This window comes from Triticum aestivum, chromosome 6A, assembly GCF_018294505.1.
Source record: "Triticum aestivum cultivar Chinese Spring chromosome 6A, IWGSC CS RefSeq v2.1, whole genome shotgun sequence".
NCBI classification, from domain to species: Eukaryota; Viridiplantae; Streptophyta; class Magnoliopsida; order Poales; family Poaceae; genus Triticum; species Triticum aestivum.
The window spans coordinates 57,020,034-57,092,122 of NC_057809.1; the positions used below are offsets into that span (position 1 = coordinate 57,020,034).

General features: G+C 47.4%; 1 protein-coding gene across 6 annotated transcripts; it reads left to right on the forward strand.

The window, feature by feature from the left end:
- The first annotated feature begins 37,462 nt into the window (after window positions 1–37,462).
- Window positions 37,463–44,285, forward strand: LOC123131993 (protein LPA3). 6 transcript variants are annotated; one of them, XM_044551736.1, is made up of 9 exons: window positions 39,796–40,209; window positions 40,301–40,477; window positions 41,945–41,992; window positions 42,091–42,130; window positions 42,215–42,315; window positions 42,592–42,784; window positions 42,889–42,987; window positions 43,095–43,212; window positions 43,744–44,285. In XM_044551736.1, exons 1-9 carry the CDS (start codon window positions 40,138–40,140, stop codon window positions 43,862–43,864), a joined length of 969 nt encoding a protein of 322 aa, XP_044407671.1. In that variant the 5' UTR covers window positions 39,796–40,137; the 3' UTR covers window positions 43,865–44,285. The 6 variants fall into 6 exon arrangements, 1 of the variants encoding a protein (XP_044407671.1); XR_006464449.1 differs by lacking the exons at window positions 42,091–42,130; window positions 42,215–42,315; window positions 42,592–42,784; ... (1 more) ...; window positions 43,095–43,212; window positions 43,744–44,285 and adding an exon at window positions 37,463–39,766 and having other exon boundaries at window positions 39,996–40,073; window positions 41,945–41,993; XR_006464446.1 differs by lacking the exons at window positions 42,091–42,130; window positions 42,215–42,315; window positions 42,592–42,784; ... (1 more) ...; window positions 43,095–43,212; window positions 43,744–44,285 and adding an exon at window positions 37,463–39,766 and having other exon boundaries at window positions 39,996–40,073; window positions 41,936–41,992.
- Window positions 44,286–72,089: the final 27,804 nt, after the last annotated feature.

A 72,089-nucleotide genomic window follows, 5' to 3' on the forward strand; every position in this document is an offset into this window, starting at 1 on the left:
TCGAAATGGTCGAGACATAAATATCGATATATTGGACGACTATATTTGGACCAGAAAGGTTCCGGGTGAGATTGGGACAATACCGGATCACCGGGAGGTTATCGCCTTATCGGAAACCCCCGGGAGGTATATGGGCCTTATTGGGCCTTAGTGGAAAGGAGGGGAAAGGAGCAAGGGAGGGGGCGCCCCCCCAAGCCCAATCCGAATTGGGAGGGGGGCCAGCCCCCTTTCCTTCCTTCCTCCTTCCTCTTGCTTCCCTCTCCTACTCCTAATAGGAAAAAGGGGAGTCCTACTCCCTGTAGGAGTTGGACTCCCCCTTAGGGCGCGCCACCCTCCTTGGCCGGCCCCCTCCTCCACTCCTTTATATACGGGGGCAGGGGGCACCCCATAGACACAACAATTGATCATTGATCTCTTAGCCGTGTGCGGTACCCCCCTCCACCATAATCCTCGATAATATTGTAGCGGTGCTTAGGCGAAGCCCTGCGACGGTAGAACATCAAGATCGTCACCACGCCGTCGTGCTGACGGAACACATCCCCGACACTTTGCTGGATCGGAGTCCGGGGATCGTCATCGAGCTGAACGTGTGCTAGAACTCGGAGGTGCCATAGTTTCGGTGCTTGATCGGTCGGGCCGTGAAGACGTACGACTACATCAACCGCGTTATGCTAACGCTTCCGCTTCCGGTCTATGAGGGTATGTAGACAACACTCTTCCCTCTCGTTGCTATGCATCACCATGATCTTGCGTGTGTGTAGGAATTTTTTTGAAATTACTACGTTCCCCAACAGTGGCATCCGAGCCTAGGTTTTATGCGTTGATGTTATGCACGAGTAGAACACAAGTGAGTTGTGGGCGATATAAGTCATACTGCTTACCAGCATGTCATACTTTGGTTCGGTAGTATTGTTGGATGAAGCGGCCCGGATCGACATTACGCGTACGCTTACGCGAGACTGGTTCTACCGACGTGCTTTGCACACAGGGGGCTGGCGGGTGTCAGTTTCTCCAACTTTAGTTGAACCGAGTGTGGCTACGCTCGGTCCTTGCAAAGGTTAAAACAGCACCAACTTGACAAACTATCGTTGTGGTTTTTATGCATAGGTAAGAACGGTTCTTGCTAAGCCCGTAGCAGTAACGTAAAACTTGCAACAACAAAGTAGAGGACGTCTAACTTGTTTTTGCAGGGCATGTTTTCATGTGATATGGTCAAGACATGATGCTAAATTTTTATTGTATGAGATGATCATGTTTTGTAACCGAGTTATCGGCAACTGGTAGGAGCCATATGGTTGTCGCTTTATTGTATGCAATGCAATTGCGCTGTAATGCTTTACTTTATCACTAAGCGGTAGCGATAGTCGTGGAAGCATAAGATTGGCGAGACGACAAACGATGCTACGATGGAGATCAAGGTGTCGTGCCGGTGACGTTGGTGATCATGACGATGCTTCGGAGATGGAGATCACAAGCACAAGATGATGATGGCCATATCATATCACTTATATTGATTGCATGTGATGTTTATCTTTTATGCATCTTATCTTGCTTTGATTGACGGTAGCATTATAAGATGATCTCTCACTAAATTTCAAGATAAAAGTGTTCTCCCTGAGTATGCACCATTGCCAAAGTTCGTCGTGCCCAGACACCACGTGATGATCGGGTGTGATAAGCTCTACGTCCATCTACAATGGGTGCAAGCTAGTTTTTGCACACGCAGAATACTCAGGTTAAACTTGATGAGCCTAGCATATGCAGATATGGCATCGGAACACTGAGACCGAAAGGTCGAGCGTGAATCATATAGTAGATATGATCAACATAGTCATGTTCACCATTGAAAACTACTCCATTTCATGTGATGATCGGTTATGGTTTAGTTGATTTGGATCACGTGATCACTTAGAAGATTAGAGGGATGTCTTTCTAAGTGGGAGTTCTTTAGTAATATGATTAATTGAACTTAAATTTATCATGAACTTAGTACCTGATAGTATCTTGCTTGTTTATGTTTGATTGTAGATAGATGGCCTGTGCTGTTGTTCCGTTGAATTTTAATGCGTTCCTTGAGAAAGCAAAGTTGAAAGATGATGGTAGAAATTATACGGACTGGGTCCGTAACTTGAGAATTATCCTCATTGCTGCACAGAAGAATTACGTCCTGTAAGCACCGCTGGGTGCCAGGCCTGCTGCTGGAACAACACCAGATGTTATGAACGTCTAGCAGAGCAAAGCTGATGACTACTCGATAGTTCAGTGTGCCATGCTTTACGGCTTAGAATCGGGACTTCAACGACGTTTTGAACGCCATGGAGCATATGAGATGTTCCAGGAGTTGAAGTTAATATTTCAAGCAAATGCCCGGATTAAGAGATATGAAGTCTCCAATAAGTTCTATAGCTACAAGATGTAGGAGAACAGTTCTGTCAGTGAGCATATACTCAAAATGTCTGGGTATAATAATCACTTAATTCAACTGGGAAGTAATCTTCCGGATGATTGCGTCATTGACAGAATTCTCCAATCACTTCCACCTAGCTACAAGAGCTTCGTGATGAACTATAATATGCAAGGGATGAATAAGACAATTCCCGAGCTCTTCGCAATGCTAAAAGCTGCGGAGGTAGAAATCAAGAAGGAGCATCAAGTGTTGATGGTCAACAAGACCACTAGTTTCAAGAAAAAGGGCAAGGGGAAGAAGAAGGGAAACTTCAAGAAGAATAGCAAGCAAGTTGCTGCTCAGGAGAAGAAACCCAAGTCTGGACCTAAGCCTGAAACTGAGTGCTTCTACTGCAAGCAGACTGGTCACTGGAAGCGTAACTGCCCCAAGTATTTGGCGGATAAGAAGGATGGCAAGGTGAACAAAGGTATATGTGATATACATGTTATTGATGTGTACCTTACTAGAGCTCGCAGTAGCACCTGGGTATTTGATACTGGTTCTGTTGCTAATATTTGCAACTCGAAACAGGGACTACGGATTAAGTGAACACTGGCGAAGGACGAGGTGACGATGCGTGTGGGAAATGGTTCCAAAGTCGATGTGATCGCGGTTGGCGCGCTACCTCTACATCTACCATCGGGATTAGTATTAGACCTAAATAATTGTTATATGGTGCCAGCGTTGAGCATGAACATTATATCTGGATCTTGTTTGATGCGAGACGGTTATTCATTTAAATCAGAGAATAATGGTTGTTCTATTTATATGAGTAATATCTTTTATGGTCATGCACCCTTGAAGAGTGGTCTATTTTTATCTCGACAGTAGTGATACACATATTCATAATGTTGAAGCCAAAAGATGCAGAGTTGATAATGATAGTGCAATTTATGTGTGGCACTGCCGTTTAGGTCATATCGGTGTAAAGCGCATGAAGAAACTCCATACTGATGGACTTTTGGAACCACTTGATTATGAATCACTTGGTACTTGTGAACCGTGCCTCATGGGCAAGATGACTAAAACGCCGTTCTCCGGTACTATGGAGAGAGCATTAGATTTGTTGGAAATCATACATACAGATGTATGTGGTCCAATGAATGTTGAAGCTCGTGGCGGATATCGTTATTTTCTCACCTTCACAGATGATTTAAGCATATATGGGTATATCTACTTAATGAAACATAAGTCTGAAACATTTGAAAAGTTCAAAGAATTTCAGAGTGAAGTTGAAAATCATCGTAACAAGAAAATAGAGTTTCTACAATCTGATCGTGGAGGAGAATATTTGAGTTACGAGTTTGGTTTACATTTGAAACAATGCGGAATAGTTTCGCAACTCACGCCACCCGGAACACCACAGCGTAATGGTGTGCCCGAACATCGTAATCGTACTTTACTTGATATGGTGCGATCTATGACGTCTCTTATAGATTTACCGCTATCGTTTTGGGGTTATGCTTTAGAGACGGCCGCATTCACGTTAAATAGGGCACCATCAAAATCCGTTAAGACGACACCTTATGAACTATGGTTTGGCAAGAAACCAAAGTTGTCGTTTCTGAAAGTTTGGGGCTGCGATGCTTATGTGAAAAAGCTTCAACCTGATAAGCTCGAACCCAAATTGGAGAAATGTGTCTTCATAGGATACCCAAAGGAGACTGTTGGGTACACCTTCTATCACAGATCCGAAGGCAAGACATTTGTTGCTAAGAATGGATCCTTTCTAGAGAAGGAGTTTCTCTCGAAAGAAGTGAGTGGGAGGAAAGTAGAACTTGATGAGGTAACTGTACCTGCTCCCTTATTGGAAATTAGTACATCACAGAAACCGGTTTCTGTGACACCTACACCAATTATGGAGGAAGCTAATGATGATGATCATGAAACTTCAGAACAAGTTACTACTGAACCACGTAGATCAACTAGAGTAAGATCCGCACCAGAGTGGTACGGTAATCCTATTCTGGAAGTCATGCTACTAGATCATGATGAACCTACGAACTATGAAGAAGCGATGGTGAGCCCAGATTCCGAAAAATGGCTTGAAGCCATGAAATATGAGATGGGATCCATGTATGAGAACAAAGTGTGGACTTTGGTTGACTTTCCCAATGATCGGCAAGCAATTGAGAATAAATGGATCTTCAAGAAGAAGACTGACGCTGACGGTAATGTTACTGTCTACAAAGCTCGACTTGTCGCAAAAGGTTTTCGACAAGTTCAAGGAATTGACTATGATGAGACCTTCTCACCCGTAGCGATGCTTAAGTATGTCCGAATCATGTTAGCAATTGCTGCATTTTATGATTATGAAATTTGGCAGATGGATGTCAAAACTGCATTCCTGAATGGATTTCTGGAAGAAGAGTTGTATATGATGCAGCCAGAAGGTTTTGTCGATCCAAAGGGAGCTAACAAAGTGTGCAAGCTCCAGCGATCCATTTATGGACTGGTGCAAGCATATCGGAGTTGGAATAAATGCTTTGATAGTGTGATCAAAGCATTTGGTTTTATACAGACTTTTGGAGAAGCCTGTATTTACAAGAAAGTGAGTGGGAGCTCTGTAGCATTTCTGATATTATATGTGGATGACATATTACTAATCGGAAATGATATAGAATTTCTGGATAGCATAAAGGGATACTTGAATAAGAGTTTTTCAATGAAAGACCTCGGTGAAGCTGCTTACATATTGGGCATTAAGATCTATAGAGATAGATCAAGACGCTTAATTGGACTTTCACAAAGCACATACCTTGACAAAGTTTTGAAGAAGTTCAAAATGGATCAAGCAAAGAAAGGATTCTTGCATGTGTTACAAGGTGTGAAGTTGAGTAAGACTCAATGCCCGACCACTACAGAAGATAGAGAGAAAATGAAAGATGTTCCCTATGCTTCAGCCATAGGCTCTATCATGTATGCAATGTTGTGTACCAGACCTGATGTGTGCCTTGCTATAAGTCTAGCAGGGAGGTACCAAAGTAATCCAGGAGTGGATCACCGGACAGCGGTCAAGAACATCCTGAAATACCTGAAAAGGACTAAGGATATGTTTCTCGTATATGGAGGTAACAAAGAGCTCATCATAAATGGTTACGTTGATGCAAGCTTTGACACTGATCCGGACGATTCTAAATCGCAAACCGGATACATATTTACATTAAACGGTGGAGCTGTCAGTTGGTGCAGTTCTAAACAAAGCGTCGTGGCGGGATCTACATGTGAAGCGGAGTACATAGCTGCTTCAGAAGCAGCAAACGAAGGAGTTTGGATGAAGGAGTTCATATCCAATATAGGTGTCATACCTAGTGCATCGGGTCCAATGAAAATCTTTTGTGACAATACTGGTGCAATTGCCTTGTGAGGGAGTCCTGGATTAGGGGGTGTCCGGATGGCCGGACTATACCTTCAGCCGGACTCCTGGACTATGAAGATACAAGATTGAAGACTTCGTCCCGTGTCCGGAAGGGACTTTCCTTGGCGTGGAAGGCAAGCTTGGCGATACGGATATGTAGATCTCCTGCCATTGTAACCGACTTTGTGTAACCCTAACCCTCTCCGGTGTCTATATAAACCGGAGGTTTTTAGTCCGTAGGACAACATACAGAACAACAATCATACCATAGGCTAGCTTCTAGGGTTTAGCCTCTCCGATCTCGTGGTAGATCTACTCTTGTACTACCCATATCATCAATATTAATCAAGCAGGACGTAGGGTTTTACCTCCATCAAGAGGGCCCGAACCTGGGTAAAACTTCGTGTCCCTTGCCTCCTGTTACCATCCGGCCTAGACGCACAGTTCGGAACCCCCTACCCGAGATCCGCCGGTTTTGACACCGACATTGGTGCTTTCATTGAGAGTTCCTCTGTGTCGTCGCCGTTAGGCTTGATGGCTCCTACGATCATCAATAGCGATGCAGTCCAGGGTGAGACCTTCCTCCCCAGGCAGATCTTCGTCGTCGGCGGCTTCGCACTGCGGGCCAATTCACTTGGCCATCTGGAGCAGATCGAAAGCTATGCCCCTGGCCGTCAGGTCAGATTTGGAAGTTTAAACTACACGGCTGACATCCGCGGGGACTTGATCTTCGACGGATTCGAGCCACTGTCGAGCGCGCCACACTGTCACGACGAGCATGATCTAGCTCTGCCGCCGAACAGTGCCCTGGAGGCCGCACCCGCATCGGCTTCGACCCTTAATTCGGAGCCAACTGCACCGATCGAGGATGGGTGGTTGGACGCTGCGTTGGGGGTTGTGATCCCAATGACAATCGAGCCGAACACCAGCCCCGCACTCCGCGAGAATCATGACTCCAAGGAGCCGGACTCCTCTCCAGACTCTAAACCCTCCGCGCCCCTGCCGATCGAATCCGATTGGGCGCCGATCATGGAGTTTACTGCCGCGGACATCTTTCAGCACTCGCCTTTCGGCGATATTTTGAAGACACTAAAGTCTCTCTCTTTATCAGGAGAGCCCTGTCCGGACTATGGTTAGCAAGGTTGGGATACGGACGATGAATAAATTCAAAGCCCACCCACCACCCACTTTGTAGCCACTGTCGACGATTTAACCGACATGCTCGACTTCAACTTCGAAGACATCGACGGTATGGACGCCGATGAGGGAGACGATGAAGAACCAGCGCCTATTGGGCCCTGGAAAACCACCTCGTCATATGACGTATACATGGTGGACGCACGAAAAGATGATGAAGAGGAGCAGAAGGACGCACCGAAGGCTTGTTCCCTCGAGAAGCAATCAAAGCGGCGACGCAAGCGCCGCCCCAAATCCCGCCCCGACAGAAATAACGATCACATAGACCCAGCGCTGGAGCAGGGCGAACCGCTGCCGGACAACGGCAATCCGGATAATCAAGCCGAACAAACAAATTCTACCAAGGATAATGGTCCGGACGACATAACGCCGGACAGGCACCCAGAGCAGCAGAATGCCCATAAAAGACTTGTTGCCACCGCGAGGAGTCTTAAAAAGCAGAAGCAAAGGCTCAAGGCTGCGCAAGACACACTCCAAATCAGATGGAGTAAAATACTCAACACAGCAGCGAGGTACGGCGACAATCGCCCCTCCAAGAGCTACCCAAAGCGGAAGCTGCTACCTGAATTCGATGAGGAGGCCTCAGACCCCCCACAACCAAATATCAAAGCAGCCACCTGGCCAGATAGACGACCCCTCTACCAACACAGAGCGGCATACAACGCCACTCACAATACAACACACAACCCATGCGAGGGCTCGCACCCAAAGGACGGCGCAACAAGATCCATCTATGGACCACGCAAGCGCGCGCCATCATACAATGCAACACAACAAGCATCCGAACAACGCGGTACACCCAGCTACAGGGGTGCCGCACACCCCCTATGTTTCACCGATGAGGTGCTGGACCATGAATTTCCAGAGGGATTCAAACCCGTTAACATAGAGGCATACGATGGAACAACAGATTGAGGACTACATCCTTCATATCCATATGGCTCGAGGAGATGATCTCCACGCCATAAGGTACTTACCTCTCAAGCTCAAAAGGCCAGCTCGTCACTGGCTTAAAGGCCTCCCCGAAAGCTTCATTGGAAGTTTGGAAGAGCTCGAAGACGCCTTTCGAGCAAATTTTCAAAGAACTTATGTCCGACCTCCAGATGCGGACAATTTGAGTCATATAACTCAACAGCCCGGAGAGTCAGCCCAAAAGCTTTGGAACAGGTTTCTTACTAAAAAGAACCAGATTGTCGACTGTCCGGACGCCGAAGCCTTGGCAGCTTTTAAGCATAGCGTCCGTGACGAATGGCTCGCCAGACACCTCGGCCAAAATAAGCCAAGAACGATGGCCGCATTAATAAACCTCATGACCCGCTTTTGCATGGGTGAGGACAGCTGGCTAGCCAGATGCAGCACCAGCGACCCTAGTACATCTGAAGTTAGAGATGGAAACGGGAAATCACGGCGCAACAGCAATAACAAACGCCGGAATAAAGAAGACAACACGAAGGGCACGGTAGTAAACGCCGGATTCAAAAGCTCTTGACCAGGTCAAAAGCCACCCTCTAAAGGCACCAGGGATGAACTGTCCAGCCTCAACAAAATTCTGGACCAAGTATGTCAGATCCATAGTACCCCTGGTAAACCTGCTAATCATACCCACAGAGAATGTTGGGTCTTCAAGCAGTCCGGCAAGCTCAACGCCGTACACAAGGGGGGAGGATACACCAAGTGAAGACGAGGACGAGCCTCCCAAGCAAGACACTGGGGAACAAAAGAAATTTCCACCAGAAGTCAAAACAGTAAACGTGTTACACGTGATCAAGGGAAAAAACAATGCGGCACTTCCAGGAAAATATACCCAAGTGCCTGTCACCGCGAAGTCCTGCCACTGGTCGTCTCAACCGATCACTTTCGACCATCGCGATTACTCAGCAAGTATCCGACACGCAGGATGGGCTGCCCTGGTATTAGACCCAGTAATTGGCGGATATCACTTCACATGAGTCTTGATGGACGGTGGCAGCAATCTAAACCTAATATATCAGGATGCAATCCGCGGGATGGGGTTAGAGCCAACAAAAATTCGTCATAGCAATACTACCTTTAAAGGAGTAACGCCAGGCCCAGGGGCTCGTTGTACGGGCTCCCTCCTACTACAAGTTATATTCGGCTCCCCCGATAACTTCCGTCGCGAGCATTTAACCTTCCACATCGCTCCGTTCCAAAGTGGCTATCAAGCACTGCTCGGACGCGAAGCTTTCGCTCGCTTTAATGCAATACCACACTACGCCTCCCTCACACTCAAGATGCCCGGTCCACATGGCATCAATTCAGTGAACGGAAATATCAAGCGATCTCTGCGCGCAGAAGAGAGTGCGGCTGCCTTGGCAGCCGCACACTAAAGGCGCCCGGACCAGTGAAAGCATCCAATAGGTCGTCAAGACCTCAGACACAACTAATCAAGTCTGGCGCCGCTATTTATACCGAATAAATTGTCACACCCCTATTTGTCAATACAAGGGGCTCAACGCACGCAGACAAGTGGCAATTTCTTCTCATCTTGAATTATACATGGTTTCTTTAAAAAACTATCTTTTTGCACGACAACTTTTTCACCTAAATTCCTCTCTTTTATAGACGATCATCGTGCTACACCCGTCCAGGATACGGTACAACGGAGACACAGGCGCAGACGTGCAACAGGGACCCGCTCCAAGGATTCTTTTTAGATTAAGACCCTACGTAAACCTTTTTTACTGTCTCTTGTTGATACATATCCACCGTTGAGAAGGATGCTGACGTCTTGGCATGTGGCCACACCAGAACAATGCACGAACCTGGACACAAGGGGCTTTTTACAAAGGCCATTATTTAGGCCCAGTTTATACCACAAAGACCGAATACCTTAGGGAGTGTTCGGCGTCGCGAGTTTGTCCCTATATGCATCAGCTCCGAATCATTATCTTTGGTCAAATGTTGGGTTTGCCCGGCTCCTGTGTTTTGGTGCCTTACGTTCCGCTTTACCGGCTAAGGTAGCACCAGGAGAACTACTGTGATTGTGCCCTGGTTCATCCGGACGAGCACCTCAGTAGAGAAAGCCGAAAACTGACTGTCATGATATAGCATGAGACTGGTCAACCACTCGATGACCTGTTGGAATGTTAGAATTCCTCCGCCTTAACGAAGGGCCGTTTTCCGGCCAGGCATGTACGCACCCCGGGATCGGGAGAGTGTGGAGCCACCAGGGGCTATCTAGTAGCCCCACTGTCAAACTCCTATGGCTAAGTGAAAGTGCTAAAGCATTATAGTCCGGTTGCCTCGCTCGCTCCGCTATCACCTCCTTAATAGGACCAAGACGTTGGGTTAAGTGTGAACGCGTGTTTTTTGCGAGCACCTCCGCATTATATGCGTGGGGGTTGAAGCCGACGGCTGCAATCTTTCAGGTTATACACATGTATACATAAACGGCCGCCCAGGAGGCATCATATTACTTTCAGGCAAAAGTATAAAAATAGCCTTATAAAAATTTATAAAAGCATTTCGCTTACAATGAGATTACATATCACTCAAACATAATATTTTTTGAGCACTGGGTCTCTATCAAACGAGCACCCTCAAGAACTTCTTCAAAGTAGTGCTCAGCAGCCATTCGACCTATGGCCGAATCCCGTGCTGCAACAGTGGTAGCATCCATCTCCGCCCAGTATGCTTTAACACGGGCAAAGGCCATCCGTGAGCCCTCTATGCACGCCGACCTCTTCATCACATTAATGCGCGGCACCACGTCAAGGAACTGCTGCACCAAGCTGAAATAGCTGTTCGGTTTTGGCCTTTCCGGCCATAGCTGATCCACAACAGACCTCATGGCGAGTCCGGACAACCTATTCAGTTCGGCCCATTCGGCTAATTGGTCAGTCAATGAAAGTGGACGCTCGGGAGAATGGAATTGTGTCCAAAACAGCTGGTCCACTTCACGGTCCGTCTGACCCTGGAAGTACTTGGCCGCATCGGCAGCGCTCGCCGCCAAATCCATATACACATCCTCCGAACTCCATAGCCGATCCAGAGAGGCATACCGTGGATCTCCGAACTTCCTCCACAACATAAAGGATTTCCCAGCTACAATATCCCCGGCTTCCTGCAGCTCCTCCTTCTTTGCCCTCATAGCAGAGCGGATGTCTTTTCTCGTCACAACAACCTTCTCAAGGTCCGATGCCTTCGCTAGGTTTTCCTTTTCAAGAACCCGGCAACGGTCGGCGACGGCTTTTAATTCTATGGCCATCTTGGCCATCTTATCTCGGCTCTCGCCATGCGCGGCCTTCTCGGCTTTCAACTCTTCGACCGCCTTCAAAGCAGCCGCATTATTAAACCTCGCTTGTTCCTTGGCTCGGGCAAGTTCTGCCCGCAAGGCTTCTACAGTGGCAGCTCCATCTGCAGTCACAACATATTAAAGACACTGGCATCATGCTGCTCTTACTATGTGGCGCTTACCAGATAATGACACTTACCCTGTGCCTCGTCAAGCCTTTTGTTAACAAGCTCGATGTCGGCGTCTGCCACATCCAACTGCCGTTTTAAATGGGCAAACTCGCTAGTCCGGCTAGCCACCGGAGCTTCCATCACCTGCACATAGAGGCAGTATGGTTATTACCTAGGAATATGATCCTTTGTTCGTTGTCGTTTCCGACGACAACCAGAGTCTCAGGCGCTACTATCTACACAGGGCACACCTAGCATGTGCAGGACTATCATACATTATTTTACGTACCTCAAAGCCTGTCAGTAGACTCATAAAAGCTTCATGCAATCCGTTTTCGGCGGACGAGATTCTCTCCATCACCGTATTCATCAGCACACAGTGTTCATCTGAGATGGCCGCTCGCCCCACCAACTCCCTCAGAACATCCGATCGCACACCAGACGGTGCCAGACTCTTTTGTCCGCTCTCTTTGGGAGCCGGACACTGGGAGCTTCGAGGGTCAATGGGATTATCTTCTGGCCTCACCAGACTCGGAGAGGCCCTCCGCGACGACACTTCGGGGTCGCCCGCTTCCGGAGCGGAGGAGTCCGGAGGAGGCGTTTCGCTCTCCATCGTCTCTGGAAGAAGATCCCCCGAAGACGAGCTCATTTGAGAGGGGCTAAGGCCCGAATTGCAAAGATATATGCGGTGGTTATTTTCTCAGAAGAAAAAGATGGCATACCTGTACTATTAAAGTATTTCGGGTCACTTACGACTCGCTGGAGAATTGATCCCCCCGCGGACTTTGTGCGACAAAAGCACCCCCCGAGGTAGGACCCTCTGTGGGAGACTTCTTCTCCCGTTTGGAAGCTTCGGCTTCCGAATCCCCGGGCGCAGTCCTTTTCCTCCTCCGGTCGTCTTCCTTCATGGAGACGCTCGCTCCCTTGGTTAGAATGGGCAGCATTGGGGGCCCGCGTCCGCCCGTATTATCCTCTCCAGTATCTTCCTTCAAGGGCTCCGGGCAAGGTGCAACCTGGAGCATCTTTTCCAATACCGGATTGTCCAAACCCTCAGGGAGGGGGGCCGAACACCGAATTAACTTCGCCTTTGTTAGCCAGTCCTGGTCAAAAAGAGAACTCTCAGAAATAACTTCGTAACAAATGAGAGATAGTATGTTCGGCCGGAAGATTCCTTACCTGTTCGGCGACGTGGTTACTGCTCAGGCCCACGTCCTCGGTGATTTCCGGACACTCTACCTGAGGTCCGAAGAATGACTTGTACATCTCCTCGTGCGTTAGGCCGAGGAAATTCTGGATAACACGTGGTCCCTCGGGATTGAACTCCCACAAGCGAAGGGGCCGGCGTTTGCAAGGCTTGACTTGACGAACCAGCATAACTTGTATTACCGCAACCAAATTAAAATCTCCATTGAAGAGATCTTGAATGCGGCTTTGCAGTATAGGCACGTCCTTGGCTGGACCCCAGCTCAGGCCTCTGCTGATCCATGACATCAGTTGTGGTGGAGGGCCCGAGCGGAAAACAGGGGCGGCTGCCCACTTGGCACTTCTAGGAGCCGTGATGTAGAACCACTCCTGTTGCCACAATTCAGACACCTCTAGAATGGAACCTTTGGGCCATGGAGCTCCTGTCATCTTGCATATTGAGGCAACTCCACACGCCGCATGTTGCCCCTCGATCATCTTCGGCTTTACTTCAAAGGTCTTGAGCCACAGGCCAAAGTGAGGGGTAACCCGGAGGAAGGCCTCACACACGACAATAAATGTCGTAATATGAAGAAAGGTTTCCGGAGCTAGATCATGGAAATCTAGCCCGTAATAAAACATCAAACCCCTGACGAAAGGATCCAGAGCAAGGCCCAGACCTCGGAGGAAGTGGGAGACGAACATGTCGTTCTCGTTGGGTTCGGGGGAGGGGACGGCCTGCCCTCGGGCAGGCAGCCGATGCAAAATCTCGGCGGTCAGATATCTGGCCTCCTCAACTTTTTGATGTCTTCTTCCGTGACGGAGGAAGGCACCCATCAGCCTTGAAGGCTAGATCCGGACATGATTGAAGGTTCGGAGCACCTGACCTGAACTTCGGGTGTTTGAGCTTGAGGTGGGGGAAGGATTCGATTGAGCACGGGAGGGAAAAAATAAAAGCCTTGTCCCTTTATAAAGAGGGTGGATATCAAGCGTCCTCTCCGTGGCCGTTTGGACTTGTCTATAGTCTAGGAGTCCTAGAAGCGGTTGGGTTACCCACGCCCGTATTGATGAGAATCCCAGAATAAGGGGACACGATCTCTGCTTTAACAAGGACGTGCCAAGGAAACCGCCTCGCATGACGCGCTGAGGTGGGACAATAAAACGATTCGAATAAAGGCTTGGCCATGGTGCGATGTTACACTACGGAATACGTCAGCAGATTTGATTTGTGTAAATATCATTCTCTCTATGGCAATATGTGGAAACTTATTTTGCAGATCCGGACACTATCTTTGTGTTCAAAATCTTCTATGAAGTACTTGGAGGAGGAACCCGCCTTGCAATGCCGAAGACAATCTGCGCGCCGGACTCGTCGTCATTGAAGCCTGGTTCAGGGGCTAATGAGGGAGTCCTGGATTAGGGGGTGTCCGGATGGCCGGACTATACCTTCAGCCGGACTCCTGGACTATGAAGATACAAGATTGAAGACTTCGTCCCGTGTCCGGAAGGGACTTTCCTTGGCGTGGAAGGCAAGCTTGGCGATACGGATATGTAGATCTCCTACCATTGTAACCGACTTTGTGTAACCCTAACCCTCTCCGGTGTCTATATAAACCGGAGGGTTTTAGTCCATAGGACAACATACAGAACAACAATCATACCATAGGCTAGCTTCTAGGGTTTAGCCTCTCCGATCTCGTGGTAGATCTACTCTTGTACTACCCATATCATCAATATTAATCAAGCAGGATGTAGGGTTTTACCTCCATCAAGAGGGCCCGAACCTGGGTAAAACTTCGTGTCCCTTGCCTCCTGTTACCATCCGGCCTAGACGCACAGTTCGGGACCCCCTACCCGAGATCCGCCGGTTTTGACACCGACACCTTGGCAAAGGAATCCAGATTTCACAAGAGAACCAAGCACATCAAGAGACGCTTCAATTCCATCCGGGATCTAGTCCAGGTGGGAGACATAGAGATTTGCAAGATACATACGGATCTGAGTGTAGCAGACCCATTGACTAAGCCTCTTCCACGAGCAAAACATGATCAGCACCAAGGCTCCATGGGTGTTAGAATCATTACTGTGTAATCTAGATTATTGACTCTAGTGCAAGTGGGAGACTGAAGGAAATATGCCCTAGAGGCAATAATAAAGTTATTATTTATTTCCTTATATCATGATAAATGTTTATTATTCATGCTAGAATTGTATTAACCGGAAACATAATACTTGTGTGAATACATAAACAAACAAACTGTCACTAGTATGCCTCTACTTGACTAGCTCGTTAATCGAAGATGGTTATGTTTCCTAACCATAGACATGAGTTGTCATTTGATTAACAAGATCACATCATTAGGAGAATGATGTGATTGACATGACCCATTCCATTAGCTTAGCACCCGATCGTTTAGTATGTTGCTATTGCTTTCTTCATGACTTATACATGTTCCTATGACTATGAGATTATGCAACTCCCGTTTACTGGAGGAAAACTTTGTGTGCTACCAAACGTCACAACGTAACTGGGTGATTATAAAGGTGCTCTACAGGTGTCTCCAAAGGTACATGTTGGGTTGGCGTATTTCGAGATTAGGATTTGTCACTCCGATTGTCGGAGAGGTATCTCTGGGCCCTCTCGGTAATGCACATCACTTAAGCCTTGCAAGCAATGCAACTAATAAGTTAGTTGCAAGATTATGTATTATAGAACGAGTAAAGAGACTTGCCGGTAACGAGATTGAACTAGGTATTGAGATACCGACGATCGAATCTCGGGCAAGTAACATACCGATGACAAAGGGAACAAACATATGTTGTTATGCGGTCTGGCCGATAAAGATCTTCGTAGAATATGTAGGAGCCAATATGAGCATCCAGGTTCCGCTATTGGTTATTGACCGGAGACGTGTCTCGGTCATGTCTACATTGTTCTCGAACCCGTAGGGTCCGCATGCTTAACGTTACTATGACAATTTCATTATGAGTTTATATATTTTGATGTACAGAAGGTTGTTCGGAGTCCCGGATGTGATCACGGACTTGACGAGGAGTCTCGAAATGGTTGAGACATAAAGATCGATATATTGCACGACTATATTTGGACACCGGAAAGGTTTCGGGTGAGATTGGGACAATACCGGATCACCAGGAGTTTATCGGAACCCCCCGGGAGGTATATGGGCCTTATTGGGCCTTAGTGGAAAGGAGGGGAAAGGAGCAAGGGAGGGGGCGCCCCCCAAGCCCAATCCAAATTGGGAGCCCCCCCCCCCTTTCCTTCCTTCCTCCTTCCTCTTCCTTCCCTCTCCTACTCCTAATAGGAAAAAGGGGAGTCCTACTCCCTATAGGAGTTGGACTCTGTTGGAAATATGCCCTAGAGGCAATAATAAAATGATTATTATATTTCCTTGTTCATGATAATTGTCTATTATTCATGCTATAATTGTATTGTCGGGAAATCGTAATACATGTGTGAATACATAGACCATAATGTGTCCCTAGTGAGCCTCTAGTTGACTAGCTCGTTGATCAACAGATAGTCATGGTTTCCTGGCTATGGACATGGGGATGTCATTGATAACGGGATCACATCATTAGGAGAATGATGTGATGGACAAGACCCAAACCTAAGCATAGCACAAAGATCGTGTAGTTCGTTTGCTGTAGCTTTTCTGGATGTCAAGTATCATTTCCTTAGACCATGAGATTGTGCAACTCCCGGATACCGTAGGAGTGCCTTGGGTGTGCCAAACGTCACAACGTAACTGGGTGACTATAAAGGTACATTACAGGTATCTCCGAAAGTGTCTGTTGGGTTGGCACGAATCGAGACTGGGATTTGTCACTCCGTATGACGGAGAGGTATCTCTGGGCCCACTCGGTAATGCATCATCATAATGAGCTCAATGTGATCAAGTGGTTGATCACGGGATCATGCATTACGGTACGAGTAAAGTGACTTGCCGGTAACGAGACTGAACAAGGTATTGGGATACCGACGATCGAGTCTCGGGCAAGTAACGTACCGATTGACAAAGGGAATTGAGTACGGGATTGATTAGGTCCTCGACATCGTGGTTCATCCGATGAGATCATCGAGGAGCATGTGGGAGCCAACATGGGTATCCAGATCCCGCTGTTGGTTATTGACCAGAGAGTCGTCTCGGTCATGTCTGCTTGTCTCCCGAACCCGTAGGGTCTACACACTTAAGGTTCGGTGACGCTAGGGTTGTATAGATATGAGTATGCAGTAATCCGAAAGTTGTTCGGAGTCCCGGATGAGATCCTGGACGTCACGAGGAGTTCCGGAATAATCCGGAGGTAAAGAATTATATATGGGAAGTTGTCATACGGTCACCGGAAAGGTTCGGGGGCATATCGGTATTGTACCGGGGCCACCGGAGGGGTTCCGGGGGTCCACCGGGAGGGGCCACCTCTCCCGGAGGGCCTTATGGGCTGTATGAGGAAGGGATCCAGCCCAAAGTGGGCTGGGGCGCCACTCCCCCTAGGGCCCATGCGCCTAGGGTTGGGGGAAACCCTAAGGGGGGGCGCCCCCTTGCTTGGGGGGCAAGCCCCCCTCCCCTTGGCCGCCGCCCCCCCTCTAGATCTCATCTAGAGGGGGCCGGCCCCCTTCCCCCTTCCCCTATAAATAGAGGGGTGAGGGGAGGGCTGCAAAGACATCCAAGGCGCAGCCCCTCCCCTCCCCAACACATCTCCTCCTCCGTCACGAGCTTGGCGAAGCCCTGCCGGAGTACTGCTGCTCCACCACCACCACGCCGTCGTGCTGCTGCTGGAGCCATCTTCCTCAACCTCTCCTTCCCCCTTGCTGGATCAAGAAGGAGGAGACGTCACACTGACCGTACGTGTGTTCAACGCGGAGGTGCCGTCCGTTCGGCGCTAGGATCTCCGGTGATTTGGATCACGTCGAGTACGACTTCCTCATCCCCGTTCTTTGAACGCTTCCGCGCGTGATCTACAAAGGTATGTAGATGCAATCCGATCACTCGTTGCTAGATGAACTCATAGATGGATCTTGGTGAAACCGTAGGAAATTTTTTGTTTTCTGCAACGTTCCCCAACAGTGGCATCATGAGCTAGGTCTATGCGTAGTTCTCCTTGCACGAGTAGAACACAATTTGTTGTGGGCGTAGATGTTGTCAACTTTCTTGCCGCTACTAGTCTTATCTTGCTTCAGCGGTATTGTGGGATGAAGCGGCCCGGACCGACCTTACACGTACGCTTACGTGAGACTGGTTCCACCGACTGACATGCACTAGTTGCATAAGGTGGCTAGCGGGTGTCTGTCTCTCCCACTTTAGTTGGAGCGGATTCGATGAAAAGGGTCCTTATGAAGGGTAAATAGAAGTTGACAAATCACGTTGTGGCTATTACGTAGGTAAGAAAACGTTCTTGCTAGAACCCTTTTGCAGCCACGTAAAACTTGCAACAACAATTAGAGGACGTCTAACTTGTTTTTGCAGCAAGTGATTTGTGATGTGATATGGCCAAAGTTGTGATGAATGATGAATGATATATATGTGATGTATGAGATCATGTTCTTGTAATAGGAATCACGACTTGCATGTCGATGAGTATGACAACCGGCAGGAGCCATAGGAGTTGTCTTTATTTTTTGTATGACCTGCGTGTCATTGAGAAACGCCATGTAAATTACTTTACTTTATTGCTAAACGCGTTAGCCATAGTAGTAGAAGTAATAGTTGGCGAGCAACTTCATGGAGACACGATGATGGAGATCATGATGATGGAGATCATGGTGTCATGCCGGTGACAAGATGATCATGGAGCCCCAAGATGGAGATCAAAGGAGCTATGTGATATTGGCCATATCATGTCACTATTATTATTTGATTGCATGTGATGTTTATCATGTTTTTGCATCTTGTTTACTTAGAACGGCGGTAGTAAATAAGATGATCCCTCATAATAATTTCAAGAAAGTGTTCCCCCTAACTGTGCACCGTTGCGACAGTTCGTTGTTTCGAAGCACCACGTGATGATCGGGTGTGATAGATTCCAACGTTCACAAACAACGGGTGTAAGACAGATTTACACACGCGAAACACTTAGGTTGACTTGACGAGCCTAGCATGTACAGACATGGCCTCGGAACACAGAAGACCGAAAGGTCGAGCATGAGTCGTATAGAAGATACGATCAACATGAAGATGTTCACCGATGTTGACTAGTCCGTCTCACGTGATGATCGGACACGGCCTAGTTAACTCGGATCATGTTATACTTAGATGACTGGAGGAATGTCTATCTAAGTGGGAGTTCATTATATAATTTGATTAGATGAACTTAATTATCATGAACTTAGTCTAAAATCTTTACAATATGTCTTGTAGATCAAATGGCCAACGTTGTCCTCAACTTCAACGCGTTCCTAGAGAAAACCAAGCTGAAAGACGATGGCAGCAACTATACGGACTGGGTCCGGAACCTGAGGATCATCCTCATAGCTGCCAAGAAAGATTATGTCCTACAAGCACCGCTAGGTGACGCACCCGTCCCACAGAACCAAGACGTTATGAACGCTTGGCAGGCACGTGCTGATGATTACTCCCTCGTTCAGTGCGGCATGCTTTACAGCTTAGAACCGGGGCTCCAAAAGCGTTTTGAGCGACACGGAGCATATGAGATGTTCGAAGAGCTGAAAATGGTTTTCCAAGCTCATGCCCGGGTCGAGAGATATGAAGTCTCCGACAAGTTCTTCAGCTGTAAGATGGAGGAAAATAGTTCTGTCAGTGAGCACATACTCACTATGTCTGGGTTACATAACCGCTTGACTCAGCTGGGAGTTAATCTCCCGGATGACGCGGTCATTGACAGAATCCTCCAGTCGCTTCCACCAAGCTACAAGAGCTTTGTGATGAACTTCAATATGCAGGGGATGGAAAAGACCATTCCTGAAGTATTTGCAATGCTGAAATCAGCAGAGGTAGAAGTCAAAAAGGACCATCAAGTGTTGATGGTGAATAAAACCACTAAGTTCAAGAAAGGCAAGGGTAAGAAGAACTTCAAGAAGGACGGCAAGGGAGTTGCCGCGCCCGGTAAGCAAGCTGCCGGGAAGAAGCCAAAGAATGGACCCAAGCCCGAGACTGAGTGTTTTTATTGCAAGGGAAGTGGTCACTGGAAGCGGAACTGCCCCAAATACTTAGCGGACAAGAAGGCCGGCAAAACGAAAGGTATATGTGATATACATGTAATTGATGTGTACCTTACCAATACTCGTAGTAGCTCCTGGGTATTTGATACCGGTGCAGTTGCTCACATTTGTAACTCAAAGCAGGAGCTGCGGAATAAGCGGAGATTGGCGAAGGACGAGGTGACGATGCGCGTCGGGAATGGTTCCAAGGTCGATGTGATCGCCGTCGGCACGCTACCTCTACATTTACCTACGGGATTAGTTTTGAACCTCAATAATTGTTATTTAGTGCCAAGTTTGAGCATGAACATTGTATCAGGATCTCGTTTAATACGAGATGGCTACTCATTTAAATCCGAGAATAATGGTTGTTCTATTTATATGAGAGATATGTTTTATGGTCATGCTCCTATGGTGAATGGTTTATTCTTAATGAATCTCGAGCGTAATGCTACACATATTCATAGTGTGAATGCCAAAAGATGTAAGGTTGATAATGATAGTCCCACATACTTGTGGCACTGCCGCCTTGGTCACATAGGTGTCAAACGCATGAAGAAGCTCCATACAGATGGACTTTTAGAGTCTCTTGATTACGAATCATTTGACACGTGCGAACCATGCCTCATGGGTAAGATGACCAAGACTCCGTTCTCAGGAACAATGGAGCGAGCAACCAACCTATTGGAAATCATACATACTGATGTGTGCGGTCCAATGAGTGTTGAGGCTCGTGGTGGCTATCGTTATGTTCTCACCCTCACTGATGACTTGAGTAGATATGGGTATATCTACTTAATGAAACACAAGTCTGAAACCTTTGAAAAGTTCAAGGAATTTCAGAGTGAGGTTGAGAATCAACGTGACAGAAAAATCAAGTTTTTGCGATCAGATCGTGGAGGAGAATACTTGAGTCACGAATTTGGTACACACTTAAGAAAATGTGGAATAGTTTCACAACTCACGCCGCCTGGAACACCTCAGCGTAATGGTGTGTCCGAACGTCGTAATCGCACTCTATTAGATATGGTGCGATCTATGATGTCTCTTACCGATTTACCGCTGTCATTTTGGGGCTATGCTTTAGAGACTGCCGCATTCACTTTAAATAGGGCTCCGTCGAAATCCGTTGAGACGACACCGTATGAATTATGGTTTGGGAAGAAGCCTAAGCTGTCGTTTCTAAAAGTTTGGGGATGCGATGCTTATGTCAAGAAACTTCAACCTGAAAAGCTCGAACCCAAGTCGGAAAAATGCGTCTTCATAGGATACCCTAAAGAAACTATTGGGTATACCTTCTACCTCAGATCCGAAGGCAAGATCTTTGTTGCCAAGAATGGATCCTTTCTAGAGAAAGAGTTTCTCTCGAAAGAAGTAAGTGGGAGGAAAGTAGAACTTGATGAAGTATTGCCTCTTGAACCGGAAAGTGGCGCAACTCAGGAAAATGTTCCTGTGGTGCCTGCACCAATTAGAGAGGAAGTTAATGATGATGATCAAGATACTTCTGATCAAGCTCCTACTGAACTTCGAAGGTCCACAAGGACACGTTCCGCACCAGAGTGGTACGGCAACCCTGTCTTGGAAATCATGTTGTTAGACAACGGTGAACCTTCGAACTATGAAGAAGCGATGGCGGGCCCGGATTCCGACAAATGGCTGGAAGCCATGAAATCCGAGATAGGATCCATGTATGAAAACGAAGTATGGACTTTGACTGACTTGCCCGATGATCGGCGAGCCATAGAAAATAAATGGATCTTTAAGAAGAAGACAGACGCGGATGGTAATGTGACCATCTATAAAGCTAGGCTTGTCGCTAAGGGTTATCGACAAGTTCAAGGGGTTGACTACGATGAGACATTCTCTCCCGTAGCAAAGCTGAAGTCCGTCCGAATCATGTTAGCAATTGCCGCATACTATGATTATGAGATATGGCAAATGGACGTCAAAACGGCATTCCTTAACGGTTATCTTAAGGAAGAACTGTATATGATGCAGCCGGAAGGTTTTGTCGATCCTAAGAATGCTGACAAGGTGTGCAAGCTCCAACGCTCGATTTATGGGCTGGTGCAAGCATCTCGGAGTTGGAACATTCGCTTTGATGAGATGATCAAAGCGTTTGGGTTTATGCAGACTTATGGAGAAGCCTGCATTTACAAGAAAGTGAGTGGGAGCTCTGTAGCATTTCTCATATTGTATGTGGATGACATACTGTTGATGGGAAATGATATAGAATTCTTGGAAAGCATAAAGGCCTATTTGAACAAGTGTTTTTCAATGAAGGACCTTGGAGAAGCTGCTTATATATTAGGCATCAAGATCTATAGAGATAGATCGAGACGCCTCATTGGTCTTTCACAGAGTACGTACCTTGACAAGATATTGAAGAAGTTCAAAATGGATCAGTCAAAGAAGGGGTTCTTGCCTGTATTGCAAGGTACGAGATTGAGCTTGGCTCAATGCCCGACCACGGCAGAAGATAGAGAAAAGATGAGTGTCGTCCCCTATGCCTCGGCCATAGGGTCTATCATGTATGCTATGCTGTGTACCAGACCTGATGTAAACCTTGCCGTGAGTTTGGTAGGAAGGTACCAAAGTAATCCCGGCATGGAACACTGGACAGCGGTCAAAAATATCCTGAAGTACCTGAAAAGGACTAAGGAAATGTTTCTCGTTTATGGAGGTGACGAAGAGCTTGTCGTAAAGGGTTACGTCGATGCTAGCTTCGACACAGATCTGGATGACTCTAAGTCACAAACCGGATACGTGTATATTTTGAATGGTGGGGCAGTAAGCTGGTGCAGTTGCAAGCAAAGCGTTGTGGCGGGATCTACATGTGAAGCGGAGTACATGGCAGCCTCGGAGGCAGCACACGAAGCAGTCTGGGTGAAGGAGTTCATTACCGACCTAGGAGTCATACCCAATGCGTCGGGCCCGATGACTCTCTTCTGTGACAACACTGGAGCTATTGCCCTTGCCAAGGAGCCCAGGTTTCACAGGAAGACCAGGCATATCAAGCGTCGCTTCAACTCCATTCGTGAAAGTGTTCAAAATGGAGACATAGAGATTTGTAAAGTACATACGGACCTGAATGTAGCAGATCCGTTGACTAAACCTCTCCCTAGAGCAAAACATGATCAACACCAGAATTCCATGGGTGTTCGATTCATCACAATGTAACTAGATGATTGACTCTAGTGCAAGTGGGAGACTGTTGGAAATATGCCCTAGAGGCAATAATAAAATGATTATTATATTTCCTTGTTCATGATAATTGTCTATTATTCATGCTATAATTGTATTGTCCGGAAATCGTAATACATGTGTGAATACATAGACCATAATGTGTCCCTAGTGAGCCTCTAGTTGACTAGCTCGTTGATCAACAGATAGTCATGGTTTCCTGGCTATGGACATGGGGATGTCATTGATAACGGGATCACATCATTAGGAGAATGATGTGATGGACAAGACCCAAACCTAAGCATAGCACAAAGATCGTGTAGTTCGTTTGCTGTAGCTTTTCTGGATGTCAAGTATCATTTCCTTAGACCATGAGATTGTGCAACTCCCGGATACCGTAGGAGTGCCTTGGGTGTGCCAAACGTCACAACGTAACTGGGTGACTATAAAGGTACATTACAGGTATCTCCGAAAGTGTCTGTTGGGTTGGCACGAATCGAGACTGGGATTTGTCACTCCGTATGACGGAGAGGTATCTCTGGGCCCACTCGGTAATGCATCATCATAATGAGCTCAATGTGATCAAGTGGTTGATCACGGGATCATGCATTACGGTACGAGTAAAGTGACTTGCCGGTAACGAGACTGAACAAGGTATTGGGATACCGACGATCGAGTCTCGGGCAAGTAACGTACCGATTGACAAAGGGAATTGAGTACGGGATTGATTAGGTCCTCGACATCATGGTTCATCCGATGAGATCATCGAGGAGCATGTGGGAGCCAACATGGGTATCCAGATCCCGCTGTTGGTTATTGACCAGAGAGTCGTCTCGGTCATGTCTGCTTGTCTCCCGAACCCGTAGGGTCTACAGACTTGAGGTTTGGTGATGCTAGGGTTGTATAGATATGAGTATGCAGTAATCCGAAAGTTGTTCGGAGTCCCAGATGAGATCCTGGACGTCACGAGGAGTTTCGGAATAATCCGGAGGTAAAGAATTATATATGGGAAGTTGTCATACGGTCACCGGAAAGGTTCAGGGGCATATCGGTATTGTACCGGGGCCACCGGAGGGGTTCCGGGGGTCCACCGGGAGGGGCCACCTCTCCCGGGGGTCTACCGGGAGGGGCTACCTCTCTCGGAGGGCCTTATGGGCTGTATGAGGAAGGGATCCAGCCCAAAGTGGGCTGGGGCGCCACTCCCCCTAAGGCCCATGCGCCTAGGGTTGGGGGAAACCCTAAGGGGGGGTGCCCCCTTGCTTGGGGGGCAAGCCCCCCTCCCCTTGGCCGCCCCCCCCCCTCTAGATCGCATCTAGAGGGGGTCGGCCCCCTTCCCCCTTCCCCTATAAATAGAGGGGTGAGGGGAGGGTTGCAAAGAACATCCAAGGCGCAGCCCCTCCCCTCCCCAACATATCTCCTCCTCCGTCATGAGCTTGGCGAAGCCCTGCCGGAGTACTGCTGCTCCACCACCACCACGCCGTCGTGCTGCTGCTGGAGCCATCTTCCTCAACCTCTCCTTCCCCCTTGCTGGATCAAGAAGGAGGAGATGTCACGCTGACCGTACGTGTGTTGAACACGGAGGTGCCGTCCATTCGGCGCTAGGATCTCCGGTGATTTGGATCACGTCGAGTACGACTTCCTCATCCCCGTTCTTTGAACGCTTCCGCGCGTGATCTACAAAGGTATGTAGATGCAATCCGATCACTCGTTGCTAGATGAACTCATAGATGGATCTTGGTGAAACCGTAGGAATTTTTTTGTTTTCTACAACGTTCCCCAACAGACTCCCCCTTAGGGCGTGCCACCCTCCTTGGTCGGCCCCCTCCTCCACTCCTTTATATACGGGGGCAGGGGGGCACCCCATAGACACAACAATTGATCATTGATCTCTTAGCCATGTGCGGTGCCCCCCTCCACCATAATCCTCGATAATATTGTAGCGGTGCTTAGGCGAAGCCCTGCGACGGTAGAACATCAAGATCATCACCATGCCGTCGTGCTGAGGGAACTCATCCCCGACACTTTGCTGGATCGGAGTCCGGGATCGTCATCGAGCTGAACGTGTGCTAGAAATCGGAGGTGTCGTAGTTTTGGTGCTTGATCGGTCGGGCCGTGAAGACGTACGACTACATCAACCGCGTTGTGCTAACGCTTCCGCTTCCGGTCTACGAGGGTACATAGACAACACTCTTCCCTCTTGTTGCTATGCATCACCATGATCTTGCGTGTGCGTAGGAATTTTTTTGAAATTATTATGTTCCCCAACACTCGCACCAGCCGGAGCAGGTATATTTCTGTTTTATCAAGTATCTTTCCGATTCACCACATGATGTCCCGTTTGTGGTCGACTGAATGTCTTTTGATCGTTACTCTTTCAGGCCCTCATTGAAATGTACTCGATGCCCAACAGAGTGCAGGACCCAGGCGCTGAAGAAGAAGGGAGCGGGGGCGAGAGCGGCGAGGAGCATTCGGAAGCCGAGGAGGACGAGGAGAGCGATGAATCGACCGATGAGGAAGAAGTCGACTCGCCTCCTCGCAGGGAGAGGAGGTCCAAGCACACTCATGACCCGGCACGCGCTCCGGAGTTGGTGACTGCGCCGATCGGGCAATCCTCGAAGTGCCCCAGGATGTCTTCCCCGACGCCGACTGAGAAGCCTCCAAAGCAATCCAAGGTCGCGCCGCTCCAGCGCCGAAAGTGCCGAAAGCCATCTCTTCCAAACCGCCCAAAGCTTTGCCTCGGATCAAAGTGACCGTTCCTACTATCTCCGGGTAACCATCTGACTTGTCCTTTATGTGGATTCGATTAACTGGGTGTAACCGATTGAATGCGGGCCTTTGCAGTGCTTCTACGTCAGGGACCTCTTCATACCAGTACCGGACGAGGAAATGGAGGATGCGGTAACCTCTAACCCAGGTATGAACTCTTGCGATTTCGACTCTTGATCCTTTTAGGGTCGAGTGGTTCACTTGGGGTCGAATGTTCTGTCTTGCAGCTCCACCCAACATCATTGACCTTCTGGACAACGACGAAGATGTGGCTCCTAAGCCTAGGAAGAGTAAGAAGGTAACAGATGGTAGGGTGGCTCGGCAAGAACCAACTGCAACGCCTCCCGTCTATCAAGCTGAAGGCGCGGGCAGGGCCACTGAGACGTTCGCTGCACCCTTGCCGAGTGGGCATCCCATGCGGTCGACCGCAGCTGTGGTTCCTTCAACCATCCAACTCCACACCATGGAGCCTCAAGCAGCCGCACCTGGGTCGTCTGCACATTTTTTCACCAGCTACCCCGTCCCAGACAACCAATCGGAAGCGGCTGCAGAAGCCATCCGACAGGCTGATATGATGATGGAGCGGGTGAAGATAGTGCACGAGAGCAGTCAGGCTGCCTACGACGCTAGTGCCGCCCTTCGGGCCAACGTCCAGGTGAGTAGACTTTCCGATTGTTTTTGTTCTCGAAAAATCTTCTTCTGCACAATCTCCTATTGTTCGCGTTGAATTAGAGCACCCACTAGGTGTTGTTGTCGTTTTTGGTAGTTCCGCTCTTCCACTCGGTCTGGGCGAGTGGGATCAGAACCGGTGGGGGCACGCCAAGTGCACCCACTGGGTGTAGTCCCCGAGACCGCGGTCGACTGCTGGTAGTCGACTGTGGTCTGAGTTCTTCTTTCTTGACGGCGCAATTGTTCTTTCTCTCTCTTTTTTACTCCTTGCACTCGACTCCGGCGGGCCGGTCGAGTGGGATCAGAACCGGTGGGGGCACGCCAAGTGCACCCATTGGGTGTAGTCCTCGAGACCGCGGTCGACTGCTGGCAGTCGACTGGGGTCTGAACAACTTGTTGTCCACTTCTTTAGGTTTTATTCACTCGGAAATGAACTGCCTTCGAACCTATTGATTGATCTGTCCCTTGCCTCCTGCATAAGTCTTGTACTCTTATCTCCAAGTTTGCCGAACTCGAAGAGAAGCAGAGGCAACTCAACTTAGACTTGGAATTGGCTCAGCAAAATCTGAGAAAAGCTCAAGACGAGGCCGCTGGTATGGAAGGTAACTGATTGCCGACTGAACTTCCATATATCTCTTTGATCTCTTTTTTGATTCGATTATTTCTTTTGCAGAGAAAATGAAGTTGGCTCTGGACAAGAAGGACTCGGACCTCGCCACCGCGTAAAAAGCAGCCCAGGACAAAACCATTCTCGCAGACAAGAAGCTTGCTTTAGTCGGAACGCTTGAAGGAGAGGTGACTAGACTGACATCTTGTCTTAATGAAGCTAACCGCGAAGTGACCAGCCTCAAGAAGGATAAGGTCGTCCTGAACAAAAAGTTGGAGTCTGCGATCTGCAAGAGGAACGACACGGAAGCTTATCAGAGGACCCTCGCTAAGAAGCTTTATCTCGTGCTGGGAGGTATCTCTTTTAATCCGACTGTGTTGATGCTTGCCATCGGGTTTTGCTCGGTTGATTGAACTGACTTTTGGCTGCAGAACTCTGTCAAGACTTTGACGAAGAAACTGGAAGGGTCGAGACGGGTCTGGACCCTATCGCTTCCCCGGTCTGCGACAAAACTGTGATGAACGTGCTCCGACTAGAGTCCCGTATCGCCAGCGCCACAAGCTACCTCGCACGCCTGAAGGAGGTTGTCTCTCGAATCGACTCGACGCTTTGGCCGGGGGCGACGCTTCAGAATGATCTGGAATCTCTGATGACTCGACTGAATGAGATCCCTGACCGAGTGCAAGAATGGAAGAAATCCTCCGCCCGTTGTGGTGCTGACGTGGCATTGTCCCTGGTGCGAGTCCATTGCAAGGAGGCTCGTGAAGACAAGTTGGCTGCGATCAAAGTCGCTAACACCAAAAAGCACGACTTCCAGTCCTTCATGGAGACTTTCATTGCTGCCGCCACTTGGATCGCTGGTGGGATCGATCTGGACTCATTCGTGGAGCCTGCCAGCCCTCCTCTGGCCGAGTGAACAATCTTATGAAACTTGGATACGCTTTAAATTTGCCTCGGAATGCCGAGTGGTTTCTGTAACCGTTAAACTCCTTCGGGCTTGGTGCTCGAGTACCTTTGATTCGCTGCTTGGAACCTTTTAGTATTTATCTGAATTTGGTTTATCTCCGAATGTGCTTGTGTTTGCCTTCGGATGGACTTTGCTTGCTGCACCTCTTCGTCCTTGTGGATAGGGATAGAGCGGACGTTGTATTTGTGCTGCAGCTCCGAAGGAGAAGGTGGCAGTCGACCTGCACCTCGTCGTCCTTGCGGATAAGGATGGAGCGGACGTTGTATTTGTGCCGCAGCTCTGAAGGAGAAGGTGACAGTCGACCTGCACCTCATCGTCCTTGCGGATAAGGATGGAGCGGACGTTGTATTTGTGCCGCTGCTCCGAAGGAGAAGGTTGTAGTCGACCTGCACCTCGTCGTCCTTGCGGATAGGGATGGAGCGGACGTTGTATTTGTGCTGCAGCTCCGAAGGAGAAGGTTGCATTCGACCTGCACCTCGTCGTCCTTGCGGATAGGGATGGAGTGGACGTTCTATTTGTGCCGCAGCTCCAAAGGAGAAGGTTGCAGTCGACCTGCACCTTGTCGTCCTTGCGGATAGGGATGGAGCGGATGTTGTATTTGTGCCGCAGCTCCAAAGGAGAAGGTTGCAGTCGACCTGCACCTCGTCGTCCTTGCATATAGGGATGGGTCTCAAACTTAGGCGAGTACTGGACTGCAGCTAAGCCCCCGAGTGGGAGGATTGCTCTCCACTCGGTAGGATTTTTCCAAACTTAGGCGAGTGCCGGACTGCTGTTAAGCCTCTTAGTGAGAGAACTTAGGCGAGTGCTCGACTACAGCTAAGCCCCCGAGTGGGAGGACTGCTCTCCACTCGGTAGGGTTTTTTCAAACTTAGGCGAGTGCTGGACTGCCGTTAAGTCTCTTAGTGAGAGAACTTAGGAAAGTGCTCGACTGCAGCTAAGTCCCCGAGTGGGAGGATTGCTCTCCACTCGGTAGGAGTTTTTCAAACTTAGGTGAGTGCTGGACTGCCGTTAAGTTTCTTAGTGAGAGAACTTAGGCGAGTGCTCGACTGTAGCTAAGCCCCCGAGCAGGAGGACTGCTCTCCACTCGGTAGGATATTTTCAAACTTAGGCGAGTGCTGGACTGCCGTTAAGCTTCTTAGTAAGAGAACTTAGGCGAGTGCTCGACTGCAGCTAAGCCCCCGAGTGGGAGGATTGCTCTCCACTCGGTGGGATTTTTTCAAACTTAGGCGAGTGCTGGACTACCATTAAGCCTCTTATTGAGAGAACTTAGGCGAGTGCTCGACTGCAGCTAAGCCCCCGAGTGGGAGGATTGCTCTCCATTCGGTAGGATTTTTTCAAACTTAAGCGAGTGCCAAACTGCCGTTAAGCCTCTTAGTGAGAGAACTTAGGCGAGTGCTCGACTGCAGCTAAGCCCTCGAGTGGGAGGATTGCTCTCCACTCGGTAGGATTTTTTCGAACTTAGGTGAGTGCTGGACTATCGTTAAGCCTCTTAGTGAGAGAACTTAGGCAAGTGCTCGACTGCAGCTAAGCCCCTGAGTGGGAGGATTGCTCTCCACTCGGTAGGATTTTTTCGAACTTAGGCGGAACGGATTCGCGACTAAGCCCACCCACTGGGGGATTTCAGGAGTAAATAAGAACAACACAATTGAATGAGAGAACCGTAAGCTCTTGTCTTTGATAAACTAATTACAAAAGGTGTTTCTTATTAAATTTTATTCAAACGAGTGTTTAAGTATAAAAGGGGTGGAGCAGCTCCACGTTCCAAGCCCGTGGCTCGTCTTTCTGATGCTCGATACTGTAAAGATGGTATGCTTCGTTGTGGAGAACTTTGGTGATGATGAAGGGGCCTTCCCAAGTTGGAGCGAGCTTGTGTGGTTTCTGCTGATCCACTCGAAGAACCAAGTCTCCTTCTTGAAAGGCCCGACCCCTCACATTCCTGGCGTGGAATCGACGCAAATCTTGCTGATAAATGGTCGAGCAGATCAAGGACATCTCTCTTTCCTCCTCTAAGAGATCGACTGAATCTTGTCGGGCCTGCTCTGCTTCTGCTTCGGAGAAGAGTTCAACTCGGGGTGCGTTGTGGAGCAAGTCACTTGGCAGAATAGCTTCGGCTCCATAGACTAAGAAGAAAGGAGTTCTTCCAGTCGACTGATTAGGAGTTGTCCTTAAGCCCCACAGAACTGACGGAAGTTCATCAACCCAAGCACCTGCTGCGTGTTTGAGATCACGCATCAGTCGGGGCTTCAGTCCTTTGAGAATTAGGCCATTGGCTCTCTCTGCTTGTCCGTTCGACTGCAGGTGGGCAAAAGAAGCATAGTCGACTCGAGTGCCCTGAGAGGCGCAGAAAATTCTGAACTCATCGGAATCGAAGTTTGACCCATTGTCCGTGATGATGCTGTGTGGGACTCCATATCTGAATGTCAATTCTCTGATAAAACTGACAGCGGTGCTAGCGTCAAGGTTCTTGATAGGTTTGGCTTCGATCCATTTGGTAAACTTGTCGACTGCAACGAGCACGTGAGTGAAGCCACTTTTGCCGGTCCCCAGCGGTCCAACCATATCCAGTCCCCAAACAGCGAAGGGCCAGACGAGGGGAATGGTCTTCAGGGCTGACGCTGGCTTGTGAGACACATCAGAGTAAAATTGACAGCCTTCACATCTGTCGACTATATCTTTCGCCATCTCATTTGCTCGTGGCCAATAGAATCCAGCTCGGTATGCTTTAGCCATGATGGACCGAGAGGACGCATGGTGGCCACAGGTCCCCGAGTGGATGTTATTGAGGATCATTCGACCTTCTTCTGGTGATATGCACTTCTGACCGACTCCAGTCACACTTTCTCTGAATAGCTGCCCTCTTATCACAGTAAAAGCTTTAGATCGGCGGACGATCTGTCGAGCTTCTTCTTCATCCTCTGCGAGCTCTTTCCTGAGGATGTACGCAATGTAGGGCACCGTCCAGTCGGGAGTAATGGCCAGAACCTCCATGATTAGGTCGACCACAGCTGGGACCTCGACTTCAGTCGGATCCGTGGCACTCTTGGGTTGTGGGGGCTCTTTAGTGAAAGGGTCTTCCTGAACTGTCGGCGTGTGAATATGCTCCAAGAACACATTGCTGGGAATGGCTTCTCTCTTGGAACCTATCTTTGCCAATTCATTGGCTGCTTGATTTTTCAATCGGGGGATGTGGTGGAGTTCTAACCCCTCGAACTTCTTCTCAAGATTTCTCACCGCGTTGCAGTAACCAGTCATGGCTGGGCTTCTGACGTCCCACTCCTTCATCACTTGATTAACTACCAAATCTGAGTCGCCATAGACCATGAGGCGACGGACGCCGAGTGAGATGGCCATGCGCAACCCATACAGGAGTGCTTCATACTCTGCTTCATTGTTGGAGGAATCAAAGTGAATCTGGAGGACATATCTGAGCTTGTCTCCTTCGGGGGATACCAGAACTACTCCAGCACCAGAACCGTTCAACATCTTGGATCCGTCAAAGAACATGGTCCAGTGCTCCGAGTGAACTTGAGTCGGCAGTTGCTGTTCGATCCACTCGGCGAGGAAATCTGCTATTGCTTGGGACTTGATAGCTTTCTTTGCCTCAAACTTTATATCCAAGGGAAGGAGTTCAATCGCCCATTTTGCCACTCGACCAGTTGCATCCCAGTTGTGCAGAATCTCTGACAATGGAGTGTCGCTAACGACTATAACAGAGTGATCTGAGAAGTAGTGTGCAACCTTCTTCGTGGTCATGTAAATTCCATAGACAAGCTTCTGATAGTGAGGATATCTCTGCTTTGACGGGGTCAGGACTTCAGAAATATAATAAACTGGGCATTGAACTTTGTACGCTTTTCCTTCTTCTTCCCGCTCGACCATAAGTACTGTACTGACGACTTGTCCAGTGGCTGCTATATAAAGCAAAAGAGGCTCTTTGCTGATTGGAGCAGCAAGCACCGGCTGGGTGGAAAGCAGGGCTTTTAGCTCTCCAAATGCTGTATCAGCTTCTGGAGTCCACTCGAACTTATCTGATTTCTTCATCAGTCGGTAAAGAGGCAGCGCCTTTTCACCGAGGCGAGAAATGAATCGACTTAGGGCGGCCAAGCAACCAGTAAGCTTCTGGACATCATGCACGCGCACAGGGCGTTTCATTCGGAGTATAGCGCCTACTTTCTCTGGGTTAGCATCGATTCCTCGTTTGGAAACAAGAAAACCGAGCAACTTTCCGCCTGGAACTCCAAACGTGCACTTTGATGGATTGAGCTTGATATCATACCTTCTGAGGTTGGCAAAGGTATCAGCGCGGTCGGTCAGCAGGTCGGAACCTTTACGTGACTTGACCACAATGTCATCCACGTATGTTTCCACATTCCGACTGATCTGAGTGAGCAGGCACTTATGAATCATTCGCATAAATGTGGCTCCAGCGTTCTTCAAGCCGAATGACATTGTGACATAACAGAAGCACCCGAACGGGGTGATTAAGGCTGTCTTTATTTCGCCGGGTCCATACAGACGGATCTGGTGGTACCTGGAGTAGGCATCCAAAAAGGACAAACGCTCGCACCCAGCAGTTGAGTCGACTATCTGATCGATGCGAGGGAGGGGGAAGTGATATTTCGGGCAGGCCCGATTGATATGCTTGAAATTGATGCACATGCGGAGTGAGTCATCTTTCTTTGGGACCATGAAAACATTGGCTAACCACTCGGAGTGGTAAATCTCTCGGATAAACTCAGCTGCCAAAAGCCGAGCCACCTCTTCGTCGATTGCTTTTCTTTTCTGTACAACGGACCGTCGAAGATGCTCTTTGACTAGTTTCACTTTCGGGTCGACTCGCAAATGATGCTCAACCAGTCCCCTGGGAACACCTGGCATGTCAGAAGGCTTCCATGCAAAGATGTTCCACTTCTCACGGAGAACTGGATGAGCGCTTCTTCCTATTTCGAGTCGAGTGTGGTCAAAATGTGGGTCGGAGTTGCATTGGGGTCCGTCGGGTGGATGTGAACAGACTTCGTCTCGCCAGACGACTGGAATGTTGAATCCGTGGCTGGCTTCTTGGCTCGCAACAAGGCACTGGGGTCTACATTTTTCTGGTATTCTTGCAATTTTGCCATGTCCATCTGGGCATCGGCGATCTTTGAGCCCTTCTGGAAACACTCTTCCGCCTTTTTCCGATTACCAGAGATAGTGATCACTCCTCTGGGACCAGGCATCTTCAGTTTGAGGTACATGTAACAAGGTTGAGCCATGAATCGTGCATAAGCCGGCCTGCCCAGAATTGCATGATATGCACTCTGAAAATCCACGACTTCAAACGCCAACTTTTCTTTGCGGTAATTTTTGGCATCACCAAAAACCACGTCGAGTGCAATCTGACCGAGGGACGCATCCTTCTTGCCCGGGATGACCCCATGGAAACTCATATGGCTTTCACTGAGTCTGGACATCGGAATGCCCATTCCTTTTAACGTTTCTTCATACAGAATGTTTAGGCCACTGCCACCGTCCATCAGGACCTTTGTCAGTCGAGTGCCTTCGACCATCGGGTCGACCACCAGCGCTTGCCTCCCAGGGGTGGCGATGTGCGCTGGATGATTAGACTGGTCGAATGTAATGGCAGTCTGCGACCATTTCAAGTAACTGGGTGTCGCCGGAGCGACCATGTTCACTTCTCTGTTGATGACTTTCAATAGACTCTTGTTTTCAACATCAGCAAAAATCATCAGAGTGGAATTCACGTGAGGATAACCATCATCATCTTCTCCTTCACTCTCAGCCTTGTCTGCCTCCTTCTCCTTTTCCTTGGGCTGTTTCTCTCGGAACTGCTGGATCAGGAGCCGACACTGTCGAGTGGTATGCTTCGGGTAAATGAAATTACCTTCTTCGTCTTTTTTGGTGTGGATATGGCACAGCAGATCCAACATGTCATTTCCATCCTGATCTTTTACTTTCTTGGGGTTCCACGGCCCTTTGGGCTTCCCCTTGAACTTTTCTTGGACCACAGCCAAGGCCTCACCCGGAGCAGCTGGTTCGGCCTTGCGTTTTTGTTTCCGACTGGAGTTTCCTCCTCCGGCTTCGTGGGCGACTGCTTTGTGCTTGCCGCTCCGCAGTCGCTCCTCCTCTTCACCATTGGCATACTTGGTGGCGATTTCCATCATCCGAGTCAGAGTCATGTTTCCTGTTCGACCGAATTTCAGGTTCAACTCCCGATACCTGACGCCTTCCTTCAAAGCACAAATTGCCTGATGATCACACACATCTTCCACCGTGTGGTGCAGGGGGATCCACCTCTGGATATAATCTCTCAAAGTTTCATTCGGTTTCTGGACGCAACACTGTAATTCTGTCAAACCTGCTGGCCGCTTGCAAGTACCCTCAAACGTTCTGACAAACACTCGGGCGAGATCTTCCCAAGTATAGATGCTGCCAGGTGCCAACTGATTCAGCCATGCCCTAGCCGAGCCCTCCAACATCAGAGGAAGGTGTTTCATGGCCACCTCATCATTGCCGCCACCAATCTAGACAGCCACTCGGTAGTCTTCGAGCCAGGTGTCAAGCTTGGACTCTCCGGTGAACTTACTGACTCCAGTCGCCAACCTGAAGTTGGGGGGAATCACTGCAGCTCTGATAGCTTTGCTGAAGCACTCTGGGCCAGAGACATGCACCCTATTGCTGGTTTGCGGGCCTCTGTCATGGCCATCTCGATGAGCTATGTTTCTGTTGACCAAGCCTTGTACGAGAATAGATCTCGCATCAAAGCCTGGCTCCCTGGGGTCGACTGAAATACCTCTTCCGACGCTGTTAGGGCGCCTGTCTTCATGTGGCCACAGCACGTATGACCCACTCCTTGGAGGAGGCGTGGGCACTCGACGACGACCATCGCGATCGGCTCGACGATCATACTGCTCCTGGTTTCTGTACTGATCACGCCGCTCTCCACACCCCTCACGCCTCGGGGGCGATCTCGGGCCGACTGGACCGTATCTGCGACCACAGATCTGCTATGGATCCTATCCCGCGACTGAGACATGGCCGTATTCTGCTCTCCTGCTGCCCGAAGCAAGGCCCTGATCTGCGCCAGACCTCGGCCAACTTCTGACTGGGAAGGTTGAATCGACTCTGCTATCCAGGCAGCAGCTGCTAGGTTTTGGATCGGTGTCTGGTATACCTGAGCCGGAGGTGGAAAAAGTTGGCGTCGGCTGGACTCAGGAGCACGTTGACGAGCGCGATCGTCGAGTGCGCGCTGTAGATTCTCCAGTCGAGTGCGCTCAGCCAGATTGGCCAAGCGAGCCTGTTCCAAGGCCTGGGCCTCGGGCGTTTCTCCAACTATAGAAGTATGCAGGGCATCCATGTTTCGGCGACGAAGTTCTTCTCTCTGCTGCGAGGAGAGAGGCTCGGGGCGGTACTCCTCGTGAAAGCGCGACGGATCGCCGTTCCCGTCACCTCCGTATTCACGATCGAAGCCAGGAGGACCGCGTGGTCCATTGACCATCAGGACTTCCGCTGCCGAGTCATTGCTGCCGCACTCGGATGCAGTCTCTATGGAGCCGGTCGACAGATCGAACAGGTCGTAGAGAGACTCGTCGGGCTCGAGCACCGCGACTTGAGGGGTGGCCGACTGGCAGGCCACTGCATGCTTCACCCACCGTTGAATCCTCGACCGGCCGGTGCGCTTGCTCCGGCGGGTCGTAGGGAGGGGGAAAGCCGTTGGAGTCGACTGGTACTAGGTTGACGGTTGCCGCAGGAGGACGCCGCGGACGCATGCGTGAAAGTGCGTCGCCCCGCGGGCGGGGAGCGCGTCGACGTCGAGTGGTGCCTCCTGAAGCCAAGCGGAGTCGTCGGCGACAAACACGAGCGCGCCGAGACGGATCTCGCGGCCCTCAGCCAAACCTTCGCCTGGAACCATGATGATGGCTATCGGAAAAAATTGCAACTTCTCCAATAAGTCGCTAAGACACCTGCCCCACGGTGGGCGCCAATTGTCGTGGATCTAAGACTGACAGTAGAATGGGGGGTAGGTATGAGGAGGCAAGATCCTAGCTATGGAGTAGTTGTACTCACGAGTTTTACGAGTTCAAGCCCTTCTCGGAGGAAGTAACAGCCCTACGTCTCGGTGCCCTGAGGCGGTCGACTGGATTATATGTGTGTGTGTGAGTTTACAAAAGTGCGAACCCCTGTCCCAGAGGAGGGGGTGGCTTATATATAGAGAGTGCGCCAGGACCCCAGCTCCCCTCCGTTACTCAGGGTTCAATGCTCATAAAGGAAAGGCGTTACTGGTAACGTCTACAGTAAAATGTCATAAATGCTCATAATGACATGGTTTAAGTCCTAACCGTAGGGTTCCTCATCTTCTGGTGGTCGAGTGTCTTCAAGGTGGTCGAGTGAGCGCATCTCCGCGGTCGAGTGGATGATGATTTCTCTTCGACTGCTTCTGATTCTTTGTAAAGATGTCCTTGGGAAGGGTATGCTGGACAGGTCCATGACCCTACCCTAGGTACATAGCTTCATCACGCGCCACCGTGGAATTCCACATACAATACATTTCTCTCTATTCCATCTTGTCTCCTGCGGCAGTGGACACAGCCAGATAATCCACGTGTGGAACGCTCCCCACGAGCGAACTAGGAGTGGAGGTGGTGAACTAGGATGGGGACTAGGCGATCGAGGAGGAGGTGTGGCGGGCGCTGCCGATGATTACCATCAGGGTACTGCTCGATAAGGGCGATGACTCCACGCGCCATGCCATCTCTATGCTGCTCGCAAGTGAGGCTATCATGATGAGTAGCCGGCACGACTGGATTCATGACGGGGCGTGACCTGATTTGGGGCTATCGTGACCTGGTGCACCGCTTACAGAGCAAAATGTCTTGCCACCGCCCTCCTCATCTGAGGCGACATCGCGGGTGACGTGTTCACGGGCACAATAACCTCCCTGCTAGGGGCGCAATTCATCTTCTTTTTAATTAGGATGCATTATGTAATTTCAGGGACCCTTTTATAAATTTCATTGTTAGCTGGTGTGCCTCAAGGTGGGTTCAATCAATCAGAAACTTCATTAAAATGGATTAAATAATCTGTTTTTCTATAGGATGACACTTGCCATCCTAAGAAATTGACTTACCTCATTAATATATGTAAAATGAGCTTTGAATTGATGTGTAGTTTTCTCAAAAAAACACCAAAAATAAATAATATTTCTAAGAAATTTCTGTACGCATTTTCTACAAACCGAATATATTTACAAGAAAATTTTCTTCAGAATCCTTGTTCCTATGTTTTTTTTGTAAAAATCCTTCAAACCGACTAAGGCCTCTCGTATTCGTCAAGCTCCACATGTCGTGTGTGTAGTGGTTAGAGTTATGTGAGGGTAGTATAGTTGCGTATGTCAGGCATCTATACCTTGTAGTTGGTGTATCTGAAAAAACAATTTTTTTTTCAAGAATTTCAGTAGTACTGTATTTAATTCTGTTTTTCTTCGAAAGTGCTTGATTTCATTTGCGACATCTTCAAAACTTAAGCAAAGCCCACCCGTCGTTGCAGCCACGCACCTCTTCTCCCCTCCAATCGCCTGTGAGCATGATAAGAACCTTCCAGAAACTTCTGCAACCAACCCGCGGACCCCACTGGGCTTCTACTCCCCTCCGCCGCTTCTGCGGCCGCGCCCCGGCCCCGCCTGCGCCCGCCGGCGGCGACATCTTCCAATGGAACTCCGCCATCACCTCCCACCTCCGCGGCGGCAGGGTGGCCGCCGCGCGCCGACTGTTCGACGAAATGCCTGAGCGGAACGTGTTCACGTGGAACTGCATGATCTCGGGCTTCGTCCAGAACCGGATGCTCGCGGACGCCCGCAGGGCGTTTGACGCGATGCCCGCGAGGAACTCCGTCTCATGGGCGGCGCTCCTGACCGGCTACGCGCGGAGCGGGAGGGTCGTCGAGGCCAGGGAGCTCTTCGACCGGATGCCGGACCGGAACGTGGTCTCCTGGAACGCGATGATGTCGGGCTACATGCGCAACGGGATGGTCGAGCAGGCGCGCGAGCTGTTCGACGCGATGCCGTCGAGGAACGACGTCTCGTGGCTGACCATGATCTCCGGTTACATCAGGAGGCGGTGTGTCCATGAGGCGAGGGAGCTCTTTGACCGCGCGCCTTCCCCGTCGACGTCTGTCTGCAACGCGTTGCTGTCGGGTTACGTCGCGCTTGGTTGCTTGAAGGACGCCGAGGAGCTGTTTGTCCGGATGCAGAGACGGAACCCTGTCTCGTGGAATGTTATGATCACAGGCTACGCGCGGGCTGGGAGGATGCAGGTTGCGCAGAGCCTGTTTGATGAGATGCCCCAGAAGGACACGATATCTCGGACAGCCATTATGCGTGGGTACTTGCAGAATGGAGACGTTGATGCTTCGTGGAAGGTGTTCGAGGAAATGCCTGATCGGGATGCTATTGCTTGGAACACAATGATCGGTGGTTTCGTGCAGAGCGAGAGGGTGGATGATGCGTTGAGATTGTTTGCTGAGATGCCAAATAGGGATCTCGTATCTTGGAACACGATCTTGCAAGGCTATGTTCAACAAGGGGACATGGCTAGTGCAAATACCTGGTTTAGAAGAATGCCAGAGAAAGATGAGACCTCGTGGAACACATTGATCTCTGGGTACAAAGATGAAGGAGCACTAGCTTTGCTGTCAGAAATGACCAGAGGAGGACTCAGGCCAAACCAAGCCACTTTGAGCGTTGTTATTTCTATCTGCGCCTCTCTTGTTGCGCTCGGATGTGGAAAAATGGTGCATCTCTGTGCAGTCAAAACTGGCTTTGAGCGTGATGCTTTGGTAATGAGCTCATTGATATCTATGTACTCAAAGTGTGGGCTAATCGCTGAAGCCTCACAAGTTTTCGAATTGATGTTGCAGCGAGATACAGTGACATGGAATGCCATGATTGCGACATATGCTTATCATGGTATGGCTGCTGAAGCTCTGAAACTCTTTCACAAGATGACTGAAGATGGGTTTCGTCCAGACCATGCAACCTTTCTTAGTGTATTGTCTTCTTGTGCACACAAAGGCTATTTATATGAAGGTTGTCGTTATTTTAGAAGCATGCAAGAAGATTGGAACTTGATTCCTAGGTCTGATCACTATTCCTGTATGGTTGATCTCCTAGGAAGATCTGGTTTTGTACACCAAGCTTATGCATTCACAAGAAAAATCCCATCTGACCTTCAAGTAAATGCATGGGAGACACTGTTTAGCGCATGTAATGCTCACGGAGATGTTCAGCTTGGAGAAGTCATTGCAAAGAATGTCCTTCAGGCGCAACCTTCTGATGGAGGAATGTATACACTCTTGGCAAACTTATATGCTGCCAAAGAGATGTGGAGCAGTGCTGCCAATGTTAGAGGATTCATGAAAGAGCAGGGCTTAAAGAAGGAGACAGGGTGTAGTTGGGTTGAGCTGAAGGGGGAGGTTGTTTCCTTCTCATCAAATGACAATACACATCCCCTAATTGATCAGATATGCCAGGAGGTTGATAACCTTTCTGTCATGATAGAAGGGGCGATGTGATAAGGTTATGAAAAATGGAACTCTAGCAGTCTGTGAGATCAGTTGACGGCACTGTTGGCTCCAGAGTCCAAAATTTGGGAAAACACAGTCTTTTTTTGTCAGGGGCCGGGGGTACGCCCAAATGAGTTCTTGAAAGGATAGGATAGTGATGTGTTGGAGCCTGTTCAATTCTTTAGCGATGACCCCTTCCAAGATCGTAATCAAGAAGTTAAAAACAAGACAGTGAGGTACTGGAGCCATCAACTCTGCATTAGTGGTATTCCTTTAAATTTCATTCAGACATTCATTTCTCAGCAAAGAGTCAGAGTTTCTCAGCAAGACTACATTGGCCCACTATATCAATATTTTAGGATAAACCAGATAAGAAAAGTCTGCATTGTCTTATCAGCCAATAGCAGCATATGCATACAACTAGATGTCGCTGTCATGACAGGCAAGATATTTTTCCCATCACAGCAATTGGAGACCACACAGTAATGCCTTGCCAAACAGACTGGTACTTCGATAGCAATTTCCCTCCACTACCACACACTGGTACTCTCTCCCTCTCCCCCTACCCCTCTCGCCCTCCGTCTGAACCACCCACCCCCAGGCTTCAATGGCCATGGCAACCAATTATTCAATCTCCAACGCACCATTTACCTTTAAACCATCTGCCCCGCATAAACAAGTACACCATCCCAAACAAGCTATATATTTCATCCCTTTCTTTCCCTTTAAATTTGAGCTTTCTATTCATGCATTTTGTTTATTTTGTGAAGGTTCCAAATTGGAGATTTCCTACAATTAGCAGTGGTGATGGTGGTGGGAGCATTTTCACTATATCAAGGAGGAATTTAAGAACTTGGTTCCATGTCTGCGCTGTCACTGGGGACCAGAGCACCCGTGACGTCTTCAGTGCAAATTTCCCAAGCGATTACACAGAACTCATAGTGCAGGTAATTCCGGTGAAAACTTGTTTATTGACAACTGGTAGTTCCTACAATGTTCTGGGGCCTTTGGTGTGGTGCCAGTTTTACATGCCCATATTAGTCGCTTTGCTTATATGGGCCCTGCATCTCATTGTGTGCAGCTGTACTTGAGATGAACACACACCTCAAATGACCAAATGTTAAATCCTTTGTCTTTCAGGCAGTTGTGAAATATCTGTATACTAGCTACGCCATTTGTGACATATTATTGAAAAATATTTCGGTGGCCTACTTTGCTTATTGAACTTACCTAGATAAGCAGTAGAGTGGTTTATGCATTGTCAGTTTGTTACGCATGTTACATATTCAATTGGGCTACCTTCGCAATTAGGTGGGAAAACCAACATTCCACATTTAGGCGCAGCATTTTTTAGATCTATCTCTTCATGCTGCAAAGTTATTGTTGCGGACAGTTGTCAGGCAGATTGTTACTCGACGCAATCCTAATCCCTCTGGTGCTGATATTTGGAGTTTCAGCTGGGAACCTCTTTCTGGGCAACCAAGATCTACAACCTTTCCTTCAGCTCCATCCAAGACCTTATGTACTCCAACTGGATATGGAATTCCAAATCCCCTCTAAAGTCATGGATTTCTTCTGGCTTCTTCTCAATGATCGCCTCAACACCAAGGACATGCTGAGGAAGGAATTTACACTTAGATGATGGTGTCAACTGCATTCTTCGCAATGAAGGGCTCCTTGAGAACAAGGATCATCTGTTCTGGACCTGCAGCATCAGCAAGGATAGTTGGGAAACTCTTAACCTCTTCCCTTGTTGTGATGTGATGGGATGGAAAACCTGTTATCCTCTGCCAAAGCCTTTTTAAACCTTTCTTGATGGAGGTCATATTGCTGCCTGGAACATTTGGAAACAGAGAAATTTCCAAGATTTTTGGAAATGCCAATCCTAGCCTAACTCCTAGTCCTTCGTTTTTAAGAACCTCTTCCTTCTTACAGAATGAAGGAGATTAATGATTAATCGACCATATCTTACCACTTGGCTGGATAGCCAGGGCTGAGCTTCTTTGTTCTTCTCTTTGTACTTTCACCTCACCCCCTTCTTTGTAAATGTCGTCTTTTCATACATTTTACTGTCGGGGCCTGCTCAATAGTTTCAGTTAAAAAAGCGAGTAACAGATATGAATGGTTGTGTGGAGTTTTGTGCCCAGCAACTCGACACTATACTGTATCTGGATACTGTAGACTGGATAGAATCCGTGAACATCCTAAATTGGTGGTACAGTTTGAGCTAACCTTGTTGGTACCATCTTCTCTCACATGCTTATGCGGCAGAGAGGGCGATCATATTAAGTCCTTACTTTGATGACGAACAATGCAATTAGTGCATTCACTGTAGCTTGGATAACAGTGTTTCTTCTGAAAGAAGATGCATGAATGATGTTAGGACTAATGGGCTATACCTGTAGTGATTTCAGGCTAAAGAAGCTACAGAATCAGCTTTTAAGGATGGAAAACAGCTATTGGTGAGTGACTGGACCGTCATTCTTATCACATACTTGGCTTTACTTTTTTCTTTTCTCTTCTTTTTTGCCAGTGATTTTGTATATATCATATAATACAGGAAATAGAGTTTCCTACAGCAGGACTACAATCTGTACCAGGTTCCACATAGATGAGCTTTCTGTATACTTAACTTACTATAAGTTATTTGTAACGTGAAAAAGCTCCAATTTGTTTCTGTTCAGGTGATGGCGAAGGTGGAATCGAGATGACAGGAAGCATGCTTCTCATTAGAGAATTTTGCGATCGCTTCGTACCTGCAGAGAAAGTTACCAGGACCAGAATTGTATGTCTTTCTTTGCATTCTTCTATTCATTAGTATCTATGCCTACAATTTAGTTTTGTGAGTGGATTTGGACCTCCATTATAGCAAGCAAGCTTATGCTTTACAGTAAAAAAAAAGCAAGCTTATGCAATGGTACGCTTTGGCCGATACCATGTGATTAAAGTATTTTATTTTGGATAGTAACGAACTTTAAATAGGTATACTTGTATTGTGCTCAAGTTTCTATTCCTTTGAATCTTTTTCCGAATTTAACTGTTCCGTCTCAACATGTTTCAGTTCTTCCCTGAGGCAAAAGAGGTTACTTTTGCGAGACAGTCAGCTTTTGAAGGGTGTTCATTGAAATTGGATTACCTAACAAAACCATCCTTATTCGAAGATTTTGGTTTTACAACGAAGGTCAAAATGGCAGACCGTGTGCGGCCTGAAGACGAGATATTCCTTGTGGCTTATCCCTATTTCAATGTCAATGGTGACCTCTGCTGATTTTTGAAATTTGAGCTATCCCTCCTTACTGTACTGTTCAGTCAAAGTTGAGGTTTGCTGCTATAATAAGATGTCAATGGTGTTTTGTAGAAATGCTTGTAGTGGAAGAGCTTTACAAGGAAGCAGTTCTTAATACAGAACGGAAAATGATTATCTTCAATGGAGAACTAGATCGGATAAGAAGTGGATGTATCCTTCAGTATAGAACTTCATGTTTAATTGATTATCTTGAACGTAGTAGAAACAATTATTCTGTGATTCTGGTTTTATAAATTTGACTTCCTTCATAAGCGAAGATTACCCGCCCTTTTTCTATCCAAAGCTGGGTGAACTTTCCAAGACCTTTCTTCCGAAACTGGAGACCGTATACTATATTCACAATTTTAAAGGGTCCAAAGGGGGAGTACTTTTCAGGTTTGCATTCTTTTCCTGAACATGTTGCTCCGTCCAATCCATATTGATTGTCGCTGCTTTAATACAATTTTAGTATAAAGTTGTACTAAAACAGCGACAATTAATATGGATTGGAGGGAGTATTAACGTTTGGTTTCTCCCCAAATCTACCTTGAATAATGTATAGGTCCATATGTTTGCATGAATAATTTTTAACATAGTCGTATTACAATATATCTTGTGCTTCTGGACATAAATTTGTTAACATCCTTGTTGCGTTGAAATATCAATTCTTGTAGCACTAAAACTCTTATTATTAGCTGCATGACCTTCTACGCATATATAGTTTTTAGGCATTCCTACTTAACGTGTATTATAAGACATATTTTTTTATTCAGCCATCTCGTCCGTACTGTATGCATGTAATAACTCTGTAATGCTGTCTTATTGATGATTTGATATGGTAGTCCGATTAACACAATGCTCTATTCAGTAATCAGTAGGAACCTCACATTGAATAACTTAGCGAAAATATTCTTGTCTGTTCGGCAGGTGTTACCCTGGCCCTTGGAAGGTGCTGAGAAAAGTAGGTGGCAGCTTTGTCTGTTTGCATGAACAAGAGGAGATGCCGTCACTGAAAGAAGTGGCCCTCGACATACTTCCTTCTGCCTAGAAAGTTCCTAGAGTTACCTCAGAGGAAAGGGAAAATAGATATCCTAAAGAAAATGGGGGAAAATGAAGCTTTCAGTAATCATCCGAGGGAAGCAAAAGTCTGCAAGAGTTCTTTCCCAAATGTATATGCTCTAGAGATTCATCATGGTCTTGTTGTGGAGGACATAAAATTTAGGTAGATAGGGAATAGTGGATTGGGGAACGCATGTATCTCCAGTAGGCGCAACACTCATGCCAGGTCAGCTTGTCCTATCTTGGAATACTATGGTGGACCAGATGAATGGCCTGACGCACCTGTGGGGAATTGGAAAAAAAGAACTCATCAATTATAGATTTTTTTCCTGGGGCTTAAACTTGGTACCTTATGGTGGTTATGATATCATGGAATTAATAAGAAATCTTAAATGCCATCCTTGTGTATATCTATGTGGAAAAAGATCCTGATATTGGGGGTGAGGTAACTTGCCTGATGCCTCTGATGGCAGAATTAATGGGGTCATCGAAAGTTCTTCCCCTTTGAGCTCGCCACGGAAGTGTAACATCCGGCACACTCAATGTCTGTTACAACCGGTCTTGCAAATTCCTGTTGGCTCCCAAGCCTAAGCTAAAACGTGAGGAGACCGGGGCACAAGCCAAGTATAAATTGTGAATGTGGCAGAGGCACGTTTGGTGCAAAGAAATGTTTCTACCATGCATTTCAGGGTGGCGCAACTTGTGAAACATCTAGCGTATGTCTCCAATTTATAGCGAGACCTGGCTCTAAGTAGTTGTAGTTGAAATCTTCATGCTACCATATTTTTACTGCTTTCTACATTCTTTTATCCACAGCAGCATATGCATATCTGGATGAAATGCAGAAGTGTGAGGTAGTAGTATTAAATCTTTCTTAAAGCCAGAGGCTCCAGGCGGGTGACTACGGCCATGTCCAATGTGGGGCGCTTGGGCAGGCGCCACTGATTGATTGGCAGTTAGAGCCATCAAATCTTGGCATCGGAGGTTGCGGGGTGCAAAGAGATGCGTTGGGCGCTTCCTTATTTTCTTCCCCACATTGGTGCATAGACAATTTAATTGGCGTATGATTAGCTCCCATGGTCAGGTAGGGCTCTTAGTTATTTTCTAATTTAACAATATTATTTTTTCCTCCATAAGTGCCTGGTCAGGCGGCCGGCCTTGTAGATGGCCTAAATCCTAGCATAAACCCTAGCCGCCACTCCATCTCCGCACCCTGGCGGCGTCAGGGAGACTAATGATCGTGGGGGTATGCTATGGAGGGTTCGGTGGATTTTTGTGGGCCGGCAACGGGGATGCTCCATGCAGTGTTAGTGTTGCAGCGCAACGATCCTCAACGAAGGCCTGGCCTGGCTAGGTCATCGGAGAAGAGGGCGTCGGTGCATGGTTCTGAAGGGTGGCGAGCTCGACATCAATGTTGACCTGGCATGCAGTAGCGTGGGTGATTTTTTTCTATTGTTCTTTAGGTATTCGTCGTGTTTGATTTGAGGTATCAAGGCAAAAATGTTGCCCCAGTGTAGGAATAACGTTATCCCCGCCCTTTCCCTATCCTGTTTGTGTGCTTATCACCGGTGAAGGGTGTGTGGAGCATATGCATATAAATAGGGATGCCGGTAAGTACCGAACGTTTGTGATTTTCCCATGGCAAATCGAAAGCTTTTATTTTGGCAATTTATATACACAAAAAATGACAAGTTTAGTTGTCAAGCATGGCAATTCCGTCTTCAGTTTGTTGTTTGCCAGAAAATTGCCATGCTTATCAACTAAACTTGTCATCCTTGCATTAACTAAGTTGCCATAAAAAGACGTTTGATTTGCCACGGGCAAGTCCCGAACGTCCAGGATTTATCATTTTCGTACAAATAATATATGAAAGAAATAAAAAGAAAAAAGAGAGTAGAAAAAGAAAAAAAAGAAGGGTTTGCCGAGTGTCACATGGCATAAACTGGGCAAAACATATGTTTGTCAAGTGCCACGTGGCAGGAATTTGGCAAAACATGTGTTTGTCCATTGCCACAGGACAGGAACTCAGCAAACGTGCGATTTACCAAGTGGCTTCCTTTTGCTTAGGAACTCGATAAAGATCATGCTTGTCTAGTAAGTATCCAATGAATGGCAGTCGACAAACAACTAGACAAAAATCGGAGACTTCAGTAGTCTACTATAAAATGCAGAAAAATGTAACATGTGACGCTAATAGACAACCCACAACTTATTGATCTGCTCGCTGCTTTGGTCTTTCCTGTACCGGCGGTACGGTCACATCTCTTCAGTGCATCGATCCTCGATTCCAGAGTGGAAAAAACCCTAGCAACCGCAATCTTTCTCTCTCAGCTCTCGGTGGAGGTACACAGGCGCGAACCAGCGGGAATTTTGTTTAGACGCTGGACGACCACTCCGGCAGCGACCCAATATACAATCTAACAGTCCGCTGATAACACATGATCAAGTCCAAGGTCTCCTTGCTAGGTGCACCGTCTCCATACGCACATGTGTGATGACATTTGTGTGTGCTAACCCCCAGGAGTCGTGCGGCATCGCGGGAGGCCAGCTTCGACTGGAAGCATGATGGCAAGTTCTTTCCCTTTGAGCTCCCCGTGAAAACGCAATATTTTTAGTTCTCGTCGGCTTTGAGCAACGGTCTTGAAAATTCCTGATGGCTCTCAAGCCTAAGCTCAAAGATGAGAAGACCGTTTCAAAAAAGAAAAGACGAGGACACTGAAACATGAATCGAATGTATATTGTCAATGTGACAGAGGTGAGGTGGGTGCAAAGAAATGTTTCTACCATGCATTTCGAGGTTTTGTAATAGTGAAGCGTCTAGTATATGTCTCCCATTTATAGCCTAGCCGGATCTGGCTCTGAGTTGTACTTTATCTAGCACATTCAAGTCGAGTGAGGACATCCTGAACCCGGATACATATGAACTCGTTTAAAAGAATGCATTTTAAAATGTCAAAAAATCCGAAACAAAATTACACGCATGCATCTTCGCAAAATGCATGCGCGGCACAAAGTTTTGCAAAAAAAAACCCCTCTTTTTAGTTTGCCTCTATAAAAAAGACAAATTTCAGTGCTTTTAAGTAGTGTTCCTCGATATTTTTTAATCTTTTTTGCACATGCCAAAGAAAATGTTGTTTTTCCATGAAACCTTGTGCGCGCACATAGAAGATGAAGATGTGCATGTGCAACTTTTCTTCCGAATTTTTTCACATTTAAAAATGTCTTTTCGGAAGTGGTTTCATGTGTATCCAGGTTAGTCCATGTATTCTTCAATCCAGGTCTGGTTATTTTCTAGGATCAAACAGTTTAGCTTTGAGAAGGATTTAATACCCCCACACTTCCACAAAACTGAGCCTAAAGCGAGGCCTCTCAATGTTTTGCATTTTCGGCCGTCCCTTTTAATGATTTGGACGTTTTTGACCATCGGCTCTACTGTCCTAAGGGACTGCTACTCCGGAAGAAAAAACCAAGCACTCTCGTAAACTAGGCCAAGACAGCACATTTAGAGGCTGTTCGGCAGTCCTCCAGCTCCCTGAAATCTGAGAATTTGTGGAGCTGCCTTTTCCCCACTCCACCATTTTTAGCTACAGCTCCACCAACTCCTGGAGCGGATTTGAGGAGCGGGAGAGTCTCCGAACAGGCCCTTACATGACCAAGCGCTCCGGAGAGGAACAGATCGGGGCTGCGGGCGAGCCGTCTTCCCGTCTTCCACGAGGGGATCCAGCACGAGGAGTCCAGCGGACGCGTGGGATGCGAGTGCCCGATGCTTGCGCGGGATGCTGCGTGGAGTCTCTCTCAACGTCATGCCGACGCCATATGAGTCGCGGAATGTCCTCCCGGTGGACGCAAGGGCTCTTCCTTCGGCGGGCATGGATGTGCCTTGCTGCTAGGATGCAGAGCCAGGTTTACATGAGGTGAATGCTAGCTCTTCACCTTCCTTTATCTCTGATCCCCAACACCCTTTGTAATTTGCCTTTTTCCCGTTCATCACGTCCTGCCTCATGCTTTGTTGGCACAGGCCCGACCTCGACGACACTGTTGTCGAGTACTTTCCGACAATACGCAGCGATGTACAAGCTACAGCCGATTGCTTCCGGCTGCTTTGACAGAGACCCGCACGTACAATAGTAAACAAGCAGGCAAGCACCCTGGTGGATGGATTCTTGTGTCTAACTAGCTAGCGTAGACCAAGTCGACGGAACACAATACGCGGAGTCGCCGAGTTATAGTAACAGGCTCGTGTCGAGCCTTTGTACTTTTATTGATTTGATCTAGCCTTGGTAGTGCTGATTACAACGGGGTACATGAGTATTTATATTAGCTAGCTAACCTACCAACTAATACAAGTCCTACTCGGTGAAGGTGACGTCATCCTAGCCGGACACATACGTACACAAGTACGGGAGAAACCAAAGTCGGGTTTAACTCCAACATGCTTGCCAGGTATTCTTTTTGCATCCACTAGGGCGTCTACATCCAAGGGCGTCTCACATGGAATTACGAAACCTTAAGAATTAAACCGAGCAAAATTAAACAAAACAAGAGTTCAACCCAAGCACATGAGACTACATATGATGATGAAAACAAACACATCATGGCGAAAATATATAATTAAACTTCATGAACCTGAAGAGTGAAGAACTCTGAATAAACACAACAACTAAAAATAATTCCTCTTTATTTATGTAAATAAATGAGCGAGCCAACGTAACAGCCAACCAATTAGCCAAAATCAACACAAGGCCCTTTTTATTGCTGCATACAAAACTTCTATATAGTGTCTAAATAACATGTGCTTTTCATGAAAGATTTCAACATCTGTACCAATAGTTTATACATACACAACTGTTGAGTATATTGTGTACGTGTATATTTGTGTGTAGGGCCCACCTTCTGTTTCCTTTGTATAGTTGAGGTTGTGGCCCACCTCTATACTTATATATATGTGCCTGGTGCACCGATCAATACATCGAGATTGCACAGCCCGTAACTTGTCCCTCTACATGGTATCAGCCTTTTCGGTCTAACCCTAGGGTAGCCGCCGCCGCCGCGCCTCCACGCGCCGCCGCTGCCGCAACCCACCACCGCTGCGCCCTCTCCCTACCACCCCGCACCGCCGCCGTGTTGGAAATATGCCCTAGAGGCAATAATAAAATGGTTATTATTATATCTCTTTGTTCATGATAATTGTCTATTGTTCATGCTATAATTGTGTTATTCGAAAATCGTAATACATGTGTGAATACATAGATCACAACACGTTCCTAGTGAGCCTCTAGTTGACTAGCTCATTGATCAAAAGATAGTCATGGTTTCCTGACTATGGACATTGGATGTCATTGATAACGAGATCACATCATTAGGAGAATGATGTGATGGACAAGACCCAATCCTAAGCATAGCTCAAAGATCGTGTAGTTCGTTTGCTGTAGCTTTTCCGAATGTCAAGTATCATTTCCTTAGACCATGAGATTGTGCAACTCCCGGATACCGTAGGAGTGCTTTGGGTGTGCCAAACGTCACAACGTAACTGGGTGACTATAAAGGCACACTACAGGTATCTCCGAAAGTGTCTGTTGGGTTGGCACGAATCGAGACTGGGATTTCTCACTCCGTATGACGGAGAGATATTTCTGGGCCCACTCGGTAATGCATCATCATAATGAGCTCAATGTGACCAAGTGGTTGAGCACGAGATCATGCATTACGGTATGAGTAAAGTGACTTGCCGGTAACGAGATTGAACGAGGTATTGGGATACCGACGATCGAGTCTCGGGCAAGTAACCTACCGATTGACAAAGGGAATTGTATACGGATTGATTGAATCCTCGACATCATGGTTCATCCGATGAGATCATCGAGGAGCATGTGGGAGCCAACATGGGTATCCATATCCCGCGGTTGGTTATTGACCGGAGAGTCGTCTCGATCATGTCTGCGTGTCTCCCGAACCCGTAGGGTCTACACACTTAAGGATCGGTGACGCTAGAGTTGTTGAGATATTAGTATACGGTAACCCGAAAGTTGTTCGGAGTCCCGGGTGAGATCCCGGACGTCACGAGGAGTTCCAGAATGGTCCGGAGGTGAAGATTTATATATAGGAAGTCAAGTTTCAGCCATCGGGAAGGTTTTCGGGGTAATCGTGAAGGAAATATGCCCTAAAGGCAATAATAAAGTTATTATTTATTTCCTTATATCATGATAAAAGTTTATTATTCATGCTAGAATTGTATTATTCGGAAACATAATACTTGTGTGAATACATAGACAAACTAAACGTCACTAGTGTGCCTCTACTTGACTAGCTTGTTAATCGAAGATGGTTATGTTTCCTAACCATAGACATGTGTTGTCATTTGATTAACGGGATCACATCATTAGGAGAATGATGTGATTGACATGACCCATTCCATTAGCTTAGCACCCGACCATTTAGTATGTTGCTATTGCTTTCTTCATGACTTATACATGTTCCTATGACTATGAGATTATGCAACTCCCGTTTGCCGGAGGAACACTTTGTGTGCTACCAAACGTCACAACGTAACTAGGTGATTATAAAGGAGCTCTACAGGTGTCTCCAAAGGTACATGTTGGGTTGGCGTATTTCGAGATTAGGATTTGTCACTCCGATTGTCGGAGAGGTATCTCTGGGCCCTCTCGGTAATGCACATCACATAAGCCTTGCAAGCATTGCAACTAATGAGTTAGTTGCGAGATGGTGTATTACGAAACAAGTAAAGAGACTTGCCGGTAACGAGATTGAACTAGGTATTGAGATACTGATGATCGAATCTCGGGCAAGTAACATACCGATGACAAAGGGAACAAAGTATGTTGTTATGCGGTCTGACCGATAAAGATCTTCGTAGAATATGTGGGAGGCAATATGAGCATCCAGGTTCCGCTATTGGTTATTGACCAGAGACATGTCTCGGTCATGTCTACATTGTTCTCGAACCCGTAGGGTCCGCACGCTTAACGTTACGATGACAATTTCATTATGAGTTTATATATTTTGATGTACCGAAGTTTGTTCGGAGTCCCGGATGTGATCACGGACATGACGAGGAGTCTCGAAATGGTCGAGACATAAATATTGATATATTGGACGGCTATATTTGGACACCGGAAGTGTTCCGGGTGATTTCGGAGAAAACCGGAGTGCCGGAGGGTTACCGGAACCCCCCCGAGAGAAGTAATGGGCCTTATGGGCCCTAGTGGAGAGAGAGGGGCGGCCAGGTGGGCCACGCGCCCCCTCCCCCTCTAGTCCGAATTGTACTAGGAGAGGGGGGGGGGGGCAGCGCCCCCCTTTCCTTCTCCCTCTCCCCCTTCCTTTCCCCCTCTTAGTAGGAGTAGGAAAGAAGGGAGTCCTACTCCTACTAGGAGGAGGACTCCTCCTCCTTGGCGCGCCCTACGGCCGGCCGACCTCCCCCTTTGCTCCTTTATATACGGGGGCAGGGAGGCACCTCTAGACACACAAGTTGATCCTCGTGATCGTTTTCTTACTCGTGTGCGGTGCCCCCTTCCACCATACTCCTCGATAATATTGTAGCGGTGCTTAGGCGAAGCCCTGCGACGGTAGAACATCAAGATCGTCACCACGCCGTCGTGCTGACGGAACTCTTCCCCGACACTTTGCTGGATCGGAGTCCGGGGATCGTCATCGAGCTGAATGTGTGCTAAAACTCGGAGGTGCCGTAGTTTTGGTGCTTGATCGGTTGGGCTGTGAAGACGTACGACTACATCAACCGCGTTGTCATAACGCTTCCGCTTTCGGTCTACGAGGGTACGTAGACAACACTCTCCCCTCTCGTTGCTATGCATCACCATGATCTTGCGTGTGCGTAGGAATTTTTTTGAAATTACTACGTTCTCCAACAGTGGTATCAGAGCCAAGTTTTATGTGTCGATGTTGTGCACGAGTAGAACACAAGTGAGTTGTGGGCGATATAAGTCATACTGCTTACCAGCATGTCATACTTTGGTTCGGCGGTATTGTTGGATGAAGCGGCCCGGACCGACATTACGCGTACGCTTATGCGAGACTGGTTCTACCGACGTGCTTTGCACACAGGTGGCTGGCGGGTGTCAATTTCTCCAATTTTAGTTGAACTGAGTGTGGCTACGCCCGGTCCTTGCGAAGGTTAAAACAGCAACAACTTGACAAACTATCGTTGTGGTTTTGATGCGTAGGAAAGATTGGTTCTTGCTTAAGCCCGTAGCAGCCACGTAAAACTTGCAACAAACAAAGTAGAGGACGTCTAACTTGTTTTTGCAGGGCATGTTGTGATGTGATATGGTCAAGACATGACGCTAAATTTTATTGTATGAGATGATCATGTTTTGTAACCGAGTTATCGGTAACTGGCAGGAGCCATATGGTTGTCGCTTTATTGTATGCAATGCAATTGTGCTGTAATGCTTTACTTTATCAGTAAGCGGTAGCGATAGTCGTGGAAGCATAAGATTGGCGAGACGACAACGATGCTACGATGGAGATCAAGGTGTCGCGCCAGTGATGATGGTGATCATGACGGTGCTTCGAAGATGGAGATCCCAAGCACAAGATGATGATGGCCATATCATATAACTTATATTGATTGCATGTGATGTTTATCTTTTATGCATCTTATCTTGCTTTGATTGACGGTAGCATTTTAAGATGATCTCTCACTAATTATCAAGAAGTGTTCTCCCTGAGTATGCACCGTTGTGAAAGTTCTTCGTGCTGAGACACCATGTGATGATCGGGTGTGATAGGCTCTACGTTCAAATACAACGGGGGCAAAACAGTTGCACACGCGGAATACTCAGGTTATACTTGACGAGCCAAGCATATACAGATATGGCCTCGGAACACGGAGACCGAAAGGTCGAGCGTGAATCATATAGTAGATATGATCAACATAGTGATGTTCACCAATGAAACTACTCCATCTCACGTGATGATCGGACATGGTTTAGTTGATTTGGATCACGTGATCACTTAGAGGATTAGAGGGATGTCTATCTAAGTGGGAGTTCTTTAGTAATATGATTAATTGAACTTAAGTTTATCATGAACTTAGTACCTGATAGTATCTTGCTTATTTATGTTTGATTGTAGATAGATGGCCAGTGCTGTTGTTCCGTTGAATTTTAATGCATTCCTTGAGAAAGCAAAGTTGAAAGATGATGGTAGAAATTACACGGACTGGGTCCGTAACTTGAGGATTATCCTTATTGCTGCACAGAAGAATTGCGTCCTGGAAGCACCGCTGGGTGCCAGGCCTGCTGCTGGAGCAACACCAGATGTTATGAACGTCTGGCAGAGCAAAGCTGATGACTACTCGATAGTTCAGTGTGCCATGCTTTACGGCTTAGAATCGGGACTTCAACGACGTTTTAAACGTCATGGAGCATATGAGATGTTCTAGGAGTTGAAGTTAATATTTCAAGCAAATGCCCGAATTGAGAGATATGAAGTCTCCAATAAGTTCTATAGCTGCAAGATGGAGGAGAACAGTTCTGTCAGTGAGCATATACTCAAAATGTCTGGGTATAATAATCACTTGATTCAATTGGGAGTTAATCTTCCAGATGATTGCGTCATTGACAGAATTCTCCAATCACTTCCACCTAGCTACAAGAGCTTCATGATGAACTATAATATGCAAGGGATGAATAAGACAATCCCGAGCTCTTCGCAATGCTGAAAGCTGCAGAGGTAGAAATCAAGAAGGAGCATCAAGTGTTGATGGTCAACAAGACCACTAGTTTCAAGAAAAAGGGCAAAGGGAAGAAGAAGGGGAACTTCAAAAAGAACAGCAAGCAAGTTGCTGCTCAGGAGAAGAAACCCAAATCTGGACCTAAGCCTGAAACTGAGTGCTTCTACTGCAAGCAGACTGGTCACTGGAAGCGGAACTGCCCCAAGTATTTGGCGGATAAGAAGGATGGCAAGGTGAACAAAGGTATATATGATATACATGTTATTGATGTGTACCTTACTAATGCTCGCAGTAGCACCTGGGTATTTGATACTGGTTCTGTTGCTAATATTTGCAACTCGAAACAGGGACTACGGATTAAGCGAAGATTGGCTAAGGACGAGGTGACGATGCGCGTGGGAAATGGTTCCAAAGTCGATGTGATCGCGGTCGGCACGCTACCTCTACATCTACCTTCGGGATTAGTATTATACCTAAATAATTGTTATTTGGTGCCAGCGTTGAGCATGAACATTATATCTGGATCTTGTTTGATGCGAGACGGTTATTCATTTAAATCAGATAATAATGGTTGTTCTATTTATATGAGTAATATCTTTTATGGTCATGCACCCTTGAAGAGTGGTCTATTCTTATTAAATCTCGATAGTAGTGACACACATATTCATAATGTTGAAACCAAAAGATGCAGAGTTGATAATGATAGTGCAACTTATTTGTGGCACTGCCGTTTAGGTCATATCGGTGTAAAGCGCATGAAGAAACTCCATACTGATGGACTTTTGGAACCACTTGATTATGAATCACTTGGTACTTGTGAACCGTGCCTTATGGGCAAGATGACCAAAACACCGTTCTCCGGTACTATGGAGAGAGCAACAGATTTGTTGGAAATCATACATACAGATGTATGTGGTCCGATGAATGTTGAGGCTCGTGGCGGATATCGTTATTTTCTCACCTTCACAGATGACTTAAGAAGATACGGATATATCTACTTAATGAAACATAAGTCTGAAACATTTGAAAAGTTCAAAGAATTTCAGAGTGAAGTTGAAAATCATCGTAACAAGAAAATAAAATTCCTACGATCTGATCGTGGAGGAGAATATTTGAGTTACGAGTTTGGTGTACATTTGAAACAATGCGGAATAGTTTCGCAACTCACGCCACCCGGAACACCACAGCGTAATGGTGTGTCCGAACGTCGTAATCGTACTTTACTAGATATGGTATGATCTATGATGTCTCTTACTGATTTACCGCTATCATTTTGGGGTTATGCTTTAGAGACGGCCGCATTCACGTTAAATAGGGCACCATCAAAATCCGTTGAGACGAAGCCTTATGAACTGTGGTTTGGCAAGAAACCAAAGTTGTCGTTTCTGAAAGTTTGGGGCTGCGATGCTTATGTGAAAAAGCTTCAACCTGATAAGCTCGAACCCAAATCGGAGAAATGTGTCTTCATAGGATATCCAAAGGAAACTATTGGATACACCTTCTATCACAGATCCGAAGGCAAGACTTTTGTTGCTAAATTCGGAAACTTTCTAGAGAAGGAGTTTCTGTCAAAAGAAGTGAGTGGGAGGAAAGTAGAACTTGATGAGGTAACTGTACCTGCTCCCTTATTGGAAAGTAGTACATCACAGAAACCGCTTTCTGTGACACCTACACCAATTAGTGAGGAAGCTAATGATGATGATCATGAAACTTCAGAACAAGATACTACTGAAACTCGGAGATCAACCAGAGTAAGATCCGCACCAGAGTGGTACGGTAATCCTGTTCTGGAAGTCATGCTACTAGATCATGATGAACCTACGAACTATGGAGAAGCGATGGTGAGCCCAGATTCCGCAAAATGGCTTGAAGCCATGAATCTGAGATGGGAACCATGTATGAGAACAAAGTGTGGAGTTTGGTTGACTTGCCCAAAGATCGGCAAGCAATTGAGAATAAACGGATCTTCAAGAAGAAGACTGACGCTGACGGTAATGTTACTGTCGACAAAGCTCGACTTGTCGCAAAAGGTTTTCGACAAGTTCAAGGGATTGACTACGATGAGACCTTCTCACCCGTAGCGATGCTTAAGTCTGTCCGAATCATGTTAGCAATTGCCGCATTTTATGATTATGAAATTTGGCAGATGGATGTCAAAACTGCATTCCTGAATGGATTTCTGGAAGAAGAGTTGTATATGATGCAGCCAGAAGGTTTTGTCGATCCAAAGGGAGCTAACAAAGTGTGCAAGCTCCAACGATCCATTTATGGACTGGTGCAAGCCTCTCGGAGTTGGAATAAACGCTTTGATAGTATTTACAAGAAAGTGAGTGGGAGCTCTGTAGCATTTCTGATATTATATGTAGATGCATATTACTAATCGGAAATGATATAGAATTTCTGGATAGCATAAAGGGATACTTGAGTAAGAGTTTTTCAATGAAAGACCTCGGTGAAGCTGCTTACATATTGGGCATTAAGATCTATAGAGATAGATCAAGACGCTTAATTAGACTTTCACAAAGCACATACCTTGACAAAATTTTCAAGAAGTTCAAAATGGATCAAGCAAAAAAAGGATTCTTGCCTGTGTTACAAGGTGTGAAATTGAGTAAGACTCAATGCCCGACCACTGCAGAAGATAGAGAGAAAATGAAAGATGTTCCCTATGCTTCAGCCATAGGCTCTATCATGTATGCAATGCTGTGTACCAGACCTAATGTATGTCTTGCTATAAGTATAGCAGGGAGGTACTAAAGTAATCCAGGAGTGGATCACTGGACAACGGTCAAGAACATCCTGAAATACATGAAAAGGACTAAGGATATGTTTCTCGTATATGGAGGTGACAAAGAGCTCATCGTAAATGTTTATGTTGATGCAAGCTTTGACACTGATCCAGACGATTCTAAATTGCAAACCAGATACGTGTTTACATTAAACGGTGGAGCTGTCAGTTGGTGAAGTTCTAAACAAAGCGTTGTGGCGGGATCTACATGTGAAGCAGAGTACATAGCTGCTTCGGAAGCAGCAAACGAAGGAGTCTGGATGAAGGAGTTCATATCTGATCTAGGTGTCATACCTAGTGCATCGGTTCCAATGAAAATCTTTTGTGACAATACTGGTGCAATTGCCTTGGCAAAGGAATCCAGATTTCACAAGAGAACCAAGCACATCAAGAGACGCTTCAATTCCATTCGAGATCTAGTCCAGGTGGGAGACATAGAGATTTTCAAGATACATACGGATCTGAATGTAGCAGACCCGTTGACTAAGCCTCTTCCACGAGCAAAACATGATCAGCACCAAAGCACCATGGGTGTTAGAATCATTACTGTGTAATCTAGATTATTGACTCTAGTGCAAGTGGGAGACTGAAGGAAATATGCCCTAGAGGCAATAATAAAGTTATTATTTATTTCCTTATATCATGATAAAAGTTTATTATTCATGCTAGAATTGTATTATTCGGAAACATAATACTTGTGTGAATACATAGACAAACTAAACGTCACTAGTGTGCCTCTACTTGACTTGCTCGTTAATCGAAGATGGTTATGTTTCCTAACCATAGACATGTGTTGTCATTTGATTAACGGGATCACATCATTAGGAGAATGATGTGATTGACTTGACCCATTCCATTAGCTTAGCACCCGATCGTTTAGTATGTTGCTATTGCTTTCTTCATGACTTATACATGTTCCTATGACTATGAGATTATGCAACTCCCGTTTGCCGGAGGAACACTTTGTGTGCTACCAAACGTCACAACGTAACTAGGTGATTATAAAGGAGCTCTACAGGTGTCTCCAAAGGTACATGTTGGGTTGGCGTATTTCGAGATAAGGATTTGTCACTCCGATTGTCGGAGAGGTATCTCTGGGCCCTCTCAGTAATGCACATCACATAAGCCTTGCAAGCATTGCAACTAATGAGTTAGTTGTGAGATGATGTATTACGAAACGAGTAAAGAGACTTGTCGGTAACGAGATTGAACTAGGTATTGAGATACCGACGATCGAATCTCGGGCAAGTAACATACCGATGACAAAGGGAACAAAGTATGTTGTTATGCGGTCTGACCGATAAAGGTCTTCGTAGAATATGTGGGAGTCAATATGAGCATCCAGGTTCCGCTATTGGTTATTGACCGGAGACATGCCTCGGTCATGTCTACATTGTTCTCGAACCCGTAGGGTCCGCACGCTTAATGTTACGATGACAGTTTCATTATGAGTTTATATATTTTGATGTACCGAAGTTTGTTTGGAGTCCCAGATGTGATCACGGACATGACAAGGAGTCTCGAAATGGTCGAGACATAAAGATTGATATATTGGACGGCTATATTCGGACACCGGAAGTGTTCCGGGTGATTTCGGAGAAAACCGGAGTGCCGGAGGGTTACCGGAACCCCCCGGGAGAAGTAATGGGCCTTATGGGCCCTAGTGGAGAGAGAGGGGCGGCCAGGGTGGGCCGCGCGCCCCCTCCCCTCTGGTCCGAATTGGACTAGGAAAGGGGGGGGGGGTGGCGCCCCCCTTTCCTTCTCCCTCTTCCCCTTCCTTTCCCCCTCCTAGTAGGAGTAGGAAAGAAGGGAATCCTACTCCTACTAGGAGGAGGACTCCTCCTCCTTGGCGCGCCCTAGGGACGGCCGGCCTCCCCCCTTGCTCCTTTATATACAGGGGCAGGGGGGGCACCTCTAGACACACAAGTTGATCCTCGTGATCGTTTTCTTAGCCGTGTGCGGTGCCCCCTTCCACCGTACTCCTCGATAATATTGTAGCGGTGCTTAGGCGAAGCCCTGCGACGGTAGAACATCAAGATCGTCACCACGCCGTCGTGCTGACGGAACTCTTCCCCGACACTTTGCTGGATCGAAGTCCGGGGATTGTCATCGAGCTGAACGTGTGCTAAAACTTGGAGGTGCCGTAGTTTCGGTGCTTGATCGGTCGGGCCGTGAAGACGTACGACTACATCAACCGCGTTGTCATAACGCTTCCGCTTTCGGTCTACGAGGGTACGTAGACAACACTCTCCCCTCTCGTTGCTATGCATCACCATGATCTTGTGTGCGCGTAGGATTTTTTTTGAAATTACTACGTTCCCCGACAAATCGGTATTGTACCGGGACCACCGGAAGGGTCCCGGGGGTCCACCGGGTGGGGCCACCTATCCCGGAGGGCCCCATGGGCTGAAGTGGGAGGGGAACCAGCCCCTAGTGGGCTGGTGCACCCCCCATGGGCCTCCCCCTGCGCCTAGGGTTGGAAACCCTAGGGGTGGGGGGCACCCCACTTGCCTTGGGGGGCAAGCCAACCCCTTGGCCGCCGCCCCCCTTGGAGATGGCATCTCCTAGGGCTGGCGCCCCCCTAGGGGTCCTATAAATAGTGGGGGGGGGAGGGCAGCCGCACCCTACCCCCTGGCCTCTCCCTCTCCCTCCCGTGACACTCCTCCATCTCCCTGTGCTTGGCGAAGCCCTGCCGAGATCACCGTTGCTTCCACCACCACGCCGTCGTGCTGCTGGATCTTCATCAACCTCTCCTTCCCCCTTGCTGGATCAAGTTGGAGGAGACGTCTTCCCAACCTTACGTGTGTTGAACACGGAGGTGCCGTCCGTTCGGCGCTAGGTCATCGGTGATTTGGATCACGACGAGTACGACTCCATCAACCCCGTTCTCTGGAACGCTTCCGCACGCGATCTACAAGGGTATGTAGATGCACTCCTTTCTCCCTCGTTGCTAGATGACTCCATAGATTGATCTTGGTGATGCGTAGAAAATTTTAAAATTCTGCTACGTTCCCCAACACGCCGCCCGTGCTAGCTTCCGCCTCGCAGCAACTTGACTCATCCATCGATGATTTTTGCATGCGCCTCAAGAAGCTCGCCGATGAGCTCCATGATCTCGGGGAAAAGATCGGCGACGAGCTCCTCATCAGCACCCTCTCCGGTGGCCTCAAGGAGGATTTCAGGAACGCCGCCTCCAACCTCACTCTCATCTCGGAGCCTATCTTCGCTAAGGTGGTCGCGTACCTCAAGTTGGAGGAGCGCTGGATGTGGGTGGCGCGGACTCGTGCAACCCACATCGCCCTCATCACCGGCACCCGTGGGGGTCCAGCCCCGCCACCGCCGCGCCCGACGCCGCCACAGCCGGCGGCGCCCGCCTTCTCGCCCGCCCCGGCCACCCCCTTCCAGCTGCTCCAGCCGGCGGCCAACGGGGGGGGGGGGGGTCGTCGTGGCGGCCGTCATGGTGGCCGCAAGCAGGGGGGCGCCGGCGCTCAGGGAGGAGCACCCCACCCACCGCAGCAGGCTTATCAGCCGGCCCCGTGGTACGCCGGCCAGAACCCATGGACCGGCCTTGTGCATGCCTACTCCATGTCGGTTCCTCGGGCCCCTGCCCCGGGACTTCTCGGCGCCCGGCCACAGCCACACCAGGCGTTCTACGCCGCGTCGCAGCCCTACGCGGTGCCCTACGGCCAGCAGCCACAGCCAGGTGGGCCACAACCTCACCACTTCCGCCACCTCCACCACTTCTGCCGCCCCTGTCGCTCTCGCCACCGGAGTGGATCTTTGGCATGCTCGCTTGGGTCATCCTAATCCTACCACCCTTCGCCACATACTTCAGAGTTTTTCTTTCATGTGTAATAAGAACGAGGATCACTCGTGTCATGCATGTTGCCTCAGCAAACATGCTCGTCTTCCGTTTAGGGCTTCTCCTTTTGTTGCATCGTACCCATTTGAGTTAATTCATAGTGATGTTTGGACCTCTCCTGTTGCCAGTAATACGGGCTTTCTTTATTACCTTGTCATACTTGATGATTTTTCGCATTATGTGTGGACCTTCTCATTGCGCCGCAAGTCGGATGTTATATCCACACTCGCCGCCTTCTACTCCTATGTTCTCACGCAGTTTGGTCGTCCCATTCTTGCATTGCAGACAGACAACGGGAAGGAGTTTGACAACCTCACTGTTCGTAATCTTCTCACCACACATGGCACGATTTTTCGTCTCACTTGCCCGTACACCTCGCAGCAGAACGGTCGTGCTGAGCGCATCCTTTGCAATCTCAATGACTGCGTTAGGATTCTTCTCTTTCATGCCAACGTGCCTCCGTGCTTTTGGCCTGACGCTCTCGCCACCGCTTCTCTCCTCATCAACATCCTCCCATGTCGTACTCGCAGGAACTTTACACCTCATCATCTTCTCTTTGGTGCACCCCCTCTTATGATGGGCTTCGCATCTTCGACTGCCTTTGCTACCCTAGCATCGCCGCTACTGCGCCTCATAAGTTTGCACCCCGCTTCGTCGCCTGCATCTTTCTTGGCTACCCACCTAACACTAAGGGCTACCGCTGCTATGATCACGTCTCCCATCGTGTCTTCACCTCCCGACACATTTACTTTGATGAGATGGTGTTTCCGTTTCAGCAGCAGGTACCTCTTGTCGCCTCATCACCGCCGGCCACCGGCGGCTCTTCGTCGACTTCGTCAGGTGGACGGTCTCATTCGGCCCGTGGACTGCCTCCGGGCTTTGGCGGTCCTCGCACCCTCATGCCGGCGCCCGCCCCCTCAGCCTCCTCGACCGACCCTGCCGGCGCGGCTGGCGCCCCTCCTTCACCCGCCGCCCCCGACTCGGGCGCCGCGGGGTCGGGCGCTGCTGGCTCGGCCGCCTCTTCAGCCGCCTTGACGCCGGCTCCGACGCCGGCCACCTTGCCGGTCCTGACGCCGGCCTCCTTGCCGGTTCCGACGCCGGCCGCCTCGCCGGCCCTGACGCTGGCCTCCTCGCCGGCTCCGACGCCGGCCGGCTCGCCGGCCCCGACGCCGGCCGCCTCGCCGGCCGCCTCGCCGGCTGCCTCGCCGGTGGCTCCGACGGCGCCGCCTGGCCCAGTTACACGGGCTCGTACCAGCGTTCATTGTCCGAGCCTCCGGTACTCGAGCGACGAGTATGTTCTCACAGCCTCCACCGCGGAGCCGTCGCCTCTTCCCGCGTCCGCTTGCGCCGCCCTCCGTGATCCTCACTGGCTTGCGACGATGCAGGAGGAGTTCGACGCTCTTCAACGGAACCGCACCTGGACACTGGTTCCCCAGCCTCCTTGCGCCAATGCCATCACCGGCAAGTGGGTCTTTCGCCATAAGACCCGCTCGGATGGTATTCTCGAGCGCTACAAGGCTCGCTGGGTGGTCCGTGGTTTCCGCCAGCGCGCTGGAGTGGACTTCACTGAGAGGTTTGCCCCGGTTGTAAAACCGTGCACGATCCGCACCGTCCTCCAGCTCGCCGTCTCCCGCGGCTGGCCCGTTCACCAGATGGATGTATCCAACGCCTTTCTGCACGGCCATCTTGAGGAGCAGGTGTATTGTGAGCAACCCACTGGTTTCGTCGATGCCTCACTTCCTGGCCATGTGTGTCTCCTGTCTCGCTCTCTTTACGGGCTCAAGCAAGCACCCCACGCCTGGTACCAGCGGATCGCCGGGTTTCTTCAGACACTGGGCTTCAGCGTTACTCGCTCGGACGCCTCATTGTTTGTCTATCGCCACGGTGACACGACTGCATACTTGCTTCTTTACGTCGATGACATCATCCTGACGGCCTCCTCCGCAGCTCTTCTTCAGCAGATTACTCTCCGGCTGCGTGATGAGTTTGCCATTAAGGACTTGGGTGCTCTACATTATTTCCTCGGCATTGAGGTCATTCGGCGCCCGGATGGTTTCTTTCTTCATCAGCAGAAGTATGCACATGAGCTTCTTAAGCGTGCTGGCATGCTCAACTGTCACCCTGTTGCTACTCCTGTTGACACGAATGCCAATGTCTCTGCTCTTGAGGGCTCGCCTGCGTCGGATGCTCCTTTCTACCGGTCTATCGTCGGTGCTCTTCAGTATTTGACTCTCACCAGACCGGATCTTCAGTATGCTGTTCAGCATGTGTGTCTCCACATGCACGCCCCTCGTGACTCCCATTGGACTCTGTGAAGTGGATCCTTCGTTACATCCGCGGCACGATGACCCTCGGATTGACACTCACGTTGTCTACTTCTCCGGAGATGGTGGCCTACTCCGATGCAGACTGGGCTGGCTGCCCCGATACTCGTCGGTCCACCTCTGGCTACTGCGTCTACCTCGGTCCTTCACTCGTCTCGTGGTCGTCCAAGCGACAACCCATGGTTTCGCGCTCCAGCGCGGAGGCTGAGTACCGAGCTGTGGCCAACGCTGTTGCCAAGTGCACCTGGCTACGACAGTTACTTCAGAAGCTGCATCACGACGTCTCCCAGGCTACGGTTGTCTACTGCGACAACGTTTCTATGGTGTACCTCTCCGCCAATCCCGTTCATCATCGCCGGATTAAACACATTGAGCTGGACATTCACTTTGTGCGCGAGCAGGTGGCTCTTGGACGTATTCGGGTTCTCCATGTGCCGACACAACAGTTCACCGATGTGATGACGAAGGAACTGCCGACTTCTACCTTCGAGGAGTTCCGTTCCAGTCTTTGCGTCACTGGCGCCGCTTCGACTGCCGGGGGGGGGGGGGGTGTTGAGTATATTGTGTACGTGTATATTTGTGTGTAGGGCCCACCTCCTATTTCCTTTGTATAGTTGAGGTTGTGGCCCACCTCTGTACTTATATATACGTGCCAGGTGCACCGATCAATACATCGAGATTGCACAGCCCATAACTTGTCCCTCTACAACAACAACATAAAACATGACAATTTTGCTAAGTCTCAGTCGACCGAGACTTGATTATGTCTCAGTTGATACTATATTCATTTGATCTTGCATGGAGATTTGTGCAATTTTTCTCTTTTTATTTTTTCCATTTTCTTTTGGTATACTATATCACTTGAGTGAGACTTGGCTAAGTCCCAGTCGACTGAGACCTAGCCAGACCGTAAACATAAAGCGAACAAGCAACAACTGAATAATTAGTCAGATAGTTATGAGATAACGTTAATATCATTGTTTAAAAATATCTCACATAAAGTATCAACAGGCACGGCATGGACACAGAGCGCTGCAGGTTCTTTCACAAGTTTTTGAAAAGTAGCCTGGATCATAAAAGAAATCGGGTGCATTGTCACAGCAATGAGCCAGCTAGACCAGTATTTTTCTTTATCGAGAGTCGCTCGAATAGAACTCAAGAATGTACGAATTGTGTGGTGCTGCTGCGCGTGAGAACAATTCGTACGTGAGATCAAGATGACATGAGTTTGTAGCACATGGACATGAGTTAGATATTTGTGTATAAAGAGCAATGTTCTCCTTGAAATTTAATTTCTGCCAAAAAAATAAGGAATATCTTGCAGAGCCACATTTTTTCAATTGCTCATGTCCAGTATTTTTAAAATCAAATCTTATTACTTTTTGCATCACACATCATGCGATAGTATCAACATGTTTTTATTCAGCAAAACATGGATCATCATGCGGTAGTTTCAACATAAGTTGCAGAAACATCTGAGAAAAACGGGTTTTGCCCAGACCATCTCACACGTCCCATCAATAAACCCCTCCAGCTGGCAGGCCTTAGCACATGCATCATCACGGCACTTTATAGTGGTATAGCTCTCGCTGGCCTCCTTGCAAGTCTCGGCATCAGAGGCTACAGAACAGAGAACACAATATGCATGGCGTATGAAAAAAAAACATATCCTATAGTGTTCTACAAAGATAAAAGATAATATAAGAGACATCGAGTATGAATTTCACATATGACTAGCAAATGTATAGATGATGCATTGAGGAAGTTCCTTGTTCTTTAAATGATATTTTGATACAAAACATACCAGGAGCCAAGAGGAGTAGCATGAGAAATAGCAGGCTTGGAACCTTGAGGACTCCCATGTCTCAACGGTTATGAAGACACGAAGAAATGTAAGTGACCACAAAACTGATGCACATCCAAATAGTCTATGCCATCTCTTTATAGCCATGGATGTGTGGCCTAATGACAAATTAATAAAATATTAATGGAAAATTAATGGCATTCTATATACTCACTCCGTCTAGATTCATAAGGCACAATTATCATTAATTACGGTTTCATTTTCCTTCCTATTCTCACCGGTGTGAAACAGTTTCCTTTTCTGAGCCAACGCACGCAGAGAAATAAGGGGCTATTTTCTGAAGAAAATTAATCCCGTAATTGACGCAGCCAGTTATTAATCACATAATTAGGCGCAAGAGGCCGGGGTGGCAGGGGCGCCTCGAGGAGGGAGGCATGGGTCCTCGCAGGAATTTACCGATATACCCGGAGGTTACCGACCCCCCGGAAGGTATATGGGCTTTATTGGGCCATAGTGGGAGAGAGGAGAAGGGAGCAAAGGAGCCCCCCCCCCCAAGCCCAATCTGAATTGGGAGGGGGGCCGGCCCCCTTTCCTTCCTCCTTCCTTCCCCTTCCTCTTCTCCTAATCCAACTAGGGAAGGGGGGGGGGGGGGAATCCTACTCCCGGTGGGAGTAGGACTCCCCTTGGGGCGCACCTAGGAGGCCGGCCTCCTCCCCCTCCTCCACTCTTTTATATACGGGGGAGGAGGGTACCCCATAGACACACAAGTTGATCATTGATCTCTTAGCCGTGTGCGGTACCTCCCTCCACCATAATCCACCTCGGTCATATCGTAGCGGCGCTTAGGTGAAGCCCTGTTTCGATAGTATCATCATCACCGTCATCACGCCGTCGTGCTGACGAAGCTCTCCCTCGACACTCTACTGGATTGTGAGTTCGTGGGACGTCACCGAGCCGAACGTGTGCAGATCGCGGAGATGTCGTACCTTCGGTGCTAGGATCGGTCGACCGTGAAGACATACAACCACATTAACCGCGTCGTCATAACGCTTCCGCTTACGGTCTACGAGGGTACGTGGACAACACTCTTCCCTCTCGTTGCTATGCATCACTATGATCTTGTGTGTGCGTAGGTTTTTTTTGAAATTATCGCGTTCCCTTACAGTTTTAGCATCACCCTTTAACGAGAACGGAAACAACTTAAGGATAAAGTAATAGCGAGTTTTCTCATCATTAGTGAACAGAGTCAGATTCATAGCCATAAAAAGGATCAGACTCAACAAAAGTAATTAACTTAGGACCGACAGAGAAATCATAATCCTTATCGGAAATACAGATAGGTGAAGTAGCAAAAGCAGGGTCATATTTCATTCTAGCATTCAAAGATTTTTCTTTCAGCTTAGCTAATAGTTTCTTAAGATCACATCTATCATTGCAAGCTAAAAGTTCTCTAGCAGTTTCTTCGTCCATAACATAACCCTCAGGCATAACAGGCAATTCATATTTAGGGGGAGAATCTTCATCATCACTTTCATCACTATTATCAGTTTCAATAATTTCATTCTCTCTAACCCTAGCAAGTTGTTCATCAAGAAATTCACCTAGTGGCACAGTATTATCAAGCATAGAAGTAGTTTCATCACAAGTATCACGCAAAGCAGAAGTGGCATCATCAATAACATGCGACATATCAAAATAAATAGCAGGTGTAGCTGTCGCAAGTTTACTCAAAACAGAAGGTGAATCAAGTGCAGGGCTAGATGGCAGTTCCTTACCTGCCCTCGTAGTTGAGGGAAAAATCTTGGTTCTTTCATCTTTCAAGTTTCTCATAGTGATCAATAGATATAAATCCCAAGTGACTCAAAGAATAGAGCTATGCTCCCCGGCAACGGCGCCAGAAAATATTCTTGATAACCCACAAGTATAGGGGATCGCAACAGTTTTCGAGGGTAGAGTATTCAACCCAAATTTACTGATTCGACACAAGGGGAGCCAAAGAATATTCTCAAGTATTAACAGTTGAGTTGTCAATTTAACCGCACCTGAAAGACTTAATATCTGCAGCAAAGTATTTAGTAGCAAAGTGATATGATAGCAGCGGTAACGGTAGCAAAAGTAACAGTAGCAGTTTTGTAGTAATTGTAACAGTGGCAACGGAAAAGTAACTAAGCAAAGATCAATATGTGAAAAGCTCATAGGCAATGGATTAGTGACAAATAATTATGTCAGATGTGATTCCTCATGTAACAGTTATAACATATGGTGACACAGAACTAGCTCCAGTTCATCAATATAATGTAGGCATGTATTCCGAATATAGTCATACATGCTTATGGAAAAGAACTTGCATGCCATCTTTTCTCCTACCCTCCCGTGGCAGCGGGGTCCTATTGAAAACTAAGGGACATTAAGGCCTCCTTTTAAAAGAGTACCGGACCAAAGCATTAACACTTAGTGAATACATGAACTCCTCAAACTACGATCATCACCGGTAAGTATCCCGATTATTGTCACTTCGGGGTTAACAGATCATAACACATAATAGGTGACTATAGACTTGCAAGATAGGATCAAGAACTCACATATATTCATGAAAACATAATAGGTTCAGATCTGAAATCATGGCACTCGGGCCCTAGTGACAAGCATTAAGCATAGCAACATCAATCTCAGAACATAGTGGATACTAGGGATCAAACCCTAACAAAACTAACCTGATTACATGATAAATCTCATCCAACCCATCACCGTCCAGCAAGCCTATGATGGAATTACTCATGCACATCGGTGAGTATCATGAAATTGGTGATGGAGGAAGGTTGATGATGATGATGGCAATGGATTCCCCTCTCCGGAGCCTCGAACAGACTCGAGATCAGTCCTCCCGAGAGAGATTAGGGCTTGGTGGCGGCTCCGTATCGTAAACGCGATGAATCCTTCTCTCTTATTTTCTTCTCACCGAACATGAATATATAGAGTTGGAGTTGAGGTCGGTGGAGCATCAGGGGACCACGAGGCAGGGGGCGCGCCCCCACCCTCATGGATAGGGTGTGGGCCCCCTAACGTTGATTCTTTCGCCAGTATTTTTTATATATTCCAAAAATATTCTCCGTGAAGTTTCAGGTCATTCCAAGAACTTTTGTTTCTGCACAAAAATAACAACATGGCAATTCTGCTGAAAACAGCGTCAGTCCGGGTTAGTTCCATTCAAATCATGCAAGTTAGAGTCTAAAACATGGTCAAAAGTGTTTGGAAAAGTAGATACGATGGAGACGTATCAACTCCACCAAGCTTAAACCTTTGCTTGTCCTCAAGCAATTCAGTTAACAAACTGAAAGTGATAAAGAAAAACTTATACAAACTCTGTTTGATCTTGTTGTTGTAAATATGTAAAGCCAGCATTCAAGTTTTCAGCAAATATTATGAACTAATCATATTCACAATAACATTTAGGTCTCATGTTTACTCATATCAATGGGATAATCAACTAGCGAGCAATAATAATAAATCTCGGATGACAACACTTTCTCAAAACAATCATAATATGATATAAGAAGATGGTATCTCGCTAGCCCTTTCTGAGACTGCAAAACATAAATGCAGAGCACCTTTGAAGATCAATGACTGACTAAACATTGTAATTCATGGTAAAAGAGATTCAGTCACAGTCATACTCAATGTAAACTAATAGTAATGCATGTAAATGACAGCGGTGCTCTCCAACTGGTGCTCTTTAATAAAAGAATGGTGACTCAACATAAAAGTAAATAGATAGACCCTTCGTAGAGGGAAGCAGGGATTTGTAGAGGTGCCAGAGCTTGATTTTTGAAAAAGAGATAAATAATATTTTGAGTGGTATACTTTCATTGTCAGCATAACAACCGAGAGATCTCGATATCTTCCATGCTACACACATTATATGCGGTTCCCAAACAGAATGGTAAAGTTTATACTCCCCCTACCACCAACAAACATCAATCCATGGCTTGTCCGAAACAACGGGTGCCTCCAACTAACAACAATCCTGGGGGAGTTTTGTTTGCAATTATTATAATTGAAGCATGGGACTGGGCATCCCGGTTACCAGCCATTTTCTCGTGAGTGAGGAGCGGAGTCCACTCCTCTTGAGAATAACCCGCCTAGCATGGAAGATATAGACATCCCTAGTTGATACATGAGCTATTCGAGCATACAAAACATAATTTCATTTGAAGGTTTAGAGTTTGGCACATACAAATTTACTTGGAACGGCAGGTAGATACCGCATATAGGAAGGTATGGTGGACTCATACGGAATAACTTTTGGGGTTTATGGGAGTGGATGCACAAGTAGTATTCCTGCTTAGTACAAGTGAAGGCTAGAAAAAGACTGGGAAGTGACCAGCTAGAGAGCGACAACAGTCATGAACATGCATTAAAATTAATCAACACTGAATGCAAGCATGAGTAGGATATAATTCACCATGAACATAAATATCGTGGAGGATATATTGATTTTGTTTCAACTACATGCGTGAACATGTGCCAAGTCAAGCCACTCGAATCATTCAAAGGAGGATACCACCCTATCATACCACATCACAACCATTTTAATAGAATGTTGGCACATAAGGTAAACCATTATAAACGCCTAGCTAATTAAGCATGTCATGAGAAACTATAATTTCTAATTGTCATTGCAAACATGTTTCATTCATAATAGGCTGAATTAGGAACGATGAACTAATCATATTTACAAAAACAAGATAGGTCGAGTTCATACCAACTTTTCTCATCTCAATCAGTTCATCATATATCGTCATTATTGCCTTTCACTTGCATGACCGAACGGTGTGAATAATAATAATAGCGCACGTGCATTGGACTAAGCTGGAACCTGCAAGCATTTAATACACAGGAGAAGACAAGGTAATACAGGCTCTTTGTTAGATTAACAATAACGCATATGAGAGCCACTCAACATTTTCATCATGGTTTTCTCCTCTCGACCCCCAAAGAAAAGAAAAGAAACAAAACTATTTACACGGGACAACTCCCAACAAGCAAAAGAAGAACGGGAAATGTTTTTGGGTTTTCTTTTTAATTACTACTACTACAAGAATAGAAAGTAAACTAGCTAAAAATTATAACTAAATTTTTTGTTTTTCTTAAGGTTTTTCAAACACACAAGAAGAATGGGAAAAAGAAAATAAACTAGCATGGATGGTACAATGAAAAAGTATGAGCACCGACAACTGGCATGACTGTGTGAACATGAATGTAATGTCGGTGGGGAATACATACTCCCCCAAGCTTAGGCTTTTGGCCTAAGTTGGTCTATGGCCACGGCTGAAAGCCGCCCTCTCAAGTGTACGGAGGAGTGTCCTCAGGGTGCCACTGGTTGGCGATCTCCTCCGGATCCCACTGATAAACAAACTGACTGTGAGGATCAAGTGGTGGCTCCGGCTCAGGCTCTGGAGCTGATGTCAGGCTCCAGTATGCATGAACGGCCTCCGGCAAAACAATGTATGTGCCTGAAAATATGTTGAACAAAGAGGGAGCAGACAAGGTAATAGTCTCAAAGTAATTTTTATCAAATATCAGTCTATATTTAAGCATCTTCTTCTTATCCTTAACAAAAAAATCATGTGCTACCATACTCTTATAATCTAGAAAAAATAGGAGGCATCAACTTTTCCTCTTTCTCATAATGCCTAATAGGTATGTTAAAGTGTGCAAGGCGCGAGGCAAAGATGCCTCCAAAGACGGGACCCTTTGTACGGTTCAGATTTAACCGTTTAGCAACAATGGCGCCTAAACTAAAAGTGGTATCTCGAAACAAAGCATGGCGCAAAATAACAATATCAGGAGCACTAAGATTTCCACTGTTCCCGCGAGCAATTAAGCATCTACTAGCAAATATTGCAAAGTAATGTAGAACAGGAAAATGTATGCTAGTAATTCTTGCATCAGAAACTTTCCTCGTTTCCCCTACAACAATCATATCAATAAATCCCTCCACATAATTACGATGTGGTTCCTCTATGCTGCCCTCAAAGGGTATCTTACAGACTCGGCAAAAATCATACAGTGACATTTGCTACCTTTCGAGCACTATGTTGGTTTTCCCTTGAAGAGGAAAGGGTGATGTGGCAAAGTAGCGTAAGTATTTCCCTTAGTTTTTGAGAACCAAGGTATCAATCCAGTAGGAGGCCACACACGAGTCCCTCGCACCTACACAAACAAATAAAATCCTCGCAACTAACGCAATAAAGGGGTTGTTGATCCCTTCACGATCACTTACGAAAGTGGATCTGATAGATATGATAAGATAATATTTTTGGTATTTTTATGATAAAGATGCAAAGTAAATAAAGCGAAATAAAATGGCACCAGAAATAGCTTGTTGACTGGAGATTAATATGATGGAAAATAGACCCGGGGGCCATAGGTTTCACTAGTGGCTTCTCTCGAGAGTATAAGTATTACGGTGGGTAAACAAATTACCGTTGAGCAATTGACAGAATTGAGCATAGTTATGAGAATATCTAGGTATGATCATGTATATAGGCATCACGTCCGAGACAAGTAGACCGACTCCTGCCTGCATCTACTACTATTACTCCACACATAGACCGCTATCCAGCATGCATCTAGAGTATTAAGTTCAAAAGAATAGAGTAACGCTTTAAGTAAGATGACATGATGTAGAGGGATAAACTCATGCAATATGATATAAACCCCATCTTGTTATCCTCGATGGCAACAATACAATACATGCCTTGCTGCCCCTACTGTCACTGGGAAAGGACACCACAAGATTGAACCAAAGCTAAGCACTTCCCCCATTGCAAGAAAGATCAATCTAGTAGGCCAAACCAAACTGATAATTCGAAGAGACTTGCAAAGATAACCAATCATACATAAAATAATTCAGAGAAGATTCAAATATTGTTCATAGATAAACTTGATCATAAACCGTAATTCATCGGTCTCAACAAACACACCGCAAAAGAAGATTACATCAAATAGATCTCCACGAGAATCGTGGAGAACTTTGTATCCAAAATGAGAGAAGAAGCCATCTAACTAATAACTATGGACCCGAAGGTTTGAGGTAAACTACTCACACATCATCGGAGAGGCTATGGTGTTGATGTATAAGCCCTCCGTGATCGATGCCCCCTCCAATGGAGCTCCGGAAAAGGCCCCAAGATGGGATCTCTGTTGGGGAACGTAGTGATTTCAAAAAATTTCCTATGCACACAATAGATCATGGTGATGCATAGCAACGAGAGGGAAGAGTATTATCCACATACCCTCGTAGACCGAAAGAGGAAGTGTTAGCACAACGCGGTTGATGCAGTCGTACGTCTTCACGGTCCGACCGATCAAGTACCAAACGCATGACACCTCCGAGTTCAGCACACGTTCAGCCCAATCATGTCCCTCGAACTCCAATCCAGCCGAGTGTTAAGGGAGAGTTTCGTCAGCACGACGGCATGGTGATGATGATGATGTTCTACCGATGCAGGGCTTCGCCTAAGCACCGCTACAGTATTATCGAGGTGGACTATGGTGGAGGGGGGCACCGCACATGGCTAAAAGATCAAACGATCAATTGTTGTGTCTCTAGGGTGCCCCCTGCCCCCGTATATAAAGGATCAAGGGGGGAGGTGTGGCCGGCCAGGAGGGGCGCGCTAGGAGGAGTCCTACTCCCACCGGGAGTAGGACTCCCTCCCTTT

Bases quoted from the DNA above. Each gene is read 5' to 3' on its own strand.
- LOC123131993 (XM_044551736.1), top strand. From the start codon at position 40,138: ATGGCCATGGCAACCAATTATTCAATCTCCAACGCACCATTTACCTTT. The intron at 41,993-42,090 runs GTGAGTGACTGG...CATATAATACAG, and splicing joins AGGATGGAAAACAGCTATTG to GAAATAGAGTTTCCTACAGC. The intron at 42,785-42,888 runs GTGACCTCTGCT...GGTGTTTTGTAG, and splicing joins TCCCTATTTCAATGTCAATG to AAATGCTTGTAGTGGAAGAG.